We start from the raw sequence: 72,089 nt of genomic DNA on the forward strand, positions 1-72,089 counted from the left end.
TATATTTTTCATAAAAGTGATATTAAAATTTTTCTAAAATGATCCATTAACAAATCCCGTAAAAGTACTTGTTAATAGTTTCCTTTCTTTTATACCATTATAGTATTAAATTGTACGTATATAAATAAATAAAACAATCAAAGTTATAATTTGATCCCCTCAAAATAAATCTCTGACTCTAGCGATAGCCTAAGTATTATGGATTATTATAATTTTCCAAGTATTATAAATTCTTGCTTTTTTTTAATTATAGATAATAGTCTAATAGCTCAGTGTAAGTTGTAAGGCCATTCTACACAGAAGGTGAACTTTTTTTTAGCGCCGAGGGGGGGGGGGGGAGTGACGGTATCTACAATTCTTTGAGTATCATTAGACTATGCTCATGCATGCCTTATTACTGAAAATAGAATTATCATGGTGAACTTTTGGTGTGATAGTCATTCTACAAGTACAAAGTTATTATAAGGTGAGAATGTGGAGGGAATGGTCTGGGTTTAAGTTTTCAATAAAGAGTTACACATATTTACACTTGGATTATGCTAAAATAGAATTTCTATTTATTAAAAAAAAAAAAGAATTAGCTAGGTTTACAACATATCAAAAGTAAGGGACTCATACACTCAATTCCTCTGTTTTCGATTTATGCCGAGATTGTTTACCTTTTGGGTTTATGCAATTTAAAAATAGTTGTTTGAGTAGAAATTATTTGAAGTCAATTTTGAGAACTTTCTTTACAAGATTCCACTTGCGTTGAATAATAATTCTTTTGAGTCTGCTGAAACCAAAACATAAATCATTATACAATAGTAACAAAACAAAACAAGTACGAGCGAGGACGCAAATGCAGTGCATAGAGAGATAAAGAGTTCAATGGAATGCAGGTTCTCGTTGTAATCTTCTCTCTGCATTGTCTTCTCTTGATGGTGAGATTTGCAGGTGCTATTTTCCCATCAACTTTTTTTCTTGAAAAGGTCCACCAAAAGACCTATATGCTATTTATATACCTATCCTTGTAGAGCATCCCTTTCGTCGGCCAACTTTTAATTTGATGAGTTAAATGTAGACAAAATTGCTTATGGACCTATTTAAAAAGATTCTCTATAATTCTAATCAAGGAGCTTAGAATTGGAACCACCACATAGGAAATCAACATGTCACTGTTTTTCCCTTTACCTTTTGGTGGGGTGAAGGGGGGTGTGGAAGTCAACCACAAAGTTATACAATAAACCAATTGTGATGAGTGCAGAGGCCCAAAAAAAAGAGAGAAATAGATAGGAATAGAAAGTTAATGAGTGTGAACTAAAGAAATTAACCATTGTGATTAATTTTAATTCGTTGAAGGCCACATATTCTCTTATCACGACCCATTTCCATGCCATGGGAAACAATTTTCGTTACATGGCGATCCAAAAAAGAAATGAGAAAGGTGCATCCAATTTGCGTTACGGGATAAACCGACAAACCCCACACAACAACTGGCTTATGTATATAGTCCTAGTTATATAGTTGATGTTAAATGTTATAAATCATGCTCTCCAGGCATAAAACGGTTGTTGGCTATGACTTTTGGTGAGCCTCTGTAGCTATCGTTCTGTCATGACCTTTCCAAACAAAATATAATTGGAACAACTATAAATGTACAACTAGAGCTCATATTTAGTGAATTAATCACGGTAGGTGAGGTGGGGTCAAGCCAAGCGGGCAAGGTGTTACATCTTAATCGAAATAGTGCACATACAATAATTCTAATTTGTAGATGAATTGAAGGGTTACCTTTAGAAGCCATTCTTTTTTGAAAAACAAGGCCAAAGAATCATATCTCAAAGGATATTTGATGGGATTAAAAGGTGGGAAAAGGCTTATGCCTTCTTTTGAATTTTATCATACATTTCCATTTGATGTTCTTAAAACTAATATATTGACATATATTCTCTTTTCACTAACTTCCAGGTAACAATAAAACATGATATTTATTCCAAAGTAGAGACACCCTTTACCCTACAAACCACATGTGAGAAGCATGAGATTCTTTGTAATATGCATGAACGAGCAGAGCCAATATTGGAACCAATTATGTTGCTCTTCTTCTCTTTTCGACAAGCCAATTAATTTGCTCTTCGTTTTTGTTTTGAATTTAATTCGGATGCATTATCTGAAATTCAAAAGAGCACGAGGCTTTCTGCCACTTTAACAATCATTTGAAGCATTTCGCATTTGATTGTTCAATATCGCTATCAAGGCCATAAAAAGTGTCTAAACTTGGACACAAGCTATTCCGTTTTACAAACTCATTATTTTTACTTCCCACTGTCTAAAATTCCTACCCTCTTACGTAAAATGCCGTCATGCACATACCATTGTGTCATTGCTCATGCCTCATGGGATCATATTCATAGCCTTCATAGCATGGTGCAATTTTTTTATCTACAAGCTAGTGAACCAAGGCTTGAAAGACAAACTCAAAAAACATGTAAGCATATATTTCTTTACACATAATCATTATGCATAAAAAAGTTCTAACCTTAGGACTCACAAAATTACCAATTTCCTCTTCCTGTCCCTCTCCCTTTCCCTCAATGCATTGTAACATTGAAAACCAACAAAGAATACGACAAGTACTAGTGCTGGACAAAAATCTAGTTTTAAGAGCATTGAAAGTAATTTACATTGCTTTTGTTTCTATCTAGCTATATGAAATCTTCATTTTTTCGGAGAGGGGTTGTTTTTCATGCATGAAGTCAGGTCAATGATCACTAAGTGGCAATATGTATACGGCTGGATTCAATTTCGCAAGAGTTTTTGTCTCACTGGAACAGGAAAATGATATTAGATCCGAACCAACAGATAATACCAATATAATTTGATGCATGCCTGTGTTATTTACTTATTTATTATATATATTTGATAAAAGCTTTAAATTGTTGCTATACCTGGCAAAGACGATCCGATCCCTATATGCTCTTGGAGCTTCACTAGATTCAAATACTAGGCTCCAATGGTCAGATATGTGGGCACTATGTACGTACATCTTGCTGTTAACTGGCTAACCTACCATTTTGACCACTCTTCATAGGTCATTTTGGTTTCATATATACCTCCGATCCGTTATATATGGTCAGATCTTAAACTACACCTTAATAAATTAAACTCGTGCCATCCAACATAATAGTATTTTTTTTTTTCCTAGATTTGAGCTGGATGTTATAATATTTTAATTTTATCATTCAAAAAGGATAAAAATGGCAGGAGTATAGGCTATTCCACTATTGAAAATGAACCACAAGCAGACAGCTGACTTAAAGTATGCATTAATATTTATATAATGGGAAATGGTTTTTATTCAGTTAGCCGTACGTAGTTCACTTTCCAATCAAATTTCCAAGTTATTTCCCATTGTTTAATTTATTGTATCAAGTTTTAATTAATAAATTTTTCATAAAAAAAATTATGCTCTAAATGGCAAGGTGTGCATGGGTTGGATTCGGTTAGGTTTAAGGTATTTTTCAATCCAACCCTTAAAAATGATAAAGTTTAGCTAGAAAATTGATTGTAGCATAAAGCTACAACTTTACTAAATAAAATAAATATTATTACATTTTTTGAAAATTTAACCGTTAAATTGTATATTCTTTACGCTCTTAATACACATATTAAATTTTTTGTTAATCAAATATCATTTATTATATGATTTATAAGCTTATATTTTATGAATAATTTTAAATTATAAAAACTTGCAATTTAAACAATTTATTGATGACATAGGTCATTTTGGTTTCATATATACCTCCGATCCATTATATATGGTTAGATCTTAAACTACACATTAATACATTAAACTCATGCCATCCAACAGAATAGTTTTTTTTTTTTCTAGATTTGAGCTGGACGTTATAATATTTTAATTTTATTATTCAAAAAGGATAAAAATGGCAGGAGTATAGGCTATTCCGCTATTGAAAATGTACCACAAGCAGACAGCTGACTTAAAGTATGCATTAATATTTATATAATAGGGAAATGGTTTTTATTCAGTTAGCCATGCGTAGTTCGCTTTCCAATCAAATTTTCAAGTTGTTTTCCATTGTTTAATTTATTGTATCAAGTTTTAATTAATAAATTTTTCATAAAAAAATTATGCTCTAAATGGTAATGTGTGCATGGGTTGGATTCGGTTAGGTTTAAGATATTTTTCAATCCAACCCTTAGAAAGGATAAAATTTAGCTACAAAATTAATTGTAGTCTAAGACTACAACGTTACTAAATAAAATAAATATTACTATATATTTTGAAAATTTAACCATTAAATTATATATTCTTTACGCTCTTAATACACATATTAAATTTTTTGTTAATCAAATATTATTTACTATATGATTTATAAGCTTATATTTTATGCATAATTTTAAACTACAGAAACTCACAATTTAAATAATTTATTAATGCATAGCTATTAATTTTTAATTTTTTAAAAATATTGCAAGCATAGAGGATATATAAAGAAGATGTAATCTAATTAAGGTTGTCCACGGGTCGGTCCAAGTCGGGTTTGTGCCCAACCCACAACCGACCCGGTCAGATTGGGTGGAGAAGTTCCAGACCCGCCGCCGACCGCGAAAAGCCACCGGACGGGTCGGATTAGGCTCGGGTGGGTGGCGATCGGCTTTGATTTCGACCGAAATACACAGATCAAACACTGATTTTTGATTCCTGAAGAACAAAATCAACAGATCTACAACCCAAAGAGAAGATCTACAAACCCAAAGAACCGATCCACAAATCCAAAAAACAAAAACCCAAAGAACATCCACATATCCAAAGAACAAAAACCCAAAGAACATCCACATATCCAAAGAACAAAAACCCAGAGAACAGATCCACAAATCCACAAATCGACAGATAAATGAACCTAAGAGATGAAATGAGCTGGGACGTTGCGGACGAAGAGCGAAGGTCGACGACGAAGAGCACTGATAGACGATGGAGAGGCAGAGATCGACGATGAAGAGGTAGAGGTCAACAATGGAGAGGAAGAGATCGACGACAAGCCAGATCGGCGAAGCTGCTACCCTTCGCAGAGATCATGAGACTGAGAGGAGAGAGTGAGAGTAAGAACTCAATCTAAGAGTGAGACCTATAACATTTAAATGGCGGTCGAGTTGGGTGGCTTGGATATTAGAGGAAGAGACCCGCACCCAATCCGCCGGAATCGGTTTTGTAAAGTAAGGACCCGCCACCGACCGCCGGAGTAGTCGGATCGGGCGACGGACGGTTCGGGTCCGGTCGGATTGGCCGGGTGGGTCGGTCTTGCAGGTTGTCTGGACAGGCCTAAATCTAATGGAGGATTTGTCAAAATTCACCTCCAATATAAAGATATTGAGTATAGTCGTAGTTTTAGACTATAACCAATTTTGTATCTAACTTTTTCCCCTCAGAAATCCCCAACCAATGATATCTCTAAAAACAAACTCAGGGATGGTTGTTAGGTTGAGACCATTTTATGTCTAATAAAATTTTTGAGTTTTCATTCAACCATATAAGTCTATTATTCAAAAAATAATTACAATTTAAACAATTGAGTTTAGTATTATAATTTTATCAAAATTGAGTCTCAAAATAACAAAATAAATCAAACTAATAAATTTAAATAAAGTCCTAAAATTAAAAAAAAAATCAAACAAAAAATATATATAAACTATTAATAGCGTCAGTTGGGTCCAGTTACATGGGTTGAAAATTTTGCTAATCCTAACCCAACTCAACTTATACCATCAAGCCAAGAAAAATCACATCGAGGTGTCGGGTCGTGTCGAATTGTGTTGGTTGTTTAAATGCTCACCCCTACAAAATGTCATTCTTACACCTTTTTTTTTTTTTTTTTTTTTTTTTTTGAGAAGGACCATTCTTACGCATTGTGACTCAATATCACCAACGTATCTTATATGACATACTTCTGTTTTGAGTTCACTATAAATACACTCAAATAATCGAAATATTTTGTTTTATGTAAAATTCTATAACTACGTTTAAAACACCAAGTTGAGAGAGAGCGAGAGAGACAAAGAGAGAGAGTAAAGTACACTTTTGGCCCTTAATGTTTGGAATTCATTTCATTTTGGCCATTAACTTTTCAAAAACTTCATTTTGGGCTTTAATGTTTAGTTTTGTATATATTTGAAACGTGCATATCATCCATTTTAGTGTCAAATAAGATATGTTATCGATCCATTTAATGCCAGCTATCACTATATAAGACATGTCACCCATGTGCTTGGACAAAAAAGGAGCCAAAACGTCAAAAGGAACCCAAACATTAAAGATGCCATATCAACTAAGGGATTGAAATTAAATGAGCCCAATAAGCACCAACGACATTCCATGAGCCAACGTGTAAGACCAAGTCTAAGGCTGCACAACCATAGTACTCCATGAGCTTCTTAGTTCTTATAGTCTATTTGGTTGGAGGTATAAAAAAGTGGGGGAATAGAAAATTGTGGGAGGATAAAAAAGTGAGAGGATATATAAGATTTTAATTTCTCTCCTTTTTGTTTGGTTGGAAGTGAAAAAAGTGGAGGGATGGAAAAAGTAAGTTTATATAAATTTACTCATATACCCTTGTTAAAAAATAATGCCCAATTAAAACAAAAAAGTGACAAAAACCAAAAAAAAAAAAAATACAATTACCCAAATTTATTAGAAAATGAAAATCATGTCTAGAAAAAAAAACCATATCTTAAACAAATAAACTGGAATGAGGCGCTGAACAAATTATTAAAATTGGAATTAAAAAAAAAACGTACTGAAGAAGCCCATGTGCAACTTGCACATGGGCATTTTTGTCCTTCATCTATAAGATTTTTCCCTTGTTAAGACATATGTGATTCATGTTAGGAACATATGTCATCATATATTGGCTAATTCTTTGACAAAATGCACTTTATTTGTAATTAGGTAGATATAGGATGCGTTTAATACTTCAAAGAATAAGGTTTCAAGTTTAAATTTTAAAGCCATGCAAGTTTATCCAAGAATTAAGTAATGAAGTGCTGGTTTTTAAAGCTCGACAGCTATTATCTATTGAGATTTGAAAAGCTGTCTAAGCACGAAGCTCGATAGCTACTCGACAGATAGGGTATCTATCGAGAATTATGAAAATCAAATTTTCAGTTTTGATTTCATTTCAATCCGTGAGTATATGTTTCGGCTTTCTTTTCTCACAATCCTAAACATATATAAAGATTATTTTAAGGGTCGTTACATAGAGCATAGTTGCACAAGTGTGAAGCAAAGAGTTGTTCATGCAAATTGTGACCAGAAACCTAGTTTTGCCCTAGTTCATCTTGAAGAAGCTGTTGTGTTCGTACACCAAAGGGTTTTATGACCAAGCAACTTCTTGATCTTCATCGTGTAATGAACTGAAGAATTTTGCAGCTAACATCCTTCTCAAGTTGGTGATTAAGTCATGTACTGGAATTTGTGCATCTATTGGTTAGTCACGTACTAGGAGTCGTGCATTAAAAAGAGAGATTGTCACTACAGAACAAGTTCAATTGTGTATTGGGGTAAGGGTCCAACTGTAGGTTGGTATAAGGTGCTGGGATTCCTTTACTTGTAATCCTTTGTTATGATAATAGTGGATTCTTGGGAGTGGTGACCTTAAATTCACCCGGTGGGGTTTTTACCTCAGAGATTTTTCTCATTCGTAACCAAATCACCGTGTCAACTTTATTTTTCACTGCATTTTATTTTAGTTGGTGATTTGTTTGTGCTGCCACGTACATTGCATGTTAATTTGATTAATTAATAAACTTGGGTAATTAATCAATTAATTCATCGCAAGGGGTTAATACATTTTTAGTCTATCAAGTGGTATCAAAGTGGGCACACTCTGATTAGGGTTTAATATTTACTGTGTGATCCATTGACCCCTGTTTGTCATGGATAGAGGATAGTCTCTCATTATTCCTCCTTTATTCATGGCACTAACTATGCATACTGGAAAATACGCATGAGAGCTTTCTTTTAGTCTTTAGATGAGAGAGTGTAGCAAGCTGTGGAGATAGGCTGGACCAAGCCAAAAGAAGCACTGGCTGATTGGGATGATGATAAGATCAAGGCGGCAAACTTCAACAGCAGGGCATTGAATGCATTATTCAGTGCGGTCACAAATGAGGAGTTTAAGAAGATATCCTCCACTAAAACTGCGAAGGAAGGATGGACCATTCTCTAGACAACTTATGAGGAAACCAAGGTTGTCAAGGACTCGAAATTTTAGAAGCTCACTACAAGCTTCGAAGAGATTAAGATGGAGGAGGATATGTCATTTGATAAGTTCTATGCTAAGCTCAACAGCATAGTAAACTCAGCCTTTAATCTTGGGAAAACCATTCCCGAACCCAAGATTGTAAGAAAGTTGCTCAGATCTTTACCCGAGAGATTTTATGCCAAGATCACCGCTATTGAGGAATCAAAGGACATTGACAAAATTCCTTTGATAGAGCTGGTTGGCAATCTGTAGACCTATGAGTTGGGTTTGACAAGGATAGGGAAATCTAGTAAGGGAAAGAGCATGGCACTGAAGGCCAAAAGCAGTCACACAGATGACATCAGTATGCTTCGGCATAGCAAAAGTGCAATGTCATAAGCTTAACATAATTAGATATTTCTTTTCTCTCTTTTATATGCCCATGCATGATATGCTTAAAAAAAATATGCAAAGAAAAATTAAAGCAAAAAGAATCAAAATGCTTTAAAATATGATTGCAAGCGTGTATTCTAGAAGATGTGGAAGTTATAGGATGTACCTCGAAGGTGAGAGTCCCTATCAAACAGTTATAATCGTGTGTGAGTTAAATTAATTTACTTATATCTCAAATCGTTATAACATGTAGACACTTATGCAATCTTGTGATGTTTTTCACACACAACACGCAATATTTTTTGCTAATTTTGATACATGTGTAGGTACAATGTGATTTGGCCATCACAAGGAATACATGTGCTAATGTATGCCCACTAAACTGTCTTGACTTATTTTTGAAATATAAAATTGGTTAGACGTGTTTAATGTGTGTGTGTGTGCGTTTTGGATCTAAATGCATGACATTTTTTTTATTGAGAGATGTTTTTTAGAGCTAAAATTGTTGTTTGGAATTTTGGTGGAGTTGCATGTTTGATTGCATTCATGTCTATGTTTTTCTCTTATTGAAAAACCGTTTTTAAAATAATCTCGACAGTTTCTCGACACCTCTCAACAACTAAGCTATTTATCAAGCACTTTCAGCTTCTTTTTATTGCATTCTCGATAGCTTTTTGATAGCTCCTCGATCCATAAAGAAAATTTTTGTCTCCTCGATAGATGCTCGATGGCTCCTCGATCCATCGAGCTCCTTTGCTGTAGAAACCTCTAGATAGCTGCTCGATAGCTGTATCTGTTGAACTTTAAATCTCAACACTTCTCGATCTGTCGAGAATTATAAGATTCTATATAAAGGGTCCGTGTGATTCTAGCTTCATTTCTTTCGATCTCTCTCGATCCTTTTTGACCTCTCACCTTCCCAAACACCTCTCTCTCACTTTAAACTTCATTCCCAGCTGATTTTTGGCCTAGATCAAGTGTTTCTTCACTGGTAAGTGTCCTAAATCCTTCATTTTGCATACATTTCATGCATTTAACCTAAATTTTTGGGGTTTTTCAAAATTGATGAAGTTTTTGTGAAATTTTTAGGATGGGTCTTGTTTAAATGGTTTTAAATCATCATGCATTGCATCACATTTGCATTAGAACAATGTTTCAAGCATTTTAGATGTGTGTTTACTTTTTTGCAACTTTATATGCTAGTAGGTTTGGATTGGGCTAAGCCATTAATGATTTTAAAATTTGCATGTCACATGTTAATGCATTTTTCATGCAAACGTACCCTCATTTCTTTCTATTCTTATATTGATCTATGTTGGTGCTTTTTTGTGTGTGTGTGTGTGTGTGTGTGTGTGTGTGTGTGTGTGTCTCTCTCTCTCTCTCTCTCTCTCTCTCTCTCTCTCTCTCTATCCTTCTTTTGGTTAGTTGTTCTATGGCACTTAAACAAAAATCTACTCCGTCTCGGAATTCTCTTTGTTTCGGGGCATCTTCTTCTGATTCTACCCCCTCCCACATTCGGTTCCATGATGATAAAGCGTACAAGGACTTTTCGGAAAACTTTTTTAGAAGAGGCATTCATTCGGAACGCCAAGTCATTCTATTGAACTTCTATGATACTGACCTACCCATTGTCATTCACAGTAGGGGTTGGGAGTCACTATGTGGCGTCTCAGTCACTGTGTGGCGTCTCAGTCACTGTGTGGCGTCTCAGTCACTATGTAGCGTCTTTGTCACTTGTCCTTCCGTGATAATACAAAAGTTCTACTTCAACATGCACGGATTCGATTATTCAGTACCTCATTTCTTCACTCGTGTTCGAGGTATGCGCGTTGTGGTCACTCCGGATATTGTATCCGAGGTGATCCACGTCCCGAGGGTAGCGTATCCTGACTACCTTGGCTGTGATCGTCTTAAGACTGTGTCTAAAGACAAGCTAATGTCTTTGTTCTACATCCTCTGTCTCACTATAACTTCATCACAGAGCCTAGTGCTCGATTTTTGCTATCCCTTTTGGAGCACATTTCTATTGACTTCCCTTCTCACTTTATTCTATCCCTCATAGATGTCTATAGGGATACGACGACCCGTGATAATCTCATTTTTCTTTCAGCTATCATGCGGATCATTCATCATTTTTTTGTCTCCTATCCCGAGTTCTGTCATGTGTGCCATAGACGTTGCTACCATTAAACGGAGCGAGGCGCAGCTTAGATCGAGGTAGACCAGGACGGTGATTCCTCCAACTTCTTCAGCTCCATCCACATCTGCTCCCTCTTCTTCTGCGGGCGGGGTGACTCTTGAGGACATCATGGCACAGCTTGTGCGCATGGATGCTCGCCTTGACACTCTCAGTGATGAGTTGTGTCAAGTGAACACCTGTGTTCGTCATGTTGATCGACGATAGGGTGTAATGGGTGGTTTCGCTGCTTACTCTTCTCCATCTCCACCAGCTTCAGAGGATGAGAGTGATGATGGCTCCGGTAGTGATGATGCTGATGAGAACGATGGTGCTAGCTCTTCTAGTGATACTGAGATGGTTGCTTGAGTTGCTTACCCTTTGTCACTCGTGAAAAAAAAGGGGAGTAGTTTTGGGATGAGAGTAGTCATGTATTTAGGAGGAAACTTAGTACTTAAGAGATTTTTGTTAGGGGGAGTGTCTACATTTTGAGGGATGTAGTAAGAACTTATGTATCTTTTTCTTTTCTTTCTATTTTAAATACATTGTTCATGTACCTTTGGTCTTGTGACCACTTTGTGATAACATACCTTGTACTCTTTTGATGATATATATATGATGAGGTTGTTATTATAGTTCATTCACCTATATTTTCATGTGTTGTTTCTCTTCTCTCTTTATGCACATGCTTCTTATATATTGTATGCAATCTTTTATTTTGTCTCACACTAAGATGCCTTGATAAGTTTTGTTTAAAATGTTTTAGAAATACAGGTTGTCAAAGTCTTCCTTGCCATGACCTCTCTTCTTGCAAAGTTTTGCAAGAATTTGTGTTATGATAGATTTTATTGTATTCAACAAGTGAGTATGAGTTGAGTGATTTATGATTTCTCTCATATGTTCATTTGTTTGTTGTGGTTTTGTCACAAATTGCCAAAAGGGGAGATTGTTAGGACATATGTGATTCATGTTAGGAACATATGTCATCATGTATTGGCTAATCCTTTGACAAAACTCACTTTACTTGTAATTGGGTAAATCTAGAATGTATTTAATGCTTCAAGGAAAAATGTTTCAAGTTCAAGTGTTAAAGCCATACAAGTCAATCCAAGAATCAAGTAATGAAGTGTTGGTTTTTAAAACTCGACAACTAGCTCAACAGCTAGTATCTATCGAGATTTAAAAAGCTGTCTAAACACAAAGTTTGACGGCTGCTCGACAGATAGGGTATTTATCAAGAATTATGAAAATCAGATTTTCAGTTCTGATTTCATTCCAATCCGTGAGTATATGTTTGGGTTTTCTTTTCTCATAACCCTAAACATATATAATGATTATTTTAAGGGCCATCATATAGAGCACAGTTGCACAAGTGTGAAGCAAAAAGTTGTTCATGCAAATTGTGACCGAAAACTTAGTTTTGCCCTAGTTCATCTTGAAGAAGCTATTGTGTTTGTACACCATAGGGTTTTGTGACCAAGCAACTTCTTGATCTTCATAGTGTGATGAACTGAAGAACTTTGCAGCCAATATCCTTTTCAAGTTGGCGAGCGAAAATGGATTTTTTCCCTTTTCACAAAAAAAAATCAACATGTTGCCACATTTCCCAAACTAATCAGGGAAATGCCCCTCTTTTGAAACTCGATTTTCTCAAAATCGAGTTAAGCTCTATAGCGACGTTTTAAGGAGCCTATAGCGACGTTTTGGAACTTGAGTTTCATGAAATCGAATTATAGGTAAAAAAATAAAATAAAATAAAAAAATTTACCTATAACTTGATTTCATGGAGCTCAAGTTACAAAACGCCGCTATAGGCTCTAAAACGTCGCTATAGGCTCCTTAAAACGTCGCTATAGGGCTCTAGAAATTTTTTTTTTAAACTCGATTTTAAGAAAATTGAGTTTCAAAAGAGGGGCATTTCTCTAATTAGTTTGGGAAAGGGGGCAACATGCTTATTTATTTTCGTGAAAATGGCAAAAGCCCATTTTCCCCCAAGTTGGGGTTAAGTCGTGTACTAGGATCCACACATCTATTGATTAGTCACGTACTGGGAGTCGCATTAAAAGGAGAGATTGTCACTACAAAACAAGTCCAATTGTGTATTGAATAAGGGTTCAACTGTAGGTTGGTATAAAGTATTGTGATTCCTTTACTTGTAACCGCTTGCTTTGATAATAGTGGATTCTCGGGAGTGGTGACTTTAAATTCACCTGGTAGGGTTTTTGCCTCGGAGGTTTTTCCGGTTTGTAAACAAATCACCATGTCAACTTATTTTTCGCTGCATTTTATTTTAGTTGGTAATTTGTTTGTGCTGCCATGTACATTGCATGTTAATTTTATTAATTAATAAACTTGGATAATTAATCAATTAACTCATCACAAGGGGTCAATACATTTTTGGCCTATCATCCCCCACCAAGTTTTCTCTCCATTTTGGAGAGAAAACTTTTTGGTTGGACCAAATGGGACCCACCATCATTTTTCCCTCTTCCCCTCTCAACCAAACACCCTCCAAAAAGTTTTTCCTTCTCATTTTTTTTCACCCTTCCTAAAATCCACTCTACCAAATACACCTTTAATCTATAATGATCAAGATTAATAATGTCTTGTTGTATGGCTAGTGCGCTGCGTATGGGAGCTATAGGGATAAGATGCACTACATCTTATTAATGATGTCTAGCGGGCATGCACTGCACTGTGACTAGCATCCACCCACCTAGGGTGGCAAATGAGGTCAAAAATAGAGTGGGAAAAGTAGAAGTTAAATCTTGAATCGAGCTAGACAAACTTCCATGAGGCTCAAGAGCAATATGCATGCTCTTTAGCTAAGCAAGTAATACCTATCCAATGAATGCAAATCATCTAGACTACATTTTGTATTTTACTTTATGTTTCACTAATCATAACTTACCATATATTTATTTTATTTGAGTTTTCTTATAATATAACCAGAGTTTAAAATAGGGGAAAAAAAAATCAAATGCAAGGCAAGTTGTGATGGTGAAACACAAAGTGGAACACAAATGATGGCATAGAAAATTTGTATTCCCATTGAATCTATACTTTTGTTGGTTAGGGTTTTGACTTGGGTTTTTTCTTCTTCTTTTTTCCCCCTAATGCCATGATATGTTAAGCATGATTTTTAGATTTAGGCCCTTTTTCCCAAGCATATGAGTGATGTGCTTATAGTGATAGTTATAACAGTTAACATTGAATGAATGACATGCCTTAATGACTAAGCACCCATTTGGTAGTTAATACATAATGGTGTGACAACCACGTAGAGGTGGAGAATAGGGGTCTTTTGAATATGGAACCAAAGGTTAATGGCCAAAATGAGAATTTTGAATGCATATATACGTGTGTGTGGGCTTGATTCAAGTTACAACTGGTATAACTCTAAACAATGTTATACTAGCTAATAATTTTTATTAGATATGAATTTTAATAAACTCACCCTATATATGAAATTTATTTTTGCTTTGCCTTACAAGATGTGCTTACACCATGTAATTTAAGGTAAATTTTTTTCATTTATTTTTACTAACTACTTTATTGTTCAATTACAATGATATTAGTATAATCTTTTCATTGTTTTACATATTATTTTTAATTCACTTGTCTATGGGATAATCATATTGCAAGATCTTCCTTCCCTGCCCTCCAAACTGAGATTGGTAGAGCGGTATTAATTGAAGCTGTGAGATTATTTCAAAGAGTTTTGGTGATTTATTTTAAATTATTTAATCAACTAATGTAAGTTTTTATCTTGATAAATATAGATCTTGCACGATGTGTTTCTACAAGACTAAAACATATATATTTTAGGGTATTTTTGGTTTTACCTTTACTGTTTACTATTCAATTGTAGAGATATTAATAAAATATTTTCTTAAATTTACATATAATTTTTAATTATTCCCCACATCACATGGCCATACTGCTAGTATATTAATATAATATTACTTAGATTTTTACATGTCATGCCTATACCATATCTCTTAATGAAAGCATAGACATCATACATAAATGACATCCTTCTCCCATGTGACAGAATATTACGAGGTTAATAAATTATTAATATAGTCTTTCTCTTCTAGGTAAAAGTTTATTATCAAAGTTTCAAGAGGTTTAAATAATAATTTAAGTAAATTCTACTGTGACAAATTCTAGTCCAATTTATACACATCAACAAAATTTTTTAATTTTGATTAAAATTCAGTCTTATGCAGTGTAATTTGATCATGTTACTTAAGATAATTGTTTTCTTTTGTTTTAACTACTTGTGGTGGGCAAAAAGTAAGTAAAGTTTATGTCAGGAACAAAATAGCTACTTTTGCTCACACAATTAATTTTTAAGAGGTGGGATACTCAATCAACCTTAAATGCCCTTAACAAGATGAAAAGATTAAAATGGGTGTGTTTGAATTAATTCCAAGTGTAGGTTAATGATATCTGATAAGAAACAGTCTTGAAATACTTATATTGGGGTTCTCGGGTTTAGTCCGAGATAGAGATTACAATTAGTTTTCAAGTCTCAAGTAAGAGAGTTAATCTTGTACCGGAGGTTGTATCGGTTTGACTAGTGGAACGGTATATTTCGGTACTGGTCAATACCGGTGTACCGTTTCGGGTTTATTGATATTTTTTATATTTATAAATATATATATTTATATATGTATATGTGTGTGTATATATATGTATATTATAATAAATATAAAAGTTTACCATAGAACATTACCTCAATTCAAAACAAATTATTCATGGTTTTAAACTTTAGCATCAATTAAAAGAAAAAAAAAACACAATATAAAAAATAGAAAGCTTAATTTTTCATTGCATATTAAGAAAACAAGTAATACTAATAAGTTAATGCAAATAAGTTATCATTCTGCATTTACAAAAATTCAAAAATTACAAAACTTTAAATAAATAAAAAAAGCTTTTTTTTTTTTTTGTACCGGCCGGTCTTGCCCCGAAATCGGCCGATATGGTCAGTACATGGCCGGTATTTAAACCGATACGAAACGTTAGTGTTTCAATACTGGTATACGAACTGGTACGGTAAATATCGGCTGGTACGATCGGTACTAAACGATATTGACTACACTGGTCTCAAGAAGTCCATCCCTCGATCCAGGGGCTTCTTGGCTTTATATATATTTAGCCAAGATGTATCTAAGCCCTACATTTAGAAGGCCAGAATCAAATTTCTTTGATACTTGTCCCATCAAAGCCTTACTAGAAGGCTTCTACACTGAGGTATGAGCTGGGTTGATACTGTTCATAAGTCATTTCCTCATTAATGCGGCCAGCTAAGTGATGCAGAGCATTAAATGTGAAGGTGATGGATGTTTTATCCATTTTCTTTCCTTTCTTCCCTGCTTGGTGACAAATCTTTCTCTTTGCCCTCGGTTTGCACCCGACAACCTTTAGCCCTGGTTCTCAGTTTCCCGAGGGCATCTTGGCATCCTCAGAGTCCTTGTCCATTGTAGTCTTTCTGCACTTGCATAAGGTCATTTGTATTTTCCCGAAGACATTCTACTGGAGCTTTCTGAGGTTCATTCCCTTGGTGTTGTCCTTAACCCTTTTGTTTGTATTATCTGATCCTCATCCCCTCACACTATCTATTTTGTTGTTCCATTTTGATGATATTAATGAACTATATATATAATTTAATTTAATTTAAATGTGATATTCAATTAACCAATGCATAAGAATACCACTAAAATAAATATTACAATTGGATTCAAGTATATTTAGCGCAACATTTTTTAGAATTACATCACTCAATAACTTTTTTAGTGGATTAATATTTTATTAAGCACACCATTGGATTAAAAATTTTCTACATACTTATCATTTATGATAAATTTTATATTAATTAGATATCATTTATTATCCAATCCTAAATTCATATTTTTAATTTTAAAATATAAGAAAACAATTATTTTAAATAATTTTTTATAAATAAGATAGTTCATAATATTTGATTAACTTGGTGTTTGGTGTGCATAGTGAAAGTGTAAAGAACATTAAAATGTGGTGGGAGATTTGATAAAATATTAAATAAGGATAAAGTTATTGAGTAAGGAAACATTATCAAAAAGTTATGCAATTTATAAATATACTTGCACAAAATAAAATTGGTGGAGTTAAGAATGATAGGCCATGATAGGCCAAGAATGTATTGACCCCTTGTGATGAATTAATTGATTAATTGGCCAAGTTTATTAATTAATCAAATTAATATGCAATGTACGTGGTAGCACAAAGAAATCACCAACTAAAATAAAATGCAGTGGAAAATAAAGTTGATAAAATGATTTGTTTTCGAATGGAAAAAACCTCCAAGGCAAAAACCCCACCGGGTGATTTCAAGGTCACCACTCCCAAGAATTCACTATTATCACAACAAGCGGTTACAAGTAAAGGAATCCTAGTACGTTGTACCAACCTACAGTTGAACCCTTACCCCAATACCCAATTAGACTTGTTCTGTAGTGACAATCTTTCCTTTTAATGCATGGCTTCCAATACGTGACTAACCAATAGATGCGTGGATCCTTGTACGCCACTTAGTCACTAACTTGAGAAGGATGTTGGCTTCAAAGTTCTTCAGTTCATCACACGAAGTTGCTTGGTCATAAAACTTTACGGTGTACAAACACAGCAACTTCTTCAAGAGAAAGAAGAATTAGGGCAAACTAGGTTTTCGGTCACAATTTGCATGAACAACACTTTGCTTCATACTCGTGCAGCTGTGCTCACTGTGACGGCCCTTAAAATAACCTTATATATGTTTAGGGTTTTGAGAAAAGAAAGTCTAAACACATACTCACGGATTGGAATAAAATCAGAACTGAAAATCTGATTTTCATAATTCTCGATAGATACCCTATCTGTCGAGCAGCTGTCGAGATTCGGGCTTAGACAGCTTTTTAAATCTCAATAGATACTAGCTGTCGAGTTAGCTATCGAGTTTTAAAAATCAAAACTTCATCACTTGACTCTTGGACAGACTTGCATGGTTTTAACACTTAAACTTGAAACCTTATTCCTTGAAGTATTAAATACATCCTAGATCTACCCAATTACAAGTAATGTGCGTTTTGTCAAAGAATTAGCAAATACATGATGACATATGTTCCTAATATGAATCACATATGTCCTAACAAAGACTTCAATTTGATTAGTATTATAACTTAGTTATAACCGTCAAAAACCTTGTAGGTTAACTGGATAGTATTTTTAGGTGTTTTTAATAGAAAAAATCTAGGACTCAAATCCCACCTTCCCAAACTAATTAAAAAAATAATCTATTATAATGACTATTTCAAACTCCCCTCTCAAAATGACTGTTTCAACATGCAAAATGTAATTCTTATGAGGTTATTTTAAATATGTTTAGGAAAAGTATGATTCATAACCACAAGGTGGTGATATTTTTTGAGATGAAAAATTCTATATTCACAATACTTTCTCAAAATTTTTATAACAAATCTTACATGTCAAGTTATTACTAGTGGTTGAAAAAGTAATGTCAATAATAAGCTCAAATTATAACTAATAAAAGCCTATCATCTAAGATTTGTTGTGAAAATATTATAAAAGTAATGTGAATGTATCATTACTCGAAATGAGAAATACATAATTTTCTTGCCCCAAATGGAATGCAAAAAAAAAAAAAAAACAAAACAAAAGTAATGACTCCAACATAGAGGTATCACTATTGGTTACTTTGTTAGTGGTTATGTGGCTGATACTAGATTTGTGGTTAATTTATGATGCTACGTATTTTTTTGGAAGCTTTCCATTTTCAATAATAGCTTCATTTGGGGTTGTAATGTTGTACTTGTACCTGGACAAGAAATTCAGTCCTACAAATATCGATAATTTAAAGATAGAGAGAGAACATGGGGGTAGAAATTGTGGGCTTGATCGAAGGATGTGGCTTTGAAACTAGTCAATTCCAGTATGGACCCTCATTCATCGGTCCAGGATTGGTAACCAATCTTAAGTGGGCCTTATCTCCTTTCGGCCTTCTGGCTTAGGCCACAGACATATTTTTGCCATTGTGGATCCTAGGCTTTGTTTGAAAGTTCATAAAAGAATGGAATGGAATGATTATAAGGGAATGGAAATGAATGAAATGGAATGAAATGTATTTAAGTAAATGAAAGGAATGGAATGAAATGTATTTAAGTAAATGAAAGGAATGGAAATGAATGTAATGAAATGGAATAAAATTAAATAACTTTGATTAGATGTTTTAAAATAAAGGAATGGAAAGGAATGAAAATGAATGGAGTGTAAATAATCTTTTTTGGGAGTAACATGGAGGGAATCGAATGGAATCATTTTATGACAATATTACTATTAGACCCCTATTTTAAAATAAAGGGTTGAATATATAGGGGTATTTTGGGAGTTTTAATAAAAAAAATCATTAAATCTAATTCTATTACCTCCCATTTCTCCCAATTTTAGGAAGAATGAAAATTTGAGGTTTTAAGAGAATAAAAAGGAATGAGTGTTCTCTCTTACACATTCCATTCTCTCCCACTTAAACTCCCAAACAAGGGACTGGACTTTCCATTCCCTCCATTAAAACTCCTAAACAACAGAATGAAAGAATATTCTAAAATTATTCTTTTCATTCCCTTCCATTTCATTCCCTCCTCTCAAATGGGACCTTAGTTTTTTTTTTGAACTCCTAGTGAAAGCCATTGATATTTGCGGTATTAATCAATAGGTATACAAGGTGATCGAAGATCTAGCTTTCAAAGTCTGATGCTTAAACACAAATTGCAATATGAACTCATCAAATGAGCCACTACAAGAAAGAAAACCAATTCTACTGAAGACCTTAGAGACCGTTACAAGAGAGCTTAACCAGGAAGTAGCCTATCTTTCAAGAAATTTTTTTTTAGGATAATTTTAGGGCTTATATTATGGTAACTCCTTTGTGCCTTTTTTTTTTATGACTCGATCGTTGGAAATGGAAAATTTTAACCCTAGATGTTTTCGTTAGAAACATCATGATGTACCATTTGAGCTACAGGTTGTTGTGCTCATTTATATCTTTAAGCCTTTTGAGAATATGATTGCTTGAAAAAGATATATTTATAACAAAATGAAATTTAAAAAAGATATACTTTCAAAATTTGCAATTTAAAAAAGCTACTCTCTCTCTCTCTCTCTCATTATAATTGATTTGTTTTCTTACAACAAGTGTATGTTTTCCTCTATGAGAGGACTAGACAATGGTGCTGAGTCCCAATGTAAATGTTCTTTTTATTTTTATCAATGTGTCCATTGCCATTTAAATTAGGCATCTAATAAGACAGAAATTGGGTGTGGTTACAAATTACCATCATTTGTTGCAATGAAAAACAACCATTTTTATTTATTTGAACTTTTCATTTACACAATACAAAGTATATTGATATAGTTCTCTCAAATTGATAGTTTAGGGGGACAGTTTGATGGATATAGAATTTATTTATTTTTTAATGGATACCAATGAAGGTATCAAATGACATACAACTTCTTTTATTGATATATTGGAAGATTATAAATATGACTTGATTTTTAACTGCTTGTTTTTGCGAATGGTTGCAGTCGAAGATTAAAGATGTTAGGTTTTGTGCTTGATTATATAGAAACAACTCCCAATCCCCCAAGGGTTTCGGTTAGTGGGATAAAATTTTAAGGTGAAAAAATATAATTCGGTCAAAATAAGTATTAGTGAATATAAATTAACAATACCAAGCAATATGATAATTAAAACAAAAACAGAACACAATACAAAAACAGAAAAAAGTATTTTCTCAGTTAACAGACTGAGGATTTGTATATAAATTTAGACTTTTAAAGGCATTACATGAGTATATATTGAATTTTATATATATATATATATATATATATATATGAGTTTAATCCACAAACATAAGTCATCACAAAGAATGTCAATAGTACGCATCAAGCAAATAAACAAATTGAAAAACCTAGCAAACAGAGCAAATGAATCTTAAATTCACAGATATTGACAGCAGTGTATAAGAAACGAAATCAGAAAAATTCAATGCCCCAGTGCAATGGCCAATGGCAATCCCAGGTAGTATAACAAGAGGAAAATAAAACAAACCCAGGTAGTATAACATAACCCAAAAACCAGACCAACCAGTACCAAAATTGCAAATGCAAAGAATACCCCATCATAATTTGGGACCATACCTTAATGTAAGCATTCCACACATGGCGATTAATATAAGGGGAAAAAAACTATGAAAGAACTACTAAGAAGAGAAAAAGAGGAGGGGGCAGAGGGGGAAGAGAGAATAAATTAATATAACAGAAGCACACAGGGAAATCAAATAGCATTTCATTGATGAGAGAGAATAAAACATTACTCTCATGGACGAGAGAGAGAAAAAATGGTACACATGTAATATTCTCTTCTCCTAACATTACAACTATAATATTCTCTTCTCATGAGAATAGAACAAGAGACAAATTAAGTGCATCCTTATACGAAATATATACTAGGCACACCAAACACACAACTGGTGCTAAGTGCAAGATTATGCCGAGTAATTTCATTTGCACAACCAACCAGTACATGCATCACCAACCAGTTTCAACTGAGTAATTGCATTTGCACCAAAAGAACTGTCAGCATCTTGCATACTGTGTAGTTAATGTAATAATGCAATAGGCAAATAGTAGATTTCAAGGGTACTAGAAATGCTACAACTTTTATCCGAAGCATTTGTACAAAGTTTAGTTCATACAAGGTTCCAGCTAGACAACTCTTTCATTACTCATGTAAATGGCTTAGCTAGTTCTTTCACATATCAATTGTATGATAAATATTATACAAGTCTTGAAAAAAAGAAAATCTAAAAAAGAAAGAAGAGAACCATATTATATTTCCCATGCTACTAAATATCTAATAATCATCATCAGGTCAAAGAAAAGCCTGACTGTGCTTTATGAATTCAACCACAGGAAACACAACTGGAGGCACGCATTGCAAACTGTATATCTCTTGTTAGCAATGTATAAAGCTATGAAAAAAATAGTTCCCTTGGACTAGGATGTTTTCCTTGTAATGTATGTACATTAAAGTAGCTCAAAATCTCAGACTAAAAACTCTTGCACTAAAATACATAACTCACAGAGGCATTTCATCAAACATTTCATTGCATTTCAATTAGACCAACTTCGAACTCTAAAAAAAAAAAAAAATCTCCAAAAATTTCTTAGCAAAACTAAACCAACCAATGCTTACTAGCAGATACAGACCCACATAGAAAAATCCAAATAAAACCCACACAACCCAGATATAGACAAAAACAGAAATACAGACAAACCCACAAACAAGTCCCAAAAAAAATTCAAGACCCACAGATGTCAATAGATTTGGACCTTGAAATCCTGGATAGATTTGGACCCAATCCAAATTCTTTCTTTTTGGGCCTCTCAAATCCTAGCCCAAATCCCATGCCATTTTAACAGACCATAAGGTATCACTTGAATCCTTGCTATATGCATACCTCAACTTTATTACGATCGATTAATGCTCAGAGGTCCACTGAAGGAATATTTGAGGAAGTCAAGTGTGTTTCTCAAAAACCAAATCCAGAAAGCTGGTGAGCAAATCCCTGCTTGATTCCAAAAACGTCATTATTTTAAGCATTATGGGCTTTGCTTCAACTATACGTGGAAACTGAGAACTTCTACATGGTACCACAACTCACAACCAGGCCTGTCGGGCCAAGCTGAGATGAGATTATAAGTCTAGTCCAAGTACGGCCCAAAACATAAATGCCTCAGCCCCAGCTCAAATTGTATATCATGTTACTGATCGGGCTCCTCTCATAGTGGCCAAAAGCTCGTAACTCAGGTGGCTGATATCTTCCTGATATCTTCTAGTGTTTCCAAGGAGAACATTTAGGATTTATGTATCTCCACCCCTAATTAGTCATGTATTTATAATAAATAAATAAAGGGTTGTGTTAATGGGTATTGTAAGGTGTCCGTTAACAACAACCTTTTGCAGCTTTTTATGGCATTAATCTACTTTTTACAGCTTTTTATTCTCTTTGACAATTTTTTAATAGGTTTTTTTTATCCTTTCTTGGCAACATTTTTAATAATTTTTGTCTTTTTTATTAACATTTCCCATAAATAAAAAGAAACTCACCTTGTAGTGCTGGTTGAATTGAAGTACCTGTTCATTTGGGTTGCCCTTGGATTTGAAGACTCAAATCAAGGGATTTAAAGAATGATTGCTATTATAAATTGTTTAATAAATTTAACAACACATGGATATGGTAATTGAGTTGAGGTAGTTTTGCTGAACAAATATAATTCTTATAAATCGGAAATTTAAAATGATTTCTTACACCTAATCATTTCAAATCCACATATTAATAGAGCTTAATTCTATTCATAAATTTCATTAATAAAAAAATATTAAAATTTCTTAACATATTCAAGTGATTTAAACTATAATTTGAAATTCAAATTCTCTCCTAATACCTCTATTCAAACCAAAAAACATTGTTTTTTTAGGGTTCTTGATCAAGAGGTATAATGACTCTTTATCAAAAGTTATTAGGGTTATAATTGAACCCTAATAGCTCAACTGGTGAAGTCTTTAATAATTGAATAAAAGATTTAGGATTCAATCTCTGACTACATCAAAAGTTTATTAGTATCTTGATCTATTGATAAAGAGTCATTATCAAGAACGGATGTCATATGTTGAAATTCTTACTCTAAAAAAAAAAAAAAATTGATGACTTATTCTTCTTCTTTTAAATTTTTTTTTTTTCAATTACAACCCAATAGTTTTTGTATCTTTAAAGTGACCTTGGGGTTGGATGTTTTATATTTTAAGGGACTGAGTGGAAGGGGGGGGGGGGGGGGGGGGGGTGAAGTGTGGGGGAATTGTGGCGTTTCTAGGCTGTGAATGTTTACTGTACATGAATCAAATGTTTAGTTTCTTCAGACAAAAAAAATTGGAATGGAATTCTCTAAAGCTGGCAAAGATCAAGATAACAAGATGCATCGAAGATATATTACATATTAAGACATTTAATCCTAACAGGCAAAATTTAGTTGCATTGGAAAACTTTTATAATTTTAACAGTTTTAATTCTCAACACCTGTAGACTTAAATTCACCAATAAAACAATTTCAATTTAAGTACTAGAAGTTTTAGGATTCCACACAAGGATCGATTGTGGGGAGCAATTACTGCATTGTTTATCAAATCCTGAGTTTACAGAAACAACTTCGATCTCTACAGCCTATGCAACAACCTTTGGCACTTGATTTATCAATCCTTCCTGCTCAGATGGCTTTTTGAGCAATTCTCTTCTATCTAGAAATTTAGATAATATTTGACACAAAGTAGGTTAAGGTCACACCATCTGCTAAGTTGCACATTGCGGATAGACAATAAAAGTATAAAACACAGATGCAGGGCTACACAAGCCAGAAAGTGGGAAGAACTGATGCATGAACAATATTAGTCTAAATATCTTTAAAAAGCCATCCCCCCAGTTTATTCTGATTAGATGAACTGGTTAAAATGGCCATTCAAGTATACAAATGGGATGAACATAGTTAAAGAAAAATAATGGTAAATTGTTGATTACAATATAATTCAATGCAATATTTCAATAACACCTACTCTCTCGCAATCCTAGGTAGTAGGTTATTAAGGACTATTACTAGTAAGTAAGAAAGTAATTTCAGTAGCGAATTTAAATTAAAAATCCATAATTACCTACCATTTAAGATTTATTGTGGAAGTATTGTGAATCGTAGGTAGCACTTCTCATTAAAAAAAAGTCTCACCTAAGCCACTCATGGCTAGCCACTCCAAAGTATAAAAAATTATATATATATATATATATATAATATTATATAAACAAAAAAAAAAAACAATAATTCTTTGTTGGTATGGATATTCTGTTTTTGCTTTTGTTCATTCTTTTAACTACATTATATTTAATTCGCTTTCCTCTTTTAAAATGGAGTTATGGTTGTGGGTGAGTACTTGGTGTAACACAAAACCTTTACTTTTTTATCTTGTTTTCTTTTCTTCTTCTTTTTTTCCTTTTTTTTTTTAAGGGGTGGGATGAGGAGGGGGGAGGAGGGAGACATAAAAAATGAGGAAAAAAAAAAACATATTTACCCCAATTTTTAATAGAAGTGGGTTGTGTGTGGGCAAAGCGATATTTTTCAAATCACAAATAAATAATGTGAATTTGAGTCAACCACAAGTGAGTTTACTATAATTACCCACTTTTTAATTCATCACAATTGCAAAAAGAACAAATCAACACCACAATTAAATCAGCAAATCAAAAAAATCCATCCTCCATAATCCCAATTCCTCCAAAATATATCTCTATTAAATTTATCAAAAAATACATTAAATATATCTATATTTCATTGAAATATTTTTATTTATATCATGACAAAAAAATAAAAAAAATAAAATTACAAAACTTGCTTTCCTAATTAGAATTTAGAGAAAATACATCACTTTGGTTTATAGTTACATTCTAAAAACTATCAAATTACATGGAAAAACATGGTCTAAAACCAATGCTTTAAGTTTGGAGACCTTGTTATGAAAATGGAAAGGAATTAGACACCCACTTTGCTTGACCGAAATTGGTCTCTAGGAGGCAATGTTGATGGACTCATGTCATGCAAACTCACAAGCATAGAACAACATAACATTCAAAATATGTCTTTAACAAGAAATTACATGCGAAATTAAATTTTGTATGTTAGGGTTTGTAAAAAAAAGATTCTTATTTGTTAGGTCCATATTTTTGGATTAGAAAACCATGAACAATAGTAACTATTAGAATTTAGTTTATCTATTCATTTGGTATCGAGTTAGTTATTTGATCAAGACAAATCAAAGTTAAAACAGAGGAAGACTCAAGAATACAAAATATGGACTGATACAGCTCAACATCTTAATACCAACTTAACAAGTTGAGAGTCACTTATCTCATCCAATCGAAATACATGAATATCAAATTTGCATTGATTCATCTCAGTTGTATGATCTTGGGCACTAGCATCTGAAAGTGTACTATATAAGCAAGCCTCAAGCACTTTTTCCCAGACTACATAAGAGCAATGTATTGTACACATCTGGATTTTTTCAAGGTCTCTTGAAGTATCAACTAGATACCTATATGCACACAAAAGATCCAATGATCAAGTGAAGTTGTTATATCCAATTCAATCAAGTTACTGGAACAAATCGTTAAGAGTGGATCTCAAAGTCACGAATAGGGAGTTCGTATGCAATAAATTAGGGATAAAAGAATCTATGGATCTTGGAGCTACATGTGTTCACATAAGTAAGTACAACATCTTCTTTCTTTTTTCTTTTTTTTTATAGAAAAGTAAATACTACATGAGGTAGCATTATATTTAGGGTTACATCTTTTGTATAAACTTCTATTATATTATAGTGGATTTTTTTAATAGTGAAATAGTTTGTTTCATCAGTTTCCTTAGGTCATCAAATTGTTTATCTCTATGTGATCCATATGCTTGTGGTGTTAATTAATTCAGAAATAATTAATAATTGATCTAAATAATCACTTGATAAAAGAACTGTTTAACTTTATTGTTATTAGGGCATAAACCCTAACATTGTTCAACATTTCAATCATCCTTTACCATCAAAGAACTTCACGATCTATATGAAATCAAAAGTGTAATAAAAATATAAATAAAAATAAAAATTGTTAGGGTCTATACCTACATGCATAGAACTTCCATTCTTGGGATGCAGCAACTCTTTCCTTCAAATTCTACACAAATTCATTTCTTGAACTTCAGGATGAATTGTGCATTGTTGCTTGTTGTTGATCAGTTGGAGGTTCGGGTGTCACGTTAGATATTTTATGAACTAGGGCTTCATTTTTTTTGGTTTTGCAGAATGTCAAACATTATTTCGAGTGTGTGTGGAGGGATTATATATTTAGCTTAGAATTGTGTTGAGGATTTTTAAATAACCAAAACTGAAAGAGTGCTTTTGAGTGCCTCTTTTGTTGCGAAACACCTTTTAATTATAGAGGTGGAGGCTGATTCAAGCTCTCCATTTGTAGAGATACCTCAGCTCATATTTTTGTGATGTTTCTATTTGGTAAAAAGGCAACTTGGGTAGGATCAATCATTCTATTTAACAAAGGTCTTAGCCTCTTCACCAGAATTTTTTATATTACTTTATAACTCATATTGCAGAAGCTTATAGGCCTGAGTTGGTTGAAATTGGACGCACCTTGGGTTTTAGGAATATAGTGTGATGAACGTTTGATTTAATTCCTTTATCAGCCAACCTTCTCTGAAAAAACTCTTCACAGCTTCAATCAACTGATTGCTTACAATGGACCAGTAATGTCTGTAAAAAATCTCTGGCATTCCATTAGGGCCCGAAACTTTTAGAGGGTGCATCTCAAAAATCACTTGCTTTATATCTCCTCTTCTGACGAGACCCTTGCTAATTCTTCATTATCAGCCTCCGCTCAATGAGCCTTTCAAGATCATGAGGAAACCTTGGGTTTTCAGATTTATTTAGCTGTCTGAAACTCTTAGCAAAATACTCTCCTATTTCCTTTCTGCTTAAAAGCTCAATCGGGTCATGAACGAAGTAGAAACTTGAACGCTAGAGTTCTTGACTCCAAGTGTCAACCAGCACTTAGGCCTAGAATATTAATGTCAAACAACACTTCAAGAAAATCAAAGAGTCAAGTCAAATTGGAGCTTAGAGTCATAGTTACAAGTTAGTTCTTAGTAGCATAATATACAATTAAACACGTGGAGTTCCTATTACACACATGCCCCTGTTAGTACATAGGTAAATAAAGGACCAACCCTATGAAGTATCGAGCCATGTGGGCTAATAGGATGAAGTTATGGTTCTATAAATAGTGGATTGTAATCTCATTTCTATAAATTAATCAAACCTACCAAATTGTTTATTTGAGAGTGGATAAGGTAGACAAAATGGAGGGAGTCAATAATTTTCTCCTCTAGCTCACTAAAACTCTATTTCTCAAAATCCGAGAGAAAATCCAACTGAAAATAGGAAGTTGGTGTTTTGAACGAAATTGACAAGCCAAAAAGTTTATATATATATATATAGACACACACACACACCGTGTGTGGGGTGTGGGGGGGGGGGGGATAAATAGCTCAGATAAGGGTATTGGGCTATGGGCTGCGCCCGAGAACGTCAAAGAGCCCGAGGACAAACAAGTAGTAGTAAAGAAAAGTAGGTCTTCAGGCTGAGGACAAGAGCGGGTCAGGACAAGTAGGTGATGTTGTCTGAAAATACAAACCTCCTCAGGAAATAGAGTGGAAGCTTGAAGTCCGATTACCCAAAAAAGTTTGGGAAGGGGAAAACTATGCTTGGAAGGAGAATAAGCTTTGGAGAGAGAAGAATCAACAAGAAATTGAGAAATATTTGGGAATAAAGTTACTATCACCGCATTGAATGTTCTGTACCTAATCAACTAGCTGTATTAATATGGAGGTGATGCCTGAACAATGACTTCTAGTCTTATAGCTACCCACCAAAAACTTCAAGAAGGCTCTGATGGGACAAGTATTAAGGAGATTAGTTACTTGATCAATAGGTGGAAGGCTAAGATGAGTAGGGGGATGAATATAAAAGGGAAAGGATTCCCTTATAGAAGGGGGATCAGAAAAAGAGGAGAGAAGACCTCTTTGTAACCAAAAACTTGAATATTTGTATAAGCATGAGAAATATATACAAGAACATACCATCCTCAAACTTGACCGAGAAGTGTTTTTCTTTTCAACTTTTTATTTTCATTTATTCCAAGATTAAACTAACTCGTAGTGATTTTTACTAGACTCACTGAACGTTCAATATTAGATCCATTCTCTAACAAATTCATTATTGTCAGCTTATTGTATCACTGTCCAAACCTATTGGGTTTTGAACCAAATCTCGTCCTTACAATATATATATATATATATATATATATATATATATATATATATATATATGTTTTAATGTTTTTTTTTGTCTTTGATGTTATCATTCGACATTTTTCCCCTCATCCTTTATCTTTTCAACATTATTTTTTGAGCAAAATTTTTTTTATTTTTGAATTTCTTGTGCTTTTTTTTTTTTTAATGAGTGCTCATTCATATACAAATTTTTAGTAAAAATACAATATACTTTATTTTATTTTATTTAATAGGGGAAACTTTATTTTCTATTCTCTCCTATTTATTCTAAACTAAATAAAAGATTTTTCCACCCTTCCATTTTTTCATACATTAACCAAACCATAAAAGGGAAAACTAAAATATTTTCTATCCTCCTACTTTTTCACCCCTAGAGTATGTTTGATTGGAGTGAAAACAGGGAGAATGAAAAATAGGAAGAGGAAAATAGGGTGAAAAATGACATTTTTCACCGTTTGGTTCAGGAGAGAAAACAAGAGAGACAGAAAATAAGGAGGAAAATAATCCCTCTAGGCCCACATTTTTTTATCCTCCTAATTTGGGAGGAAAATATGTTGCATGATGTAATTTACACAAATACCCTCACTTTATTGCATTCACCTACCCTTCTCACTTTCCCACTATTTCTTATATATTATAAAATAAGAACATAATAGTCAATTTCTATAAACTACATTTTCCATCCTTCCATTTTTCTCTCCAACCAAATAAAAAAGTTTTCCACTCTCTCATTTTTCCACCCCTTCAACCAAACACACATGAGAGAAAACTAAATCTTTTATATTCTCCCACTTTTTCATCCTCCCACTAATTTTTCATTCTCTCATTTTTCCACTCTTCCAACCAAACAGACCCCTAACAAAACGAAGCTTTAAAGTAGAATTGTTTTCAATTTTTTTTCCCTTCATGTGTTATTTGTTTTCATATTTTCTCTTTATATTTCAAAACTTTAATTTTGACCTTTCATGTTTGATTCAATTTCTATTTAGCCTTTTACATTTCAAAATTTTCATTTTCATAAATTAATGAAGAAAAGTGAAAAGTCAAATTAAAAATTTTTAAACATAAAAGGCCAATATAAAAATGAATCAAATATAAAAAGACCAAATTGAAAATTTTGAAACATAAATAAAGTTAAATTGAAAACAAATCCAAAATTTAAAAACCAAAAATATACTCTAGGCCATTTAATTTTGTAGAGATGTGAAGTGAGTTGGTATAACCTTCCTTAACTAACAAACAACTCTAGTAGACTAGTACTGTAATCTAAACTTGGCATGGTAAAATTAAGTAAGAGAAACACTATCCAAAGATTCCTACAAGCTGGTATACGGTGTACCCGGTATATATGTTGGGTCACTCACACACTGACGAGTCCCACACACTATGGGGCCCATCTCTGTATGAGAGACCCGGCATATATACCGGGTACAATATATAATTTTTTATTGGAATGACCTAACGAGATAATGACCAAATGAAAATCGAGACCAAGATGATGATCCACAGTTTGACCAGTCTTCCAAAATAAAAGCAACCTGCCAACTAGGATCCCAACAATGACTTGATAGCAAAAGCTCCATTGGGTAACAGGATTTAAGTATTATTGCAATTTTCAGTATTTTAAAAATATACGTTGGAGTGTTATAAAAATATGTATCAGAAGTGTTATTGTTGTTTAAACACTGAAAATTGTTATTTAAACAATAATACCCAGCAGTCTATAATGGCCCGTTTGTTACCGTTGTTTAAACAATAATTTTTAGTATTTAAACAATATTACACATATTTTCATACACTTTTTACTCATACACATCTTTAAAAAATATAAACAATATTATTAAAACAACATTACCAAACAGTCACAGGGTATTATTAGTCTAAGAACCACATGATTTGGTTTGAGAAAGATGCAATAAAATAATTGACTGAAATTGAGGACCACCGTGGATGATCAACCACTGGATATGCTCTACTAGTTTCTGACAGCACGTGACAGCACGAGAGGTGGCCAGTTGTTTCTGAGCAGAAAAGTGAGAAGCACAAAGCCTTTTTTTTATCCAGTAAAAGAAAAACCAGAGGAAAAAAGGAAAGAGAAAAGGGCTTTTGGTTTTGGTTTGGTTTTGTTTGGGTCCTTTTAAAAGCACTTTTGGTTATTGTGCAAACCATCAACGTGCTCTCTCTCTCGTGCCTCTCAACTCTCAACGTTCTCAGTCGGCCACTCTTCCTCCCCGACCCATTTTTTTCTCACGTCCTTACTATTCTCTCTCTCTCTCTCTCTCTCTCTCTCTCGCTATATATATAAATATAATTATAAGATAATAAATACATACATATATATATAAAAGCTGTTGATGTACTTTCTGACACCCCCATTAACTGTAGTCCATGACTATGACCGCGGAAAGATCACTAAACCACATGCTCTTTTATAAATGTAGATATAATAGTAAAGGTTACAGATGACTCCATTCCTTTGCCATAGATAATTTAAAGGCTGTAGCCAAAAATAGCCTGTTTTTTGTGTTCACAACGGAGGGACTTATTGGTCAATCTCCCTTGTTCTGTTTTGTACTAACCCTCTTATATGTTAACCCAAAAAAAAAAAAAAAACTAAAATACAAAACTCACTTTATATTTTCTTACCAAAATTCAATTTTAGTTTTTTAATTTTTTTTTGTTTATTTCAGTACTTTAACTTTCAAACTTATTTGATTAAGCATTTTTCATCAATTTTTGTTTAATGTTGTGGTTAATTTTCTTTTAAAAAATTTTTTCTACAAATTTATTAAATTTAAAAAAATTCAATTGTGTGGGTCAAAATGTAATTCTTAGTAAGAATTACTCAAATGAACATAACAATTAATTTAACATGTATGGATCTAGAGTTTAATAAGGAAAAAGAAAACTCCAAATGGATTGCGATAGAAAACTCTCAGGTTGAAAGAAATTATCAAATATCCTTGAAAGGCCCAAGGAGGGGTTGGATTAATACAGCTTTTTCTCTCTTACTTTCAAGTTCACACTTCTAACAATTTTTTTTCTTAAATCTTTATGGATCACTTGTTAATTGGGGGGGGGGGGGGGGTGTCCCTATTTATATGAAGGAGGTACTCTCTCTACTGTCCACCTGTAGAGTGGATATTGCGTGAGGAGGATACTTGTCCCATCTTCCCTTTCCCCATTTTTTTAAGGTCAAGATAAGTGAAAAACAGGAAATTAGGCATTCTTGATGGTCATTTAGCAAATTAATGCGACATTGATGTGGGTGGATTGCAATTAATTTGGAAGGGATGGTTGCTTAACTCTGACTCTTCCTTCTTTAGGCATTTGGATTTGTTTGCTCTTTGACCCATTCAGTCCTTTCTCTACCTCTTCGGTGTTGGGAGGGCTCTTGACTCGCATCCGAGAATAAGGAGATCCTTCGAGGTTCTTCAATGTTAGGTTTGCTCTACCCCAATTGACCATGCTCATATTGCTTGGCTTTCTTGTCTGGCCTTTGGGGCCTACAAGCTCAAGCCCACTCAAAATTAAAAAATCAGATTATTTTACTATTTAGCTTATTATTAATACTATTCATGGGTTTTACTGCACTTTTTGATACTATTCATAAGTTCCACTATACTTTTTGATACTATTCATAGGTTCCACTATACTTTTTGATACTTTTGGTAGCTCTAGCACTATGCAAATAGATATTATGTTTCATGTGTATACACCCTACTCTCTCACAACAAGTGATGTCCACACACTAGTAGGTCCCATATGAAACGTGTTGTGAAAGATTATATATATATATATATATATATATATATATATATATATATATATATATACTTGAAACATGGTATACTCTCTTCTAACATTACTTATATTTATTTTTTAAAAGAAAATAAGTGGACTTTTAATAACCTATTCTCACCTGTAAATTTATGTAATTAGAGTACAAAATTGATAAGCCCACTACTTCAAACTCATTACGTGCTCAAGAAATGATTTCATTAGTGAAGGCTTTATCATTATTTTGTCTAGGACTTTCTCACAATTTTAAATTCGAAATCTAGAAAATTCAATATATTTTGACTAAAAAAATATGAGCAATTTCCTTTTTTATAACATGAAAAAGAACATTATTAAAAGAAACTTAAATACGCAAAACGATGGAAGAACATAAGCAAAAGTCTACATTGTGGATGCCACAATGGTAACCTTAAACTGGAGGAAGCCACAATGATCACTCTATTCTACCTTTTTATTTATTTATTTAGAACCAGCAATATGATAAAGATTGAGTGTAAAATTCATGAATTTTATCTTGTTTAACAAGATATTGTCATATTAGTCTTTTACTTTAAACTCAATATATTTTACTACACTTAATAATACAACATTATTATTTATGTAAAACCTAAAATATGATGTTTATTAAAATATTATCTTAAGTGATTAAATACATTTATATTTCAGTAATACAATGACCTAGCATTTAATTTATACTTTCTTATTGCAAGATGTAAATCAAAGTATTTAGACCAATTTCCCATAAAATTTAATCTCTTTTATTTATTAATGATAAAAAAAGTCTACATACTGAAAATATAATAAAATTTGAATAATTTATGAGCACTGATGGGAGAATAATTTATGAGCTGAATTTTTTATGATAATTTATGAGCTGATTTTTGATGACATGAAGAGTGAGTTCAACCCCACGGAAACTTTGCTATTGCTTCCAGGAACAGATGCAATCATGCAATGCAATAGATAGATTCTTTCTCAACTCATCTCAACAGTTAGTGCGTCAGTCTGCAGTTTCATCCTCACTCATATTTCCCATATATTTTCCTTTTTTTTTTAATTTTTTTTTTAAATTTCTTGACAAATGAAATGCTCTCAGACTCAGACTATTATACTCTCTCTTTCTCTCTCCCCACCCCCCCCCTCTCCACACACACACACACACACACACACACAAGGAAACACCTCACATGCACGGTTAAAGAGGTGGGCGCTATTGTACAAACCAGGGAGCGCATCATCTTTCTTTTAACTCTCTCTGGTCTTTGTCATCTATTTTAGCAGCTTAGCTGTAAATGCAGCTCGGATATTTTTACCTCATATTTTGATGGGGAAGAAGGGAGGCACTTCATGGTTAACTGCTGTCAAAAGAGCTTTCAGATCTCCTACTAAAGATGATGATGAAAAGGTCTGTGTCTCATTAAATCTCAAAATTCAACATTCTTTCGCTTCTTGATCTTATTAACCACATCGTTAACTGGGTCTTTTTTTTTTTTTTAAAGCAGAAGAGAGAAAAGCGAAGATGGCCATTCAGGAAACCCGCAAACCAAGAAACAGTAACAGATCAGCAAACCCAGCTACCAAAGTCCACGCCTGACTCCACTGTTGCACAGGCGAACCATGAGTCGACAGCGACGGCAGCTGCAGCTGCGGAGCGAAAGCATGCGCTTGAGGTGGCGGTGGCCACCGCCGAGGCTGCAATGGCCACAGCCCAAGCGGCGGTGGAGGTGGCTCGGCTGTCCAGGCCTGCTAATCATGCTAAACAACACAAATCTGCAATAGTTATTCAGACAGCTTTTAGGGGATATTTGGTAAGCCAAATATAGATCTAAGTCTTAACACTATTTTTTTTTTTTTAGTTGAAGAGACTATTTAGTAGTATTTAGCATTGCGTGTGTTGTACTTGTAGGCGAGGAGAGCACTTCGTGCGCTTAAGGGCTTAGTAAAGTTGCAAGCTTTGGTGAGAGGTCATAATGTTAGAAAGCAAGCGAAGATGACTCTTAAGTGCATGCAAGCACTGGTTCGTGTGCAATCTAGGGTGCTTGACCAGCGTATGAGGCTCTCTCATGAAGGCAGCAGAAAATCTACATTCAGTGACACAAACAGCGTTTGGGAGTCGAGGTATCTTCAAGACATTTCAGACAGGAAATCAGTCGTAAGTTTGGTTTTTGATCCTAAGTCAACGTCTTAGTCAATGTTTTGAAAGGACTTTTCTTGTTCTGTAAAAAGTGGAATGATTGTAAAACAAACCCAAGTCCCTTTTTCCTGTTTCCAAAATTTCAACCAAACAGAAATGTTTCTTATTGTGGTTTTTGACACTATTGAGATTCTAAGATTTAAGTATTTCAAAGTTAATTTTTGGATATTTCACAGTCAAGAGAAGGAAGTAGCTTAGCTGATGATTGGGACGACAGGCCACACACAGTTGAGGAAGTGAAAGCTATGTTGCAGCAAAGAAAGGAAGCTGCAATAATGAAGCGTGAAAAGACATTGTCTCAGGCCTTTTCTCAACAGGTTTCATCCACTACTCTGTCTCACTCTCGCACTCATTTTCAATTCCTCCTCTGTTTTACTCTTGTTATACCGTGAGTTAATTAGCCCTATTTTGAAATTTCCACACCTCTTTCATAGATTTGGAGGTCTGGTAGGAGCCCATCAATTGGCAATGAAGATGAGCTCGAAGAGAGACCCAAATGGCTGGACCGGTGGATGGCCACAAAGCCATGGGATACCCGGGGAAGAGCCTCAACTGATCAAAGAGACCCCATCAAAACCGTGGAAATGGATACAGCCCAGCCTTACTCATACTTGGCACCTAATTTACGGAGACCAAATCAAAATCAACATCACCAACAACAAAGACCCAGTTCACCACTCCATAGAAACCACCAAAGTCTACACCCTCACCACTCCCCTGTCACACCCTCACCATCGAAAACCCGGCCTATCCAAGTCCGGTCAGCGAGCCCTCGTTGCTCTAGAGAAGATAGAAATTACCCTACATCTCAAACACCAAGCTTAAGGTCCAACTATTATTACAATGGTAATGTGCATCCACATGCTGTCAGGGGTGGGGCAAGTAGCAGTGCAAGTGGTGGTTCTACATTGCCTAATTACATGGCTGCAACCGAGTCTGCTAAGGCTCGAGTGAGGTCTCAGAGTGCACCGAGGCAGAGGCCATCAACACCGGAGAGGGAGCGAGTTGGATCAGCAAAGAAAAGGCTCTCATTTCCGGCACCACCAGACCCTTATAGTGTGGGAATGGGGTATGGATGTTATGGGCATAACTTGAGGAGTCCAAGCTTTAAGAGTGTTAGTGGAGCACATTTTGGGTTGGAGCAACAGTCTAACTATTCATCATGCTGCACTGATAGCTTTGGGGGTGAGATTTCTCCTTCTTCAACCAGTGACCTTAGAAGATGGTTGAGGTGATTAATTGCGGGTATTGATGATAGGATATGAGCTTTGACTTGATGACTTTTTAAGGTTTTCAATTTAATTTGATTGTGATAGATATGTAGTTCTGATCAGACAAGGAGATTGCCCAGATGCAGTTGGAATTTGGCGTAGGGAGTAGAGTGTGAAGTATTTATTAGATAGGTAGTTGGATAATTCAAGTGGTAATTTTTTCTTTCTTATTTTTATTTGAAGTTGAAGATAAAAGTGAGGTCTATTGCGTGCTCTGCTTTGTCCTGTTTTTGTCTTAACCACAGAAAAATTAATAATAATAAATCATCTAACATCCTTTAACTTGCATGCTCCAAAGTTTAACCATAAATGATTGGTAAATGTTTCCCACTATTTACAGGAAATGAATAGAAATAAATGGAATATTTTGGGAGTTTAAATGTAAGTTTTGATGGAGGGAAAGATATTATGTTGTATGAAAGCTTGAGTGAAAGGGAATAAAATGAGTAAAAATGAAACAATCATTTCATTTTTATTATCTTAAAACTTTAAATTTTCATTTCGCTTGAAATTGAGAGGAGGAATTGGAGAGAACAAATTTTGTTTAATGAAATTTTCACTAAAACTCTTTAAATATATGGGTCTAATTGTAATATAATATTGTTGTTAAATAAGTCTATTTTTTTTTTAAATTTTCAAACAAAATTATTTACCTTTTATTTCTTTATTTTAAAACATCTAAATAAGATTAGACTACTTCTTTCCATTGCTTAAATATGTTTCATCCCATTCTATTACTTCATATGCCATTCAATTCCTTTACGAATTCCCCAAACGAAGTGTTAAAAAGACAGTGTTAGGCACCTTGTGTTGCATTTAATGGAAGAAACAGAAATTAATGGACCTTCAGCAGCTGTTGGAGCCATCTTACATTTAACAGGCTTTTAAATTGCAGTTATATTTCAGTCGTTCCCGATAATTGTCCAGTGTTGCTTTTATGGGAGCCCAATTAAAGGTGCAGCCTTGCATGACAAAATAGGAACCGAAATGGGGTGCGTAATGATTTGTACTAGTCTTTTTCTTCACTGAAATTCATAATGATCGTGAAGTTGATTGTTAACCTCCGGAGCCCTCTTCATAGGACAAACTAGTAAAAGAACCTCCTGCATTGGCTATTATGAGATGTCCTACGAAATTGTAGCGCCCAAGTTAAAAGAGAGAGTAGCGCAATAACTTGGAAATTGAGAAATCATGATGACCCCGGAAGTGCTCGAAAAAAATAAATCATATTCATTCATGAAATTGACGCACCCAAAAGTCTGAACAACAAGCTTTACCAAATCAAAAAAAAATATTTTTTAGGGCTGAAAGCTTTTGAACATGAAACCCGTATTTCATGAACTAAGCAATACGGATTTGCAGGAGATTCCTTTCTTCATAGCGGAAAAAAGAATAAAAAAAAGAAGAAGAAGAAGAAGAAGAAGAAGAAGAAGGGATTTGCAGAGGCTCTAAAGTCTAAACCAATGGAATATCTGTACTATTATTTACCTTTGTTGCCGCATTAAAAACCAGCTATAGCAAGAAAGCAATTAATGAATTGGCAGCCATGTATGAATGATTCTATTAGCTCGTAGGGGTCCATTTCAGGATCATATTTACTTGACTCTGATGGGTCATATTAGCCCATTAAGTCTCTCCTTTCTGCTGTTGGCACTATGACATGCTTCCACTACCCAGTCTTGCTGGTGCAGTGATGTCACTGTCTCCAAATCCATCTGTCTGGTTTAGCTAGACCCTATGAGAAGATATTTTACTTGAGACCAAGCGAACTAACCTTACCTAAATAATACGCATTAAGTACTTTGAGAAGTTTGGAGTTCATACTTCTCTACTTTCTTCATGAGCTGATCAGTGTCTGTCCAAAAACCAGATATCGGAGCTTCAACCAAAAAGAGGTGGCACTAACAATTTGTGAGTGAAAATTAATGTAGTTCATTTTGAAATTTACATCATTACATGTGCAAGCAATTTTTTTAATTGTTATTTTTTATTATTATAAAAGATAGAAATTCTAATTTAGAATAATCTAATTGTATAAATGTGTGAAGCTTTTTCCTGACTATCTTGTCAAGAGCGAGCAATGGTCAAGCATTTAAGAAGAAAGATTTGGATTTTAATAAAAATATCAAGAAAGAAGGAATTTAATTTTAATTTTGTTACAAATACTGGCCAGACCATACACAAATAATGTGTGCCCATAGTGGACTAATTCAACCCAATATCAAAATTCTGCTAATGCCAAGAGGCCCAAGAGTTTTTTTTTTTTTTGGGGGTAAACCAGAGGCCCAAGAGTTCGATCTCTTAACTTCAATCTCGTTGGTTGTTTATAATAAAATGGGCAATACACAGAGAAACACCGCCAGCCTTTTTTGTCTTTAATTTCATTAGTACAGTTTATTTATTTATTTATTTTAAAGATTCATTAGTACAGTTAGATTATGGAAGTTGGGTGCTTTGTTCTTGTAACAAACACCAATGTCCCTCAACAATATTCTATATGTGTTTTGTTCTTTGCATGTGATGTTGGCACTTACTACATTATCAAATTCCATTAGAAATAGCGGAAACGCTTCATAAAAGTATAATACCAAAAAGGCAACTGTTACAAAATAAAACACATGTTTTCTCTCTCTCTCTCAAAAAAAAAAAAAAAAAAAAACACATGGTAGTGCCATGTTTGAAGGGTGAACCACAATGGTGGTATATGTAATTTATCATTTTTTGAAATTGTTTAATTGACAACACTAATTTGTTTTTGGAAATAGTTACAATAAATATGATTTCGATTTTTGTGGTTCATGTTATTTTGATTTGAGAATGGTTATACTTCTATTTACTATTTCAATTTTACTGCAATTTTAAAACAAGCATTTTGAGTCATAAATATTGTCAAATTATGCTTCATAACAATATAAAAGATAATTTTTTTAAAGAATATATTCTTCATTTTATACATTAAAAATGAAATTCCTAAAACATTTAATGAAAAGCCAATTATAGATAAAATTTATGATTTTAAAGAACGTCAAATTAATTTGATTGTGATGGATCATAAATGATTGAGTAAAATGCATCAAGAAAAAATAATTTATTTTTTATGTGTTAATATTGACTCAATACTAGTTTTATTTTTTTATATTAATTTAAATTTGAATTTTAACAGTATATTTTATATTTTTGAATAGAGCCGGTTGAAGGCTAGAGCAAAAAATGCGATCGTCTAAAGCCCCAAGCAAAAAAAAAGGCCCCAAATTTTAACCAATAAGGTTATTTATAATAAATAAATAAAATAATATTTTTTTACCAGATGAAAAACAAATAAAAAAGAGAGAAAAATGAAACTTTCATAATATTTTTTACAATACTTTTACAACTAATGTTAAGTAGTAGGTTGTTATTGATGGCAAAAAAATAATTATAGTGATATTTTCAAATAAAAAACAAAAAGCAACTTAAAACCTAGAATTTGTTATAAAAAATATTGTGAATATTGTACTTCTAAAAAATAATAATAATAAGAGTTGAGTTAGCAAACTTGTACTAGTTTTCATTTAAGTCTACCACTTACACAATTTTTTTACTTACCACTATCAATCTACCACATCAACAAGTATGAAAAATTTTGTCAAACTTTTTCTATTTATAAAATTTCTAAAAAAAAGAAAAAATTTTACGTAATTCATATTAATTAGTAGTAATTTTGCATCTAATACAAGATAATTAATTTTCACCTTAGGCCTCCAAATGCATCAAGCTACTCCTGTTTTTTAATGATTTTTTTTTTTTTTTTCATACATGGAACCTCTTAAGAGAAAATCCTAACCCCGTCCCCAATCACCAACTTTTTATTTTAATCTTTAATCTTAGAACTAAAGTCTTAACTTTCCACCGTAGGTACAAAGGAATTTTAGAAAGATCATTTGCATAAGATTTTTACCTATAGAAATGTTATCCTCTTTGGATCAAAACCAATGGCTTTCAAACCTTGGTGCTGCAAAGTGACGTCTGTGTCGGGAGCATCATGAGCCCTTTATGACGTGAGCATTTTATTTTTAAACTCTTAGTCGGTTATTGTTTGATGGTAAAATAAGGTGGAAAAAAAAATTTGGAAAGAAAATGAGAAAGTAAATCTTTTAGAAATGTGTTTGGTTGAGTGAGGAGGTAGGAAAGTAAATAATTGGGCTGGGTGTTTTCTACTCGAATCCGTCAAAAGGTTTTCTTTTCAAAATAAGGAGAGGCTGCTAATGAATAAAAATGACCGTATGCACTTTCCTTTACTTTTTTTTGTTTTGTTTTTTTTTTTTTTTCCCCTTCATCCTGTTTGCACCTACACAATTTTTTTGCTAAATAAATGTGTTACTTTTTTGTTTTATTTGATAGGGACATAATTAGGTTATTCCTTTTCTTTTCTTTCTTTGGGTTGTTTGTCACTTTTTTTTTTTTTAATTGGGCATAATTTTTTAACAAGAGTATATGAGTAAATTTATGCAAACTCATTTTTTCCATCTCTTTACTTTTTCACTCCTAACCAAAACAAAAAAGAGGAAAATTGAAATTTTTTTTTTATCTTCCCACTTTTCTACCCTTCCAATTAAACGGACCCTTACATTTTAGTAGCTTTATTTATCTATATTTATTTTAAAAAATTCATTAATATTTATTTATTTTGATAAGTGCTTTATTATTTTTAAACACTCTTTGTTTTAGTAGCTTTATTTATTTTGAGATCAGCATTATAAGAGTACACGTGCAAAAATTTTTGTCTATTTTCTCATAAAAACTCACTTTTCCTATTTTACATTTTTAATTTTTAAAATACCCCTATATCAGATTATTTATTTTACACTATATTTCATTAAATATCTATTTTTTATATTTTAAACTATTTCTCTTTCTTCACACATAACCATCACCATCCACTTTCTTTCTTCATCTCAAAATACGTAAAGAAATGATAAAAAATAAAATGAAAAATAAATAGTGCTAATATAAATTTATATTGTTACTATAATAAATATGTATTTTTACATCACTTTGTATGATCTTAATGTAGGTAAATTTTAGACTTTTTTTTTTATAAAAATTTCAACTTGTGGTATCCGCTTTTAGTAATAGTTTTTTATCAGTAAACTAAGACACCAATCGGTTTTTAGTGTGAGTGGAGATTGAATCCTAAATTTCTTATTTAACCATTAGAGACTTTACAAGTTGAGTTAAAATGTGGTATTTTTTCTATTACATGATGTGAGTGCTCTTAAATTCCTAAACGTGTTAGCTGCAACATTTAATTGAATGGTTGAGAGTTGAGTCTTAAAGATGGTATTGACTAAAACAGGAGCATATGAAAGCAGAGATTATTAATTGGTTTCTTACATTCTTCAGAGGGTTTTTTTTTTTTTTGGGTTCTAAAAGGTGGTAAATTTTCTATGTCCGCATACATATAGGAAGATGTGGATCAATGACAAATTTAGATCACTACAAAAACAGAAATAGATAAACCAACTTATGGAATTGGAAAGAGTTGGTTATAAAGGAAATTGTGGAGCACAGAGAAAATACAAAAGTGTGAATTGATTGTCACCTTAATTAGCATAATAATGTAAACTGGCTTTCACTTCATTAGCTTCATTTGGCAAGTTAATTGTACACTTGGAGCATTACTAAACTTAATCATTATGTAATACAGAGGCTTCTCTTTACCTAACACCAGATCACTATAAAAGCATAGGTGTCACCCTGAAGCCACGAGAGAGTTACACGAAGAATTCAATTCAGATGACTCTTTCCACTCTAGAAACGAATGGGAAAATCATTAAGGTGTCCACTAAGTAAATTCTTTTGATGTGGCAAGAACCTGTTCAAGCGTATGGGCGAAGCGAAGGTATAGTGTGTTGAAGTGTTGGCGTCAAAGCACAGCCCGCACACTCATACTCATAGTGCAACTTCCCTGTAGTTGTAGGATCTCTCACTTTGTCCACTTTGTATCACATTTCCATTACAACAAAGACAGCAAAATTGAATGTCGTGCGTGACAGGTGAAGAAGTGAATACTTGAAAACCCGATATAAAGCTACAAATCTCCATGATTTCGATTTTAGGTTAAAAACTAACCATGGGGTGTGATTTGATGGAAAAAGTTTTCAAATTGCTTCACTTGAAAAACGGTTTAAATGATAGTTACGTCAAAGCTTCTGTTGTGTATATATGTTATTACTCATTATGCTCACATGATTTAAAATCGATGAGTCTACACTTTACACCAAAAACCTTTTATTTTATTCAGCAAAAAAAAAAATCAAGTTAAAAAACATCCCGACCCACCTGTCACAATTGGACCCAATAATCCAGGTTGGAAGAGTAATTCTTGTGCCACTTTATGTGGCACAAGAATTTTCCGAGTTGGAATTGTCATTTTCCCGGATTATCCCACCAACCTTTTGGGTCCTAAACCATTAAATAACAAAATCCATTTTCGATTTTATCATTACTGGCTATACAAGAAAATAGGAAATCTTTTGTTTAGATGTAGACAAGACACCTCTATACTTGGACGCAAGGAAAACATAGTCGGAGCAACGAGTTAATTATCAGTTCTAAACTTTGTGGTAGAGAAAGAAATTGGGGTTTTATTGTGATCTTTTCTTTTTCTAAGATATTATAAGATTTGAATCCAGCTATAACATCTTTTTCATGAGCTTGTTTGTTATCATTAGCTCAAAAATTCAATTAATTTTGGGTGTAATAAGAGTTAGAACTCAATTCCATAAGAAAATTTATTAATCGTGCTAAATGGAACTTACGATTGTATTGTGATTTGATGGAATTACTAGTACCAATCAAATGCAATTACAGCTTAACTGACCAGTGGGAGAGGATTAGCTACATACCATTCCTTTAATACCAATCAAATGCTAATTACAGCTTAACTGACTAAAGTGGAAGACGATTTGCTACATACCTTTCCTTTATGTAAGTATCAGTACAAGAATTGTCCATTCTTTGAGAGAGTCTACACAATTGCATGCCTGTTTGATACGTGTGTTTAAATAACAGTTTTTAATTTTAAAAAAAATATATATAAGTGAAAAAGTATATGTTTACTTCGACTTTTTATAAGTTCTTTAGCATGATGGATGCAACACATGTTAACCGCTAACCACCACTTTTATTTTGAAAGCTAACCACTAACCACCACTTTTATTTTGAAAGCTTCACAATAGGTCAAATATATAACAGTACAAAAATTCTCTAAATCCACTGACAGACTTTGTCTCCATCTGCATATTATTTGCTATTTATTTCACGCTTGAGCAAGGTTTTAAGAGTGGGACTTGTCTGTCACTTTCGCATTGGCTCTAAGAATTTTTTTAGAGTGGTCAATAAGAAACTTAAATTATATCAAATTTAATAAAAAAGACAATTTAAATATATTAATATCACAAAAAATGCATATACATGAAATATTACAATTTTTTTATACTAACAAAGAGAATAAGAAAAAAATAAACTAATAAAAGATAAAGTGTAAATTGAAAATGTTGATATGAGAATAATAAAGTGACCATAACAATTTCATAACAAATCCTATACAACAAGTTGTTAGTTTGTTATTGGTAGGGAAAACATGTCAAATATGAATCCGAATTGGAATTAGTAACAGCTTACCACATAAGAATTATTGTGAAATTATTGTCAAAATGTTGTAGATGTAGCATTACTCTTATATTTATTGAACTCAAATTCTTATAATTTTCAAGTAAAGGTGTTCAATATTTTTATTAATTGGTCAAAATAGGTTAATTTAGTATATAATATATTTAATATATATGTATAAACATTTTTTTAAGTCGGGTAGTTACATAACATATTAATTTAAAATAAATTTTTATATAATTTTTTTTGATAGAACCACCATCACATACAACATACAAGTAGAGCCGCCAATGGTCACTTTAGAACCAACTCGGCCAACAATAATGATAAAAATGAATACCCTTCTTCAAAGCATTTTAAAAATGGGTTATAGCCACAGGTTCTTTAATCTATTCCCGTCTAAGCCACTCAACTATGTATATCAGTAACATCAACGTTAATCAACTAAGATGCATATTTAATACCAAGAAGAAAGCATCACTAAAACTCTTAAACATGGTATTATTACGCGGACTTCTCAAATCTTGCTGCCTCTTCCTGTTAATCTTTGTTGTGTGTTGTATCCCCCCAGAGGACCCCATCAAATGTTCATCAGACAATACAGATTGCACAATCACAAACTCCTATGGTGCCTTCCCTGATCGGAGCACTTGTCGAGCCGCCGAGGTGGCGTTCCCGTCCACCGAGCAAGAGCTCATTTCCATAGTGTCAAAAGCAAGCAGGAGCAAAAGGAAAATGAAAGTTGCAACCCGTTATTCACATAGCATTCCCAAGCTAGTTTGCTTAGATGGGCAAGATGGGCTTTTGATAAGCACCAAGTATCTCAATCGTACTCTAGAAGTTGATGTTGAAGCTATGACGATAACGGTGGAGAGTGGTGTGACATTAAGGCAGCTAATCAACGAGGCGGCCAAGGCTGGGCTAGCCTTGCCTTATACACCATATTGGTGGGGTTTGACAATTGGAGGCCTGTTGAGCACAGGGGCACATGGTAGCACTTTGTGGGCTAATGGGAGCTCAGTCCATGATTACCTTCTGGAACTTCGAATTGTTACTCCGGGGTTCGCTGGATTCGCAAGGGTTCGGAGTCTCAAAGATGGTGACAAAGATTTTAATGCAGCAAAAGTTTCACTTGGAGTTCTTGGAGTCGTTTCACAGGTATGCTTTGTAACTTGGTGTGCTTGCTTGAAGTGGTGAGTCTCAATTATGCTTCATATTTGGTGTTTCTTGTAGTCAAATTTTGATCTCAGTATAATGTTTTGAGAAATTTTGTTATAGATTCCGTTTAATTTTTTTAAGAGGTGATAAGAATACTTCCAAAACTTAGGAGATCCAACTAAAAGAAAGCATTATGTCAATTTTTATTTTCGTGAAAAAAAAAAAAAAAAACTTGTTCCATATATATACACGAATGCACTGTGAGAATTGTTAATATTTGAGAGTTCGTAAAAATTTAGTTGTTTTTTTTTTGGGACAAAATTCTCTTTATGATAAGACACGAGAACGTCAAGTCTCATGCACATTTCATTTGGAAATGACAATTTTTACATATCTTGTATATGAAATTAACAGTTGCCACTGTTATATATTTTTTTTCTTTCAATTTTTTTTTTAAATATCTAGAATTAATTTTATAAAAGAAAATGTTTATGTTTCATATAGACTTTCATCTTCCAATATCAGTACTCGAGGACAGCCTTGCAATTGTAGTTTTGTTGGTTCTCTTGATTTGGGAAATTGTCCTCCAGGCTTGGCTTCTGCCTTTTTGGAAGATGCTAGAAGTTCTCTTTCTTTGTAGTACTTTGTTGTGTGTTAATATTTTTTCTTCCACAGAAGAGAAAGAGGGAAATTTTTAGCTCAATGGTTTGTATAAATTTAAATTTTAAGCATAATCAATCAACATATTTATCAAAATCTAAAAGATTCTAATTCTTTTAAACTTAAACTACCCGCAGGTAATCATTCTCACGAACTAAATACATCCTAATAGGAATATAAAATAAATAAATAAAAAAGACCCTAAAAGAAAAATAGGACAAAAGCATGTCTAGGGTATAATAACTTAATTAGTATTAGATAAATTAAGTTTGGTTACAATATTAATATGATTACGTATTTTGAAAATCCAATAGTTGGATATTACATTCTTTCTTCTCAAAAAAAAAAAGATTATACATTTTTTATATTCTTAATATATAAGTCAATTTTTGTATCAATCAGATATTATTTATTATTAAATTAAAAACTTACTTTTTATGTATAATTTTAAACTACTACAAAAACTTGAAATTTAAATATTTGATTGATATAGTTATTAATTTTAGTATTATGAAAATTTTATAAGTATGAAAGAGATAAAAGAAAAATGTAAATATAAGAGTGAATTTGTCAAAACTAATATATTTTTTTAAAAATTATTAAGTGAGGTTGTAGTTATTAACTACAAACTAGTTTCCTAAAAAAAAAAACCGACAAACTAATTTTAGTTTGTAACTAAACTTTATTCATAAATATATGCTTTCTTTCCTTCTACATTTTGCTTTCTTTTTTTATTTTTCCTCTAAATAAAGAGACTTTAGCAATCTAAAAAGGAAGATCATCCACCGCCTCACAGACTCAGGTACAATGCATTTGTCTATCTACTTTCACTCAAGAGTCAAGTCAACCAATGAAACCTTAATTGACTTGCCATCCTTTCCTTTTGACTTATGCCGTGTTTCCCAATTCAAAGTGGCCCACTAAAATATGTTTCTCAGTACTAATAAAAAATTAGAAAAACGAAACGAATAATAAAGTATAAGGAATAACCATATAATATATAAAAAATTATAAGAAATAAATTAAAAAATTAATGTGGTCAGCTCCACTGGAACATCGTGGCAGGATGTACGATTCATTCCACTTTACATGCCAACCTTCCAAAATAAATATTGCTTATGGACAAAAAAAAAAAACTTTGTAATTCAATGCGGTAACCTAATTTCTTTTATAATCTATCAAATATAAATGGCAATTAAGTTGCATTATGTTTGCTCTATAATTATTACATTTTATCATAAAGTCAAGATATTTGATTAGTTTTTGTTTTTGGTGCGGAGTTTAAAACTCATATTTCTTATTTAAGAATAAAAAAATTTACTAATGGAGCTAATTGAAAATTATAATGTGAAAAATTGACTTACAAACAAAGAAGATTTAAGTTATTAGGGAAAATTGGTGTTTGATAATTATTTGACACTCACAGTAATTTTGAAGGTCTTCTTGAGTATGTTGTGTGTGTGATAATAATAATAATAACAATAATAATAATAATAATAATAATAATAAAAGATATGTAGGTTTTTCTTTTTCTTTCCTTTCGGAGACCGATAGAAGATATGTCATAACTCACAACTCATAACTCAGGTGTGATATGTGTCTCTCTTCCTGTCCTTTTTATTTATTTATTTATTTTTTTTATGAACCTCTTCCCATCCATATATATGGAATGGGAGATGTGATCTTTAGATTTGCTTTTACAGCTTCAGTTGAATTGGCGATGATTTTGAATTGAGAATCAGCTTAAATCTTATTAAATCTACAACTGTCAAGATTGGCTAATCAATAAAACTATTAAATGATTCTCAAAAAAAAAAAAAAAACTATTAAATGATTCAATATGTTGTCAATAGCCGACATGCATACAGCCCAAATAGAATGCGAACTACCAACTAATTGGGCAAAACTTTGGAAGTTATCTACTTGCGGTGGTTGGTAGGCATCATTCATAGGATTGTATCGTTGAAAATGCTTGAATTTAAATTGACAGCATCTAATTAGAAAAAAAAATCTGACTACAATTTTGTAGTTGGTAGATAAACGCTCAAAAAAAAAAAAAAACATTATTACATATTTTAAAAATAGATTTTATATTTTTATATTCTTAACATGCATGTAAAATTTGGTTCTAATCGAATTTATTATTCAATCTATAAATTTATTTTTTATGCATAATTTTAGATTACAAAAACTTGAAATTTAAATATTTGATTGATAATATAACTCATAATCTTTGATTTTTTAAAAAATTTACAAGAATTGAGAATATAAAAAGAAAATGTTAACTGATAGTGAATTTTTTGAAATTCACATTCAATAAAAAATTTCCAACCAAATTTGTAACAAAACATTTTCCATCTAATATATGCGGGCTATGTTTCATCACTAGGTGAAGACATGCAAATGGCATGGGAGACATAAATTGGTGGAAGTTTTATTGTTGAGGTGTAACTCAATAAGTCAGGATAAATAAACCATGTCAATCTGCTAAAGTGAAAGCTGATCCCACTTTGCAGGTCACTCTAAAACTACAACCCATGTTCAAACGATCCATCACCTACTTGACAAAGGATGATTCGGACTTGGGAGATAAAGTGACTAGTTTTGGCAATGAACATGAGTTTGCCGATATAACTTGGTATCCTAGTCAACGCAAGGCAGTTTATCGTATCGACGACCGAGTCAACACAAACTCACCTGGCAATGGTCTATATGATTTCACCCCATTCCGCCTCACAGCTTCAGTTGCACTAGGCGTTATCAGAACCACAGGTTAGCCAACAAAAATTTATGACCTTTAGAACTGGCATTTGATTTTTGCTAGCTAGCATTACAACAAAAGGGTAATGGTTTTGAAATGGTGTTTTGTTTTGTGCTTGTTTAAATAGAGGATTTTCAAGAATTTCTAAGTGATGCTCTTGGGAAGTGCCTCAGTGCACAGACAGTTATTTTAACACTCGAGACTACTGCCTATGGTTTAAGTAACAATGGTAATGTTATCTTCCTCTTCTTCTAAACTGTGCTAAGAAATTCAAATTGTTATTTGCGTTAGTGGTGATAATGGTGAAATTTTCATATTTGTCTGTCTCATACGGCCTATATAATTAGATTGACGTGTGGATTCTATGTATTAATCTCATATAAGGCGTATGAGACGGGTGCATGAGATACCTTCTTTTGATAATGATATCACTAATTCAAAATGATGAAAAATTTTATGATTTTTTGGACTATTAGGTATTCTTTTTACGGGTTATCCTGTAATTGGATATCACAACCGCCTTCAAGCATCAGGAACCTGCCTAGATAGTCTTGATGATGCATTGATCAAAGCTTGTGCTTGGGACCACAGAGTTAAGGGTGAGTTCTTTCACCAAACTACATTCAGTGTTGGCATGTCCGTGGCTAAGAGCTTCATTCAAGATGTGCAAAAGCTGATAGAATTGGAGCCTAAAGCAATGTGTGGTGTAGAACTTTATAATGGAATCCTCATGCGCTACGTTAAGGCTTCGAGTGCTTATTTAGGCAAGCAAGAAGATGCAGTGGACTTTGATATCACTTATTATCGAAGTAAAGACCCTTTAACTCCTAGGTTATATGAGGATATATTAGAAGAAGTTGAGCAACTTGCATTGTTCAAGTATGGGGCGCTGCCCCATTGGGGGAAGAATCGAAACGTAGCATTTGATGGAGTAATCAACAAGTACAAAAATGCTATAGAATTCTTAAGGGTTAAGAAGGTGTATGATCCCTTTGGCCTCTTCTCTAGTGAGTGGACCGACCAAGTTCTTGGATTGAAAAATAGTGTGACTATAGATAAGGAGGGGTGTGCATTAGAAGGGTTATGTATATGCTCACAAGACATTCATTGTGCTCCTAACAAGGGTTATTATTGTAGACCAGGAAAAGTATATAAGGATGCAAGGGTGTGTGCTCATGTGACTTCTAAGTAGAACATCGGTGTTGCCAATGGCCTAATTTAATTGAATTGGGCTCCCAAAGGAAGTTACGAATTAATTGCAAAGTTGTATTTGAAATTCCAATGTGCTATGATATTTGGGCCCGATTGATAAAGATTGAGATGGATGACCAGGGTGCAAATTCGCAAATAAAAACCAAAGGATTCAGTGACAAGGTGGTCACTGTACTTATATATAGAGGACTATATAAAAAGATAGAAATGCTAATTATGTTGTCGCATTTTTTTTCCCTCGGATTTATAGTTTCGGTTAATATATTTACTTGGCAGAAAAATATATGTTTGGTCCTAGAAATTTGGTCCAAATTAACTTTATTTTAGTCCATAAAATTTAGAAGTAAGCAGTATATACTAAAAAATGGAAAAAGAAAAAAAAAATTTAGCCTTTAAAATATTCAAAATTAGTCATTACATTGCTTGCCTACAGTTACAGGCTGATCGAACGCAAACTCCAACGCCCAAGGCCCAAGGTGCATGTTTACATATGCTTCTAAACCATCCCCAATTATCACACCAAACAAGATGATAGAATTCTATTTTTCATCTTTTTTTGGTACTTTTAAGATCGGCTTATTTTGTTAAGATTAAAAATATTTTGCTGAAAGTATTGTAAATAAAGGTAAAAATTAGTTGAAATAGTATAGTAAGATCTATGAATAATATCAAAAAAATACAGTATAATCTATAAATAATAGCAAAAATAAACTAAATAGTAAAATAAACTTATTTTTTAATTTGGAGCCAAACACCTGCTCTATTTTCACACAAATCAGATTTCCTTGATTCCAAATCCAACCCGCAAAATATAATTTTCACCCCCAAAAATGAAAAAAAAAAAAAAAAAAAAAACTAGATAATACAAAATCAAACTACACGACACGATTGCCGAAATCATCTAGCAAACGAATTGCTCAACAAGACAAAAGAAAAGTCAAAAGTCAAACTTAAAGCCACTGTCACGTAATTTCAGAGATTAGGGTGTTGTTTTAATTTATAACAACGTTATAATTTGTTAAAAGTTAATACTCATTTGGTAATGTTTTTCTAGTAATATCATTTATATTTAAAAATATATATATATATATATATAGATAAAAATACGTGTAATATTATCTAAATACTAAAAACTGTTGTTTAAGTGTTGTTAATGCATTTTATAGTGGTAACATTTTTTTTTTTGAGGAATTTATTTATTAGTCTGACTATTAGGTTTAATGTTGGCAAATTTATGATCGTGCAGGGGCGGACCTACATAAGGGCAGAGGGGGGCCATGCCCCCCCCCCCCCCCCTCCTCCATTAAAAAAAAAATTGGTGTACAAAAAATTAAGGTTTGCCCTTAAATATTTTTATATATATATATATATATATATTTGTCTCTCTTCCTCTAAAATATTTAGATATTGACCTACAAAAAATAAAATAAAATAAAATTCATGCCACTTTAACTACAAAAATAAAAAATAAATATAGACTAAACAAAAATCGTGCACAAAATAAGAAACACTTATTTTGTATGTTATACTTTGTTGATGTGTTTTATAATATGAAATGTTTAAGAAATACTTATTTTGTATGTAATATTTTGTTGAATATGAAATGGATGTTAATTTTATTTTCGTAATTTTTTTTGTTTTAAGCTTTAGCCCCCCTCTAGTATGAATTCTGGTTCTGTTCCTGTGATCGTGTATCTTGTTCTAAGTTCTAAACGTCAATCTTATCAAAAAAAGTATTTTAAAAAGTTTTTGAGTGTAAAAAGTAGAGTACATGATTAACCTTCTTCAACCTTCCTACCCATATGCACGCGCCTACATCACAAGTAGAAATTTCACCCCATCCTTATCACAAGTCTCTTGTGGAGTTGGCTTATTAAAAAATTCTCCACTATCTTGATCACTACATTTTTCTGAGTCAGTTTCCAAATGAGATGAGTTGTTATCCCCATGAATGCAGGGATCAACCTCCGAAGCTGTTGTGCCCTCATCATCCTGAAGAACCTGGTCTCAAAGTCACTGCTCGCAACCAATGTCCGTACTCAAAATCCCCATCCGTCGTTAACAACCACTTTGTTTTTCTTTGGGGACATTGTGACTGAGAATACCACACCTATAACAAAAATATAGGTAGTCTCTTGTACTGAAAACAAACCCAGCCAACACTCAACCCTTCAATTCGCAACTTATTGATCTCAAGTTTTGCTAGAACACTAAACTGAGCTTGCCTATGGGAGTATCCAACTTCCTTTGATTTAATCACCATTTCAACCCCCTCCTCTTCCCATAAATGGAGCCTCTTCCACGGTTCCTCCATGTCTGATTCCATTAAATTACACTAGTAGAAAACTATCCACCAAAATAGAATAACCCATACGGAAAGTAAGACTCAAAAAGTCAAAAAGAAAAAACAAGAAAAATCCATACCACGATCTGATTGATAGACCTGGAAAGGTTAGAATCTTGTAAGCAACAACTTTGAGGTTTCTACATGCTTTAGGCTACAGAGAGGCTTAGAGTGAATGAGAAGTTCTAGGGAACCAATATTGTTTTAATACATTAATTGGAGTATTTTTCATTTATTTGTAAAACATCTTTTAAAACTTTGAATTCTGAAAATAAATCTAAACAATCTATATCAAAATAAAACATAAGGAGAAATTAGATTTTATCCCTCTAAAGTAAACCTATTTTTACACTTACTCCTAAATTATTATATTCGTAATACTTGTCACACTAAATTATGAAAGTACACACTTATTTTTTCTAAATTATTATTTGTGTAACACTTGGCACTCTATCTTATAGGTAAAGTATATAATTTTTCCTAAATATAATGTTGAGATAATTATTGTAATTATTTTTAAAGGGATAAAGTGTAATTTTGAAAGATGATGTGTTGGATGATATAGGGATATCATGTTTACTTCTAAAAAAAGATACAGGGATATCATGTTTGATTAGTGAGCAGACAAGAGTCACAAGACTAACTCTACTTGTTTTATTAGATGGATATATATGATGAAATTTTACTTAAATTTATCAAAATATCTAGACCATGACGATGCAGCTGGTTCGATTTCACTTATGGATCAAGCGACTATATGTATCTTTTGGTTCTAAATGTAAAGGCATTAGGCTATAGGAGATCATGATTTTTTTTTGTTTTTTTTTTATTATTTATTGAAGGAAGAAACTAAGCCATATAGGGGCGGCTACACATTGAAGTCAGAGTGGTTATAGGATCACTATGATTAGGAAAAAAAAATTATATATAAATTTTAAAAAATTTATAATTTTTTTACCTTTAAAAAAAATTTATGACTGTAAGTGCACAATTGCACCTGGACTCAAAGAAAATTATGGGCTCAGACCCAATGAGCCTTAAACAATGAAATTTGTAGAGCATGGGCTTGAAATCTAGACTAAAGGTACTGAGAACTTGATAACAGGCTTTGGCGTGCAAACACTTGTAAATAATGAATGATAATTGCCGATAGACCTCCTCGGACGTGGGCCGAGGATTACTGCTATATTATTTCTCTTTCTTTCTTTAAAGATTACAATTCTTAATTTCTTTCTTTGTTACAGACTGCCCCCTTCTCTTTGGTCTTCATCCCCCTTAAATACTTCTTCCCTTAGTGCCTTTGAATAGTGACCAGAAGTTTCAGCTCTACTGTTCAGGGGTCACTTCCCTATTAATGCGGCCAGGGAGGTAGGTGCAGAGTCTTTAATGTGGAGGTGGCAGCCTTTGCTTATGATATTTTTCTAATATCAGTGTATCTAGAAGGTTCAAGGTTTCCCCTTCTTAACCAACAGTCTTTCCATAGTTCTGCCTTGACCTTCGTAGTGAATCTACGAATCTTCTTAGGTCTGTCCGAGGAGAAACTCACCATCGGATGTGTCCTCGGACCCTCAGCGTATGGGCCGATTCGCAATACTAACAAATTCTTAGCTCAAGAACAGATCGGCCCTCCTTGCTAGAGCCCAAGGGCCCAAATGCTCGCTTGGGTCCTTTTACTCCCCACAATAGCCCCTTAAAACTCTATTTTTCAGCATCCGAGGAGAAAAATAGGGTTTTGATCCAACGAGAACTTACCCCACACGTTTTGTAAATAACTGCGCGTGTGGAGACCGTTTCGTGTTCCAGAGGATGCCACTTGACGGTTTTATTTTAAAAAACGCGCGCATTTATTATCGTAAGTTACACCTTGTCTCCCACGTTCAACGGTGAGATGAGCATCCAACGGCCTTTGTTACCCCCTGAAAATTTGGGCGGGACGAATTCAATTTCGAGGCCGCTTTCCCGCATGTCATGACGCTTTGGGAACCTACGCCTTCATTTATTTCTTCAGAAGCTAATCCCATCAAAACATCAGTAATCACATTTTCTCTACAGAAATCCGTGGAAATTCGCACAACTCCAAACATGTAAGTTCCTATTCTTTTTCTTTACTCCATTCTCCTTGGATCTTGTCCTCGGCTCCCATTTTAACCGTTCTCCCTCTTAAAACTTAGTCTTTCGCCCCTTCCTAATGGGTAGATTTAAGTGTTTAGTTGACACCGCCGCTGGGATGGAAGGTTTCAGAGCCAAATACCACATTCCCAGTGACGTAGGTTTAAGATACTGTCTGACGGAAGCCGTAGCTAGGTCTAGGAAAACGGAAGAGGTTATCATCCCCATGATTGCCTTCATAGAAGGTGGGATGACCCTCCCTATGAGAAGCGTGACTAGGGAATACCTCCGCAACCACCGGTTGTGTCCTGACCAGTGTGCTCCCAACGTCTTTAGAGTCTTAGGAAGCGTCGATGCTCTAAATAAGCAGATGGGTCTGAACCTTACCTGGCATGACGTCGTCTTTATGTACGAATGCCACAAACTCACTAGGGTAGGCTATTATATCAAATCCCGCTCTAGCGTAATTAGGTTGATCTCCTGTCTGCCCAAGTCCAATAAAGGCATGAAGGATGACTACCTCATCGTCTCTGGCAATTGGCACGACGGCCTCCACTACCCAGTTAAGTGGGGAGATCCAGGTGCGACTCCTTAGGATCTAACTTCCCACCCCATAACTCCACCTGACATCTAAAAATGTGCATTTGCATTTACTTAAGCGTCTAACTTTAGTTTATTACATGTCCCACAAATCTGACCATGTTTGTTTGTTTTAGTGTCTTTCTTTGCAGATAAACAACACGTGCGCCCTCGCTTGAGCCATTGTAACGTCGCGGATCTGAACCGAGTGCTACGCTCAGAGGTGTTCGTGAGTGAAGACTTGCAATTGAGAGCGGCGCATTTGATATTAGGGTACGACCTTATCTCCTCGGACTTCCAGGAGATTGAGAACGCCATCGTTGCGGGTGACCGGAGGCGAAGAAGGATTCACGTGGCCAGACCGCACTTCTTAGCCGACCACGACCTTCCTGATGACCCCCACACCATATTGTATACACAGACCATTGCGGCAATCCCCCTCACCACGCACTCTTAGGCAACAGTTGTCCCAGAGGAGCAAGTGTCTTCATCGAACACGTTGGACGAGGAGATAGATAAGTTTCAACTTGAAGACACCCAAAGGCCTCGTAGAAGCCCATTTGTCATCCTTTCCGACGAAGAAGAGGAAGCCGCCGAGACCTCTGGGATAGCCGGTCTAGTGATAGCACGTCTAGACGACAGCTCTATTGAAGAGGACATGGACGTGCTTAAGGACCTTCTGACCGCGAAAGGGGAGAAAGTTGCTAGAAAAGGGACGAGGGGATCCCAAGCTCCCCTTGCCTTGCCACCACCCCCTCCTCCAGCCGACCCCAAGCCTCCCACCGACGATCCGAAGAAGAAAAGGAAGGTGGAGGCCGAGGGGGCTGGTGGCGAGAAGCAAAAGAAGCCACGACAACAACCACAACCAGCTTAGCAGCAGAAGCTGGATAAGGGCAAAGGTCGGGCTCGCTCAGTCGAGAGTGGGGAGATTAGAGACATGGCCGAAGTGCGCTGAGCACCGGCTACCTGGTCTCCTGACTTAAGACTGGATGACGCGCCAATCTCCTGCCACTCCAGTATTAGGGCAATCCAATAAGGCCACGCCCACCACTTGGCCGAGGCGTTGGAGCGTCCTCTTCTGCTGCCCAAGGACATGGAAACCTTGGAGAAGATGGGCCAGCCTCAGTTGTTCCTTTCATTAAAAAGGGATTTAGCTCTGGTAAGTTCCACCTCACACTTGTACTCTAGATTCATTTGTAAACACTTTACCATATTTAACCTCCTGACATTTTTTTGCAGGCCATCCAAGAAGTTTTCACGGCCGAGAAGTTCGTGGAGGATTCTCGGAAGCGTGCTGGGATGGAGCAAGAGCTACGGCAAGAGGCAGAAATGTCCCTAGGCCAGGTCCTAGCAGAGAATGGGAAGATCACATCGCAGCTAGCCGATTTAAAAAGAGAGAAGGATGGTGCCGAGGCCAGCTTAAAGACGATGGAAAACCAAGTGGAGGGGCAACGTAAGCTTCTTCGCCAAAAGGACGAGAACTCTCTCAAGCCCAACGGGCACGCTCTGATTTGGAGAAGGAGCTTACGCGGGCGAAGGAGGAGGCTCACGCCCACAAGCACGCACTGGAGGCCGCGAAGAAGGCCAGCTATCAGGAGGGAGTAAATGCAACCCAAGAACTGTTGACAGAAGCCTTTGCGGCCTTGTGCCGAGAGTACTGTCAGCAGGTCTGGGGAGAGGCCATGAATGCAGCAGGGGTTCCTCAAGCTTCCGAGCTGAGGAAGCCCGAGAACATTTGGCTTCCCCTAGACATACAGGAGATACAAGACCCTCCTGTTGTTGCCTCCCCTGCCCTTCCTCCTGTGGTGCAAGAACTCGTTCCTGATCCTATAGAACCTGAAGGTTCCTATAAAAAGAAGGATGAGCGTGGCGATGCCGAGAAGGAGCAAATTCAGAACGTGGAGCCCTTCGTTCCTTCAACCGACAAAGGGAAGCAAGTTTTGTATACCTTTGAACTGGAACTGAAGAGCACTGAGGCTGGCAGTAGCTCCCTCCAAGACCCCCCTCCCCAAGCTTAGGGCCTAGCATAGGACTTTCATGTACTCCCCCTTTTTTTGATGATGTATATACTTAATGAAGAACAATTTTATTCAACTTTCACTCATGTTGTATTTGTTTTACTTTATTCTTTTTGTGCTTGTCATGAAAGTTCTCACTAATACATAGTTAAAGGAAGAACAGAATAAACAAATCTAACTCCAGGATTTGCACAATTATAACCTCTAAATAGCCATGCGCATATTTGCTTTGCAAAGTAGAATATTTAAGAACTTGACAGAGATTAACTTAGTTTGGATATTAAATAATGCCTTAGTTAAAAAACTCATATGATGGTTAAACTTTTGTAATCTGAGGTATTACTTTTAGAAGGATGTAAGGCCCGAGGGCCATTCCTTACAAAAATTTGTTTAACACTTAAAGATATAGAGCTTAAGATCTAAGTTAATGAATGGTAAGATACCGATTTCCACAAAGCGTGTGATAAGAATAAGAACAGTGACTAAGGTGCTGTTTAACAAATGAATAGATATCAATTTTCACAAGGTTTGCGGTCCGAGGACCATACTTAACCAAGTTTCTGTTCGACACTTAAGAATAGTAACTTCAAATGTTAATTTCCCCAAAGTAGGAGGCTCGAGGACCCGGCATAACTAAGGTTCTGTTTAACAAATGACAAGATATCAATTTCCACAAGGTTGGTGGTCCGAGGACCATACTTAACCAAGCTCCTGTTTGACACTTAAGAATAGTAACTTCAAATGTTAATTTCCCCAAAGTAGGAGGTCCGATGACCCGGCATAACTAAGGTTCTGTTTAACAAATGACAAGATATCAATTTCCACAAGGTTGGTGGTCCGAGGACCATACTTAACCAAGTTTCTGTTTGACACTTAAGAATAGTAACTTCAAATGTTAATTTCCCTAAAGTAGGAGGTCCGAGAACCCGGCATAACTAAGGTTCTGTTTAACAAATGACAAGATATCAATTTCCACAAGGTTTGTAGTCTGAGGACCATACTTAACCAAGTTTCTGTTTGACACTTAAGAATAGTAACTTCAAATATTAATTTCCCCAAAGTAGGAGGTCCGAGGACCCGGCATAACTAAGGTTCTGTTTAACAAATGACAAGATATCAATTTCCACAAGGTTTGTGGTCCGAGGACCATACTTAACCAAGTTTCTGTTTGACACTTAAGAATAGTAACTTTAAATGTTAATTTCCCCAAAGTAGGAGGTCCGAGGACCCGACATAACTAAGGTTCTGTTTAACAAATGACAAGATATCAATTTCCACAAGGTTGGTGGTCCAAGGACTATACTTAACCAAGTTTCTGTTTGACACTTAAGAATAGTAACTGTAAACCCCTGAGATATTTATAACTTTGAATTGTTAACTAAGAAAAGCACACTTTATTAATAGTAATACCTTCGAAGGTTATTTACATTCCAGGGGCGTTGTACAATTCTTTCATCTAAATCAGCTAGACGATACGATCCTATGCCAGCTACTGAAACAATGCGATAGGGACCTTTCCAGTTTGGTCCTAGCTTACCCCAAGCTGAGTTCTTAGCGGTGCGCACAACTTTTCTTAGTACAAGATCCCTAGGTGCAAGTGGCCTTAGCTTCACGTGGACATCATATCCCCGCTTAAGCTTCTGTTGATAATAAGCCATTTGGACCATAGCTGCTTCGCGCCGTTCCTGAACCAAATCCAGGCCTTTCTCTAGGAGGCCATCGTTATTCTCCGGGCTAAAAGAACTTGTCTTTAGGGTGGGAAAACCTGATTTTAGAGGTATCACCGCCGCGGCTCCATAAGTCATAGAGAATGGCGTTTCTCCAGTGGACCTACGTGGTGTAGTCCGATACGTCCACATGACGTGTGGTAGTTCTTCTACCCATCTGCCTTTCACATCGTCCAACATTTTCTTGAGTCCACTGACTATGACCTTGTTGACGGCTTCGGCTTGCCCATTTTCCTAAGGATAAGCTGGGGTGGAATACCTATTTATGATGCCCATATCACTACAATATTTCCTAAAAGCCTTGCTGTCGAATTGAACGCCGTTGTCTGAAATAAGTGTATGTGGTATTCCGAATCTAGTGACAATATTTTTCCAAACAAACTTCTTGGAATCAACGTCTCTGATATTTGCTAAGGGCTTGGCCTTAACCCATTTAGTGAAGTAGTCTGTCCCCACGAGAAGCTATCTTTTGTTTCCTGCAGCCCTCGGAAACGGCCCCACTATGTCCAATTCCCATTGTGCGAAAGGCCAAGGACTGGAGAGAAGGTTGAGAACCCCTCCAGGTTGATGAATATTAGGGGCGAACCTCTGGCACTGATCACATTTCCTGGCATAGTCCTGAGCCTCCCTCTGCATATTGGGCCACCAATAACCCTGAGTCAGAGCTCTATGGGCCAAGGATCTTCCCCCAGTGTGGTTCCCACAAATCCCCTCATGCAGTTCCTCTAGCAGTGCTTCCGTTGATTCAGGGTGTACACATAACAAGTATGGTCCTGAGAAGGATCGTTTATACAGTTTCTGATCCTCGGACAACCAGAAACGTGGCGCCTTTCGACGTATCTTATCTGCTTTAGACTTGTCCTTAGGAAGGATGTCGTTCTTAAGAAAATATATGACCGGGTCAATCCAACTAGGTCCAGGCCTTATCAGATGGATGCAAGCTACGTTGACAACGGTAAGAGTTGGCTCTAGCAAATCCTCTACAAGGATAATTCTGGGTAAGCACTAAGCCGAGGATGTGGCTATTGTGGCCAAAGAATCTGCATGGGTGTTTCCACTCCTAGAGATGTGAGACAAGACAAAGGAATCAAATTTAGCTTGCTGACGTTTGACCTGGGCCAAGTATTCTTGCATTCTTGGGTCCCTAGCCTCCATGGTCCCCATGACCTGGCCGACCACCAACTGTGAATCTGAGAATACATGAACTTCCTTTCCACCCATACTGTGTACCATGTTCATGCCCACCAAGACTGCTTCATACTCAGCCTCATTATTAGTAGCCGAGAAGGCCAGTCTCAAAGACTTTTCGAAGACAATTCCCTCAGGGGATATCAGGACAAGTCCAATACCAGACCCTCTCTGATTAGCTGCTCCATCCACATACACTTTCCAAGTCGGAGGTGCTGCTGCTGTGATCACACCAACTGAATTTTCATCCATGCGTGCTTCCTTCAGAGTTTCTTCTAGCAATGGTTCGGTAAACTCTGCCACCAAATCTGCAAGGACCTGGCCCTTCACGGAGATGCGAGGCCTGTATTTAACATCAAAGGCTCCTAAAATGGTTCCCCATTTTGCCACCCTGCCAGAGTAATCGGCGCTGCGTAACACTGCCTTGAGAGGCAATTAGGTCAGAACCACCACAGTGTGAAACTGGAAATAAAGAGGAAGCTTCCGCGTGGCATGAACTATGGCCAGAAGTGCTTTCTCCAAGAGCAGATAGCGCACCTCGGCCTCATTCAAAGACTTACTAACATAGTGGACCGGTCTTTGCACCCCGCTATCATCCCTTATGAGGATCAGGCTGACCGCATGGACGGCCACTGCCAGATAAGCAAACAAAACCTCGTCCGCCTCAGGGCGAGACAAAATAGGTGGCCGAGAAAGATATTGCTTAAGCTGTTGGAAGGCTAACACGCAGTCCTCGGTCCATTGAAACCCTTTCCATTTATTCAACAACTGGAAGAAAGGATGACACCGGTCAGCTGACCGAGAGATAAATTTGCTCAGTGCGGCAATCATTCCAGTCAATTTCTGGATTTCTTTTGGGTTCCGAGGCGGCTACAAATCCTGAATAGCCTTGACCTGCATTGGGTTTACCTCTATGCCTCTATGAGTAATCATATATCCCAAGAACTTTCCAGATCCCACGCCAAAAGAGCACTTTGAGGCATTAAGACGCAACTTGTACTTTCTTAGCACCTGGAAGGTGTCAGCCAAATCTTTAACGTGTGAAGGTATTGTTTTACTCTTCACCACCATATTATCCACATATACCTCAATGGTCTTCCCTAGTTGCTGTTCGAACATTCTAGTCATCATTCTTTGGTAGGTAGCCCCAGCATTCTTCAACCTAAACGGCATGACCTTATAGTGGTAGTTCCCTGTTGGAGTAATGAAAGCAGTCTTCTCTTGATCCTCCAATGCCAATGGAATCTGATGGTAACCCTGGAAGGTATCCAAAAAACTCATACGAGGATGTCCGATAGTCGCGTCCACAAGCTGGTCAATACGCGGCATTGGGAACGAATCCTTGGGGCAAGCCTTATTCAAATCTGTGAAGTCCATACATACTCTCCACGTTCCATTCTTCTTTTTTACCACAACCGTATGCGCCAACCATTCGGGGTAGAAAACCTCTTTAATAGCCCCAGCCCTCTTGAGTTTGAGCACCTCCTCCTTGACAGCATCGGAATTTTTCTTGGAAGAACGCCGAGGTGGCTGCCTTCTTGGAACAATGGCAGGGTTGACATTTAAATGATGACAAATGAAGCTCGAATCTACGCTGGGAGCCTCATAAGGGTCCCACGCAAAAACATCAATATTGCCTTTCAGAAATTCCAACAACTCCATCTTCTCCTGGTGCGGCAAACGTATGCCGAATTGGAAGAACCTCTCTGGGTCATCCGCTATCAAAAACTTCTCTAACTCCTCACAGACAGTCTCCTCTCCTGTCACCGCTCCAGGTGCATCTGGAGCTGTTAATTGCTATGAGTCTTGGATGAACAAAGCCGATGACTCGGCTTCTGTCTGATGAAGCACTGCGGCCGAAATGCATTGCCTGGCCACCAATTGGCTGCCGAGGATCTCTTCAACATATTCCCCAAAGGAGAACTTAACCTTAACATGCAAGGTAGAGGAGACGGCTCCTAGAGCGTGCAGCCATGGCCTGGCAAGGATGGCTGTATATGGGGAGTACGCGTCAACCACAATGAAATCCACCTCAACCGTTTCTGAGCCGGATTGAACGGGCAAACGAATCTGTCCCTTCGGCACGACGACCTTTCCTTCAAAACTTATGAGTGGCAAGTCATAAGGAGTAAGATCTTCCAGCTTCAACCTTAGCCCCTTAAATAAATCAGGGTACATGATATCTGCACCACTGCCCTGATCAATCATCACCCTCTTCACATCATAATTCCCTATCCTGAGAGTGACCACAAGAGCATCGTCATGGGGTTGAATGGTACCAACCTTATCCTCCTCTGAAAATCCCAAGACGGGTAAAGTCACCTTCAACCTCTTCGGCCTGCAGCCTGCCTCTTCGGCTTGAGGATGGGAAACCACCATCACCCTCATGGGACCTGAGCCGGTCCTGCCAGGTGCAGCGAAGATAACGTTAATTGTTCCCAATGCCGGCCGAGATGGATTATTCTTCTGATTGTTTAAGGCAGATTGACTGCCCTGCCCATTAGGTTGACACAGGTGCTGCTTCAATTTTCCTTCGCTGACAAGCTGCTCCAAGTGGTTCCAAAGGGTCCGACAATTCTTGGTAGTGTGGCCCACGTCCTGATGGTACTGACAAAAGAGGTTCTGATTCCTCTTCGCGAGGTCTCCTGCCATCTTACTAGGCCATCTGAAGAAGGGCTCCTTAGGAACTTTCTCCAATAATTGGTGTACTGGTTCTTGGAACACAGTGTTCACAGCCTGAGGTACTGCCGAGCTGGACTGCCCAATGTAATCTCTCCTCGGCTTGTTGTTGTGGTATCTGTCCGACCTGAAATCCCTTCTCTCCTGTGGGATAACCTTCTCCTTACCCTTTCCTTGCTACTGGTCTTCCTCTACTCTTTTGTATTCATCAATACGGTCTATGAGGTGACGTACGCTACGGACGGGCTTTTTGGTCAAGGACTTCCTCAAATCGTGGTCAGTAGGAAGACCTACCTTAAAGGTATTGAGCGCCACCTCATCAAAATCACCATCAATCTCGTTAAACATCTCCCAGTACCGGTCAGAATATGCTTTCAACGTCTCTCCTTCCCTCATGGTCATGGATAACAGCGAGTCCAATGGCCGAGGCACTCTGCTACACGTGATAAATCGCGAAGCGAATGCTCTAGTAAGCTCCCCGAACGAACCTACAGACCCTAATTTAAGGCCGTTGAACCACCTCATAGCAACAGGTCCCAAGCTAGAGGGGAAAAATTTACACATCAAGGTCTCGTTATGAGAATGCACCGCCATCCTCTGGTTAAAGTGACTCACGTGCTCCACCGGATCAGTCCGGCCATTGTAAATGGTAAAGGTGGGCTGGGTAAACCTCCTGGGAAGCCTTCCTTTCTCAATCCTCCGTGAAAATGGAGATTTGGAGAGTTGGTGCAACGCCCGACTCATAGCATCGTTCCCCAAGCCCCTAGAAGAAAGTTTCTTGTGTCTGCGAGCTGGCGGGTCGTCCTCCTCACAAGAGGACATTGCACTGGGGGGTGAGCATGACCTCGAGCTGTAACTACCTCCCCGGACCTCCACCGAAGAAGGATTAGACGAGGACGGTGAAGGCTTACGTCTGGCGCGGCGCAGTTTTCTTTTCAAACGATTAATCTCCTTCTGCATGGCTTTAGCACCATCCTCGTGGGTGGCGCTGCCCCCGCCATGAGTATGGCTAGCCCTAGGGTATTCTGTATGGACACTTCCCTCACGATCCTTTCGACGCTCAAGACGCTCGAAAAGATCCTCCGGTTGTGATCCTTGAGACTCTGCATGGTGTGAGCCTAGGTCTGCCATAGTATCCCAACTCCTTTCAGACTAGATCCCCACAGACGGCGCCAATTGTAAGTGCACAATTGCACCTGGACCCAAAGAAAATTATGGACTCAGGCCCAATGAGCCTTAAACAATGAAATTTGTAGAGCGTGGGCTTGAAATCTAGACTAAAGGTACTGAGAACTTGATAACAGGCTTTGGCGTGCAAACACTTGTAAATAATGAATGATAATTGCCGATGGACCTCCTCGGACGTGGGCCGAGGACTATTGCTATATTATTTCTCTTTCTTTCTTTAAAGATTACAATTCTTAATTTCTTTCTTTGTTACAGACTTCCCCCTTCTCTTTGGCCTTCACCCCCCTTAAATACTTCTTCCCTTAGTGCTTTTGAATAGTGACCAGAAGTTTCAGTTCTACTGTTCAGAGGTCACTTTCCCATTAATGCGGCCAGGGAGGTAGGTGCAGAGTCTTTAATGTGGAGGTGGCAGCCTTTGCTTATGATATTTTTCTAACATCGGTGTATCTAGAAGGTTCAGGGTTTCCTCCTCTTAACCAACAGTTTTTCCAGAATTCTGTCTTGACCTTCGTAGTGAATCTACGAATCTTCTTAGGTCTATCCGAGGAGAAACTCACCATCGGATGTGTCCTCGGACCCTCAACGTATGGGCCGATTCGCAATACTAACAAATTCTTAGCTCAAGAACAGATCGGCCCTCCTTGCTAGAGCCCAAGGGCCCAAATGCCTGCTTGGGTCCTTTTACTCCCCACAGTGACCATCCTAAATTTTTTGAGACCCAACATAATTAAATTTTGGACAAAACTTGGCAACAAATTTAGTTGTAGACTAAGACTACAACTCCACTTAATATTTTTTTTCTTTGATGTGAATTTTGACAAATCCATTATTATATAGCATTTTATTTTTATATTTTCCATGCTTGCAAAATTTCAATAATATCAAAGATCAATAGCTATGTCATCAATCAAATATTTAAATTTCTAGTTTTTGTAGTTTAAAATAATAAATAAAAAACATTTGATTGACTTGAAATTCATGTGTTTTAAAAATATAAAGAACATATAATTCAACAGTAGATTTTCAAAATATGTAATCATGTTAATTTGTTTAGTGAGAGTTATAATCTTAGACTACAACTAAGTTTTGTAGCCAAACTTTGCCCTTAATCTTTGGTCCTTTTAATAATAATATATTAGGCTATTACAAACAAAAAGGAAAAGTGTAAGAAATTTTTATCGAACTAAAATTTTGAAAGCAATGTAACTTGCAGTATTGATAATAAGACTATCATGCAACGTCTTCAAAATACAAAAACTCGTAAAAGAAAATTGTAAGACTTTGTGTCAATTTTGGAACAGCTTATCTAATTTTTGTGGAAAATTTGTTGTTAAAAGTATGCTAAATTATACTTGTATCTTGAAAAAATTTAAAAAAAAAATCAAAAAAGTGAGGAAAAAACGAGATTTAAAAAAAAATTGTACATAAAAGTTAAAACTTAAAACTAATAGCAAACTTACCTTTTATGTATTTGTATGTGTACGTGTTTTGTCAATGTATGAAATTCTCTTTATATTAGATTTTGTATAATTTAAGTTTTATAATGATCACCTTGCAAAAAATTCCTAAAGCGGTTGCTGAAGCCAGTACAACAGATCTTAGAGCTTAGATTACCGAAGTAGGCAAATTCAAGAAGGATAAACTACCAACATGGCAAAAACTTTTACTTATAATCTCCAAAAGAGTTCTTACACAGAATAAGTGTTTTATGGAATAACGTACAATCTAAATGTTGCAGATTATTTCCTGATAGGTGAAGAATGAAACATATAAAATATGAGAAAATGGACTCCTGGAAACAATATTCTATATGCGTTTTGTTCCTTGCATGTGATGTTGGCATGCACTTAATACATTATCAAATTCCATTAGAAATAGCGGAAACGCTTCATAAAAGTAAAATACCAAAAAGGCAACTGTCACAAAATAAAACACATGTTTTCTCTCTCAATCATGTTATTTTGATTTGAGAATGGTTATACTTCTATTTACTATTTCAATTTTACTGCAATTTTAAAACAATCATTTTGAGTCATAAATATTGTCAAACTATGCTTCATAACAATACAAAAGATGATTATTTAAAGAATATATTCTTTCATTTTATACATTAAAAATGAAATTCCTAAAACATTTAATGCAAAGTCAATTATAGATAAAATTTATGATTTCAAAGAACATCAAATTAATTTGGTTGTGATGGATCATAAATGATTGAGTAAAATGCATCAAGAAACAATAATTTAATTTTTATGTGTTAATATTGACTCAATACTAGTTGTGAGGACAAAAGGTCCAGGGCACGTTTTTGGGCCTTGGACCTGATCCGAGAGTACTAACTTGTCCGAGAAAGGTTTAATGATAATAACAACACCGAACTTAAAAGCCTACAAGTGAACTGTTGCGAAAGAGGCTGATGGACGTAGTCCGAGGAAGGACATCTTCTAGGCTAGATGAAGTGAAGATCATATGATAGGCCATGATGTTTAGAAGGTGATTTTAGTAGGTCTGGTGGATAAAGATGTGTTCCACAAGGGCACAAAGGGGAAGAACGTATGAGAAATATTTTAGAGAAAGCTGCCACCACCGCATTAAAGACTCAACACCTACCTCTCTAGCCGCATTAATGAGAAAATGACATTTGAATAGTGGCGATCAACCTTACAGCTATTGTTTGAGGACTTCAAGAAAGCGGTGGATGGGACAAGTATCTTGATTGGGGATCTGATCCATACGTGGAGGATGGAGGGAAGAATGAGGATGATATAAAAGGAAAAGAAAGACATTTAAGGAAAGGGATGTAATAGAAAGAGAAAAACACTGTACACACCACCCCCAATTGTAATATATTTTTAGAAGAGTAATAAGCAATACAAAACGTCCTTGGCTTACGTCCTCGGAGAATTTTTGTTACTTGAATAGCTCTTTGGATGTGAATTGGGGACCTAATCCAACATCTTCGTTATCCAATATCCATAGAACTTAGATTTCAAGTCCACTTTCTACAAATTTCATTTTATTGGGCTTTTGGGCCTGTTCCCTTTAGATTGTTGGGTTTGGGCGCAAACTGTGACCTTACACTAATTTTATTTTTGTATATTAATTTAAATTTGAATTTTAACAATATATTTTATATTTTTGAATGATTTTTTTTTTCATACCTAGAAATCTCAATATGAATACAAGTCAAATGTTGAAAAGCTCTTCGATAGTAATAATCATGATGATGTTAGGACTATTTTACTTAACTAATGAAGGTCAAGTTAAAACACTTTGTTGCTCAAGATTAAAATATTAGGGACTTTGTCAACAGTTCAATTTAAGATATATTTAATGCTTTATTATTCAAAATCTTAAAAGCATTGTGCACCTAGGGGGAATATGACAGTGACTGCAACTACAGGCAACCAAGCTTGGTTGCACCCTGTTGCAGGGTATGGTACTTGCAACCTAGAGATCTCAATATGAATACAAGTCAAATGTTGAAAAGCTCTTCGATAGTAATAATCATGATGATGCTAGGACTATTTTAATTAACTAATGAAGGTCAAGTTAAAATACTTTGTTGCTAAGGATTAAAATATTAGGGACTTTGTCAACAGTTCAATTTAAGATATATTTAATGCTTTATTATTCAAAATCCTAAAAGCATTATGCAGATAGGGGGAGTATGACAGTGACTGCAATTGTAGGCAACCAAGTTTGGTTGCACCTTGTTGCAGTGTATGGTACTTGCAACCTAGAGATCTTAATATGAATACAAGTCAAATGTTGAAAAGCTCTTCGATAGTAATAATCATGATGATGCTAGGACTATTTAACTTAACTAATGAAGGTCAAGTTAAAACACTTTGTTGCTCAGGATTAAAATATTAGGGACTTTGTCAACAGTTCAATTTAAGATATATTTAATGCTTTATTATTCAAAATCCTAAAAGCATTATGCACCTAGGGGGAATATGACAGTGACTGCAATTGCAGGCAACCAAGCTTGGTTGCACCTTGTTGCAGGGTATGGTACTTGCAACCTAGAGATCTTAATATGAATACAAGTCAAATGTTGAAAAGCTCTTCGATAGTAATAATCATGATGATGCTAGGACTATTTTACTTAACTAATGAAGGTCAAGTTAAAACACTTTGTTGCTCAGGATTAATATATTAGAGACTTTGTCAACAGTTCAATTTAAGATATATTTAATGCTTTATTATTCAAAATCCTAAAAGCATTATGCACCTAGGGGGAATATGACAGTGACTGCAATTGCAGGCAACCAAGCTTGGTTGCACCTTGTTGCAGGGTATGGTAATTGCAACCTAAAGATCTCAATATGAATACAAGTCAAATTTTGAAAAGCTCTTCGATAGTAAAAATCATGATGATGCTAGGACTATTTTACTTAACTAATGAAGGTCAAGTTAAAACACTTTGTTGCTCAGGATTAATATATTAGGGGCTTGTTCAACAGTTCAATTTAAGATATATTTAATGCTTTATTATTCAAAATCCTAAAAGCAGTATGCACCTAGGGGGAATATGACAGTGACTGCAATTGTAGGCAACCAAGCTTAGTTGCACCTTGTTGTAGGGTATGGTACTTGCAACTTATAGATCTCAATATGAATACAAGTCAAATGTTGAAAAGCTCTTCGATAGTAATAATCATGATGATGTTAGGACTATTTTACTTAACTAATGAAGGCATAAATAACCATTTCACTATTGTTGCCCGTCAATTATGAAATGACATCTGTATGCTTCGGCATAGCAAAAGTGCAATGTCAAAAGCTTAGCATAATTGGGTATTTCTTTTCTCTCTCTTGTATGCCCATGCATGATATGTTTAATAAAAAAAATATATGCAAAGAAAATAAAAGAAAAAAGATTAAAATGCTTTAAAACATTATTGCAAGTGTGTATTCTAGGAGATGTGGGAGTTATAGGATGTACCTCGAAGGTGATAGTCCCCATCAAATAGTTATGATCGTATGTTAGTCAAATCGATTTACTCATATCTCAAATCGTCATAACATAGAGATATTTATGCAATCTTGCGATGTTTTTCACACACAACACTCAATATTCTTTGCTACTTTTGATATATGTGTAGGTACAATGTGATTTGACTATTACAAGGTTTACATGCGCTAATGTATGCTCACTAAACTGTCTTAACTTGTTTTTGAAATATAAAATTGGTTAGACTTGTTAGTGTGTGTGTGTGTGTGTGTGTGTGTGTGTGTGTGTGTGTTTTGGATCTAAATGCATGACATTTTTCTTCATTAAGAGATTATTTTGAGAACTTAAAGTGCTGTTTGGATCTTTGATTGAGTAGCATGCTTAATTTCATCCATATTTGTGTTTTTCTCTTCTTTGAAAAAGTGTTTTTAAGTAATCTCAATAGCTAGGCTATCTATCGAGACATTCCAGCTTTTCTTTATCGCAATCTCGATAGCTAGCTCGATTAATCGAGAAACTTTCTGTCTTATCGACAGCTACCTTGATCCATCGATCTTTTCTGCCTTGGAAACCTCTCGTTTGATCCTCGATAGCCGGTTCGATAGTTAAAAGGCGTGTTTTAAACCTTGATAGCTTCTCGATAGCTCTCGATCGATCAAAGTTTATGCTGTTCCTATATATACGCGCCTCGCGATTTTAGATCCATTCTCCTCGATCTCTCTCGACTACTATGAGTCTTTTCACCTCCCAAACACCTCTCACTCCCTCCAAACTTCATTCTCAAGCTTTCTTCGACCTTAATCTTGCTTTTCTTCACTAGTAAGGTCTTTCATCCCTCTCATCATCATGTGTTTCATATGTTTAACCTAACTTTTGAGATTTTTGGAAAGTTTTGAGATTTTTCAAAATCAATGAAGTTTTTGCTCAATTTTTGGGATGGGTTTTGTCAAATCTTTAAACTTCATGCATTGCATCACATGAGCATTATAACAATGTTTCATGTATTTTAGATGTGTGTTTACTTTGTTACTATGTTGTGTGCTGGTAGATTTGGATTGGGCTGAGCCCATGATGACTTTATGTTAGCATATCACATGTTCATGCATTCTCATGCATACATACCTTCAATTCTATATATTTTGATATATGTGTTGCTTGGTACTTTTCTGATTGTCTTTCTCTCTCTCTTTCTCTCCCTCTTACATTAATTGCATCATGGCACCTAAACGTAAATATGTTTCGTCTCAGAACCCTCTTCATTCCGGGGCATCTTCATCTTCTTCTCCTTCTGACCCCACTTTGTTTCATGTATGGTTCCATGATGAGACGGTCAAATCGGACTTCTTTGAAACTTTTCACGATGAGGCATTCATTCGGAACGCCAAGTCATTCTGTTTGTTTTTTAAGACGCTAATCTACCCACTGTCATTCACAGTAGGGGTTGGGAGTCACTTTGTGGCATTTCGGTCACGTGTCCTTCCGTGATCATTTAGGAGTTCTACTCCAAAATGCACGGATTTGACACTTCTATACCCCAGTTTGTCACTCGCTTTTGGGGTATACACATGGTAGTTACTCTGGGTATTGTATCCGAGGTACTACATGTTCCTAGGGTAGCGCATCCTAACTATCCTGGTTGTGAGCGTCTGAGGAGAGTGTCCAAAAACGAACTCTCGTCTCATTTCTGTGAGACACCTTTTTGGAGTGATCGTCAGTTCACCTATTGCTCGGCCTTTGCTAAAGGTCCGAGGTTCCTTAACATAGTTATGACTTTTGTTCTACACCCTTTATCTCACTATAACACTATCACAAAGCCTCATGCTCGCCTTTTTTTCTCCCTCATTGAGGATCTTACCATAGATTTTCCCTCTCACTTCATTCTTTCCCTCATAGATGTTTATAGGGATACAACAACCCGTGATAAGCTCATCTTCCCTTCGGCTATCATGCGGCTCCTTCACCATTTTTCTGTCTCCTATCCTAACTCTCCCCACTTCACTTTCATGTGTGACATTAATGCCGCTACTGTTAAGCAGAGTTTTGCACAGCTTCGCTCAAGGCAGACTCAAACTGAGACGGCTGCTTGTCCAACTTCTACCACTCCATCCACCTCCACTTATTCATGTTCAGTGGGTGGAGTGACTCTTGAGGCCATCGACACACTTAGTGATGAGTTGTGTCAGGTGAAACCCGTGTTGGTCGTATCATACGATGACAAGCTGTCATAGGTGGTTTCATGGTTGCCTCTTCTCCATCTCCACCGGTGTCTGAGGATGAAAGTGACGATGGCGCCGACAATGATGATGTTGATGAGGATGATGATGATGCTGGCTCACCTAGTGATGATGAGATGTCTACTTGATGTACTTAACCCTTTGTCACAAAAAGAGAGAGTAGTTTTGAGATGAGAGTAGTCATACTCATAGGGGGAGGGTTAGTTAGGAAATAGGGGGAGTGTGTTCTTGAGTGTTCATATTTTGAGGGATATAGTGAGGATTTTAATGTATCTTTTTCTTTTATCTCTATTTTAGATACATTGTTCTTGTACATGGGTCTTGTAACCATTTTACATACACTGTACTTATATTTTGTTTATTTATTTTTTGATGTATGTTCTTTCACCTATCTCTATATGTGTTGTTTCTTTTATCTCTTTATACACATGTTTCTTATTTATTGTATGCAATCTTTTATTTCTGTTTCACACAAAGATGCCTTGATGAATTTGTTTAAGTATTTCAGAAATATAGGTTGTCAAAGTCTTCCTTGTCATGAACTCTCTTTTTGCAAAGTTTTTCAAGAGTTTGTGTTAGGATAGATTTTATTGTACTGGACAAGTGAGTATGAGTTGAGTGATTTATGACTTCTCTCATATGTTCATTTGTTTGCTGCGGTTTTGTCACGGATTGCCAAAGGGGGAGATTGTTAGGACATATGTGATTGGATGTTGGAATATATGTCAACATTTTATGTATTGGTAATCCTTGGACAAGATGCACTTTACTTATAATTGGGTAGATCTAGGATATGTTTAATACTTCAAGAAACAAGGTTTCAACTTCAAGTGTTTAGGCCATGCAAGTCTGTCCAAGAATCAAGTGAGAAAGTGCTTGATTCTAAAGCTCGACAGCTAGTATCTATTGAGGTTTAAAAGCTGCTGAAACCCATGGCTCGACAACTAGCTTGATAGATGGCTATCTATTAAGGTTTATGAAACTCAGTTTTTTAGAGCTATTTTTCATCCAATCTGTGAGTATGTGTTTGAGCTTTCTTTTCTCACAACCCTAAATGTATATAAGGATTATTTTAAGGGCCGTATTAGGTTGCACAAGCAATAGCACAATTGCACAAGAACATAATTCCACAAGTGTAATCGGAAACCTAGTTTGCCCTAGTTCTTAAAGAAGCTGCTGTGTTTGTACACTGTAGGGTTTTGTGACCAAGCAACTTCATGATATTCATCGGTTGGAGAATGGAAGAACTTTGCAGCTAACATCCTTCTCAAGTTAGTGATAAAGTCGCGTACTGGGATCCGTGCATCTTTTGGTTAGTCATATATTGAGAGCAGTGCAATACAAGGAGAGATTATCATTATAGAACAAGTCCAATTGGGTATTGAGGTAAGGGTTCAACTGTAGGTTGGTATAAGGTATTGAGATTCCTTTACTTGTAACCGCTTGTTTTGATAATAGTGGATTCTCGGGAATAGTGACCTTAAAAT

The 72,089-nt window shown here is 35.3% G+C and overlaps 2 protein-coding genes across 3 annotated transcripts; both read left to right on the top strand.

The window, feature by feature from the left end:
• Positions 1-33,872: 33,872 nt before the first annotated feature.
• LOC142638191 (protein IQ-DOMAIN 17) lies at positions 33,873-36,347 on the top strand. Of its 2 annotated transcripts, none has more exons than XM_075812208.1 (5): positions 33,873-34,072; positions 34,170-34,475; positions 34,574-34,819; positions 35,038-35,178; positions 35,296-36,347. In XM_075812208.1, the coding sequence occupies exons 1-5, from the start codon at positions 33,992-33,994 to the stop codon at positions 36,094-36,096; spliced, it is 1,575 nt and encodes a 524-aa protein (XP_075668323.1). In that variant the 5' UTR covers positions 33,873-33,991; the 3' UTR covers positions 36,097-36,347. The 2 variants fall into 2 exon arrangements, with proteins under 2 accessions (XP_075668323.1, XP_075668322.1); XM_075812207.1 differs by having other exon boundaries at positions 33,900-34,072; positions 34,167-34,475.
• A 7,814-nt stretch (positions 36,348-44,161) lies between these two features.
• On the top strand, positions 44,162-49,679 carry LOC142638872 (L-gulonolactone oxidase 5-like). The gene is made up of 4 exons (XM_075812940.1): positions 44,162-44,943; positions 48,120-48,375; positions 48,492-48,593; positions 48,841-49,679. The coding sequence occupies exons 1-4, from the start codon at positions 44,200-44,202 to the stop codon at positions 49,554-49,556; spliced, it is 1,818 nt and encodes a 605-aa protein (XP_075669055.1). The 5' UTR covers positions 44,162-44,199; the 3' UTR covers positions 49,557-49,679.
• Positions 49,680-72,089: the final 22,410 nt, after the last annotated feature.

The sequence above is a fragment of the Castanea sativa genome, chromosome 6 (assembly GCF_040712315.1).
Source record: "Castanea sativa cultivar Marrone di Chiusa Pesio chromosome 6, ASM4071231v1".
Taxonomy (NCBI): domain Eukaryota; kingdom Viridiplantae; phylum Streptophyta; class Magnoliopsida; order Fagales; family Fagaceae; genus Castanea; species Castanea sativa.

What these genes read in the sequence shown, in the direction of transcription:
- LOC142638191 (XM_075812207.1), top strand. Translation starts at nt 33,992, where the DNA reads ATGGGGAAGAAGGGAGGCACTTCATGGTTAACTGCTGTCAAAAGAGCT. An exon ending in CTAAAGATGATGATGAAAAG is followed by an intron (nt 34,073 to 34,166) that starts GTCTGTGTCTCA and finishes TTTTTTTTAAAG; the next exon opens with CAGAAGAGAGAAAAGCGAAG. An exon ending in CTCAGGCCTTTTCTCAACAG is followed by an intron (nt 35,179 to 35,295) that starts GTTTCATCCACT and finishes CCTCTTTCATAG; the next exon opens with ATTTGGAGGTCTGGTAGGAG.
- LOC142638872 (XM_075812940.1), top strand. Translation starts at nt 44,200, where the DNA reads ATGTATATCAGTAACATCAACGTTAATCAACTAAGATGCATATTTAAT. An exon ending in TTCTTGGAGTCGTTTCACAG is followed by an intron (nt 44,944 to 48,119) that starts GTATGCTTTGTA and finishes CCCACTTTGCAG; the next exon opens with GTCACTCTAAAACTACAACC. An exon ending in AGGCGTTATCAGAACCACAG is followed by an intron (nt 48,376 to 48,491) that starts GTTAGCCAACAA and finishes TTGTTTAAATAG; the next exon opens with AGGATTTTCAAGAATTTCTA.